General features: G+C 47.6%; 3 protein-coding genes across 4 annotated transcripts; all 3 read left to right on the top strand.

The window, feature by feature from the left end:
* The first annotated feature begins 2,521 nt into the window (after positions 1 to 2,521).
* LOC100471948 (zinc finger protein 554) lies at positions 2,522 to 18,158 on the top strand. 2 transcript variants are annotated; one of them, XM_011230265.3, is made up of 5 exons: positions 2,522 to 2,566; positions 9,750 to 9,821; positions 12,773 to 12,899; positions 14,045 to 14,236; positions 14,779 to 18,158. In XM_011230265.3, exons 2-5 carry the CDS (start codon positions 9,789 to 9,791, stop codon positions 15,951 to 15,953), a joined length of 1,527 nt encoding a protein of 508 aa, XP_011228567.2. In that variant the 5' UTR covers positions 2,522 to 2,566; positions 9,750 to 9,788; the 3' UTR covers positions 15,954 to 18,158. The 2 variants fall into 2 exon arrangements, with proteins under 2 accessions (XP_011228567.2, XP_034513347.1); XM_034657456.1 differs by lacking the exon at positions 2,522 to 2,566 and adding an exon at positions 2,577 to 2,739.
* On the top strand, positions 16,583 to 26,853 carry ZNF554 (zinc finger protein 554). The gene is made up of 4 exons (XM_034660008.1): positions 16,583 to 16,591; positions 21,468 to 21,594; positions 22,740 to 22,931; positions 23,474 to 26,853. The coding sequence occupies exons 1-4, from the start codon at positions 16,583 to 16,585 to the stop codon at positions 24,646 to 24,648; spliced, it is 1,503 nt and encodes a 500-aa protein (XP_034515899.1). The 3' UTR covers positions 24,649 to 26,853.
* A 4,704-nt stretch (positions 26,854 to 31,557) lies between these two features.
* Positions 31,558 to 44,749, top strand: ZNF555 (zinc finger protein 555). Its single transcript, XM_011230266.3, has 4 exons — positions 31,558 to 31,685; positions 40,306 to 40,432; positions 40,848 to 41,031; positions 41,416 to 44,749. The coding sequence occupies exons 1-4, from the start codon at positions 31,683 to 31,685 to the stop codon at positions 42,980 to 42,982; spliced, it is 1,881 nt and encodes a 626-aa protein (XP_011228568.1). The 5' UTR covers positions 31,558 to 31,682; the 3' UTR covers positions 42,983 to 44,749.
* Positions 44,750 to 61,878: the final 17,129 nt, after the last annotated feature.

Genomic DNA, 61,878 nt, shown 5'->3' on the forward strand with positions numbered 1-61,878 from the left:
ACCTATTTGGTCTTTATATTTAAAGTGTATTTCTTGTAGCCAGAATATTTTGGGGTCTTATTTTCTTACCCGACAATCTCTGACTTTTTAATTCAGGTATTTAAACCAGTTACAATTAATGGGATTTAAAGCATGGTTAACTTTGAGTCTGTCGCCTTGCTGTTTATATGTTAGTCACTTTAGTTTACCCTTTACCCTCTTCTTCTGCCTTCCTTTGGAGTAACTGAATATTTTTTATGATTCTATTCTATTTTCTTGTTGATTTATTAGCTATCCCTCTGTTTTGGTATTTAGTTTGTTAGCCATGTTAGGGTTTCTAGTACACATCTAACCTNGGTATTTAGTTTGTTAGCCATGTTAGGGTTTCTAGTACACATCTAACCTGTTACAATTTGCCTTCATGTGATGTTACAGGGCTTCGCATGTAAGAGCCTTGCAATACACACTTCCATTTCTCCTTTTCCAACCTTTCTACTGTTGTCATGCCTTTTACTTTTACATCTATTATAAACCACTCAACACACTGCTCTTATATTTAGTAAGCATGACTGAAAGCTTAGGACGGTCAGCAGCAGCACCGAGGACTATGAGGAGGAATAGGTCCTCCTCTCCTAAAGAAGCATTCTGGGCTGCACACCTTCCATGCCACCAGCTAAGGCTGGAAAAACCAGACTGGAAAAGGGGGTTGGAAAATTATTCACCACATTGGTAACAAATGGCCATGGACTGGGTGGCTTATGTAACCATTTGTTTCTCACAGTTCTGGAGGCTGAAGTTCAAGGCCAGGGTGCCCACACCGGCAGGTGAGAATGCCCTTCCAGGTCGCAGAGAGTGGACTTCTCCCTTCCATGTCCTCACAAGGCAAGAGGGGCGAGGGAGCCCTTTTGGGTCTCTTTTATAAGGGCACTAATCCCATCAGTGACGGCTCCCCCTAATGATCACCTCTCAAAGGCCCCACCTCCTAATGTCATCACATTGGGGATTAGGTATTAACTTGTGAATTTGGGGAGAGACACAAACATTCAATCATAACACATGTTATGTTTATTATTGAGTTGGCTTGGGCCACATGTTGCACAAATTCATTCAACCATTGGGACCTTCTACCTGATGTTTCTTCTACTTGAACCAAAGCCACTTGAAGAAGAAACAAGTAAGATGCAGCTCTGGAGAGAAGACCCTAATCCATTTTGCCTGAGTGCCTGTTGATCAGGAAGTATTGTCAACTTCTCTCCACTTCAGGGGACCCCATTTCTTCTATGAAGAAAAAACATGCAGCACAGGGCTTGGCCATTGCATAGAGAGAAAAAGAATGAGAAATAGAAAAAAATAGGAACCTTCTTGCACTGTTGGTGGGAATACAAACTGGTGCAGCCACTCTGGAAAACTCTATGGAGGTTCCTCAAAAAGTTAAAAATAGAGCTACGCTACCAGCCAGCAATTGCACTACTAGTATTTACCCCAAAAATACAAAAACACTAGGGTACATGCACCCCAATATTTATAGCAGCATTATCAACAACAGCCAAATTATGGGAAGAGCCCAAATGTCCATCAACTGATGAATACACACACACACACACAGTGGAATATCAGCCACCAAAAAGAACGAAATCTTGCCATTTGCAACGACGTGGATTGAGCTAAAGTGTATTATGCTAAGTGAAATAAGCCAGTCAGAGAAAGACAAGTACTGTATGATCTCACTCACATGTGGAATTTAAGAAACAGCACAGATGAACATATGGGAAGGAAGAAAAGAGAGAGAGAGGGAAGGAAACTATAAGAGACTCTTAACCACAGAGAACAAACCGAGGGTTGGTGGAGGGAGGTGGGCGATGGGCATTAAGGAGGGGGCTTGCAGAGATGAGCATGATGTGTACTAAGTGGTGAATCACTGAATCCTGCTCTGGAAAACAATATTACACTATGCATCAACTAACCAGAATTTAAACAAAAATTTGAAAAATAAAAACAATAGTATACAGAAAGACATATAATACATATCATGGTTTGAGCCAATAATCATCATCATAATTTTTAAAATGTGTAATTTATCACATATTTATATGATTTATTGATATTATTTTATCATTAGATGGTTACATTTTACTGTATTATGCAGAATATCATAGTTAATTATAACAATATATGTTATGAATCTATGATACAGTAATATGTTAATTATGGTAGTTTTATTCAACATATTAATAGCACAAATACACCTATCAATATTACTAATAAATATTATTAGAACAGTTTTACCAAGTAAAAAATGGATTACCTATTTACATAACTTGTTAATAAATAGGCAAATCTTTATATCTCAGGCATTAGGGACAGGCCAAGCACTGGGAGCACTCGGCAGGAAGCTTCTCAGTCCTGCGGAGACACCGCCCGCCTGCAGAGGGCGCAGTGACTCGACTCCCTGCCCCCAGAGAGACGGGAGACCCAGCGCCACGCCCGCGGCTCCTGGGACTTGTAGTTCGCGGCCGCGTGGTGCGCAGGCGCACTGGCGAGTCCGTCCTGGGCGCGCGTGCGGGGGCGGCGGTGGCGGCGGCTCAGCGTGAGTTAACCCGACCCGAGGGAGAAGGGGTCCGGGACCGGCGCGGGGACCGCGTCCGCTGGGCGGGCCGGGGTGGGAGTCGGTGGCGCCCGAGCGCTGCGCTCCCGGTGGCACCTGCGCCCGTCCTGGGGCCATGCAGCCGCGCCTTCTTGGCGGGCCGCGCCCGACGCCAGGTGTGCGGGGTCCGGGCGGGGGTCCCGGCGGGGACGGAGCCGCGGCGTTCCCGTGGAGGCGGCACGGGACAGTCGGAAAGGCAGCCCAGCTCTCAGAACGGCAGAGTCCGACCCTTCCTTGCACGGAGTCCCCGTGTGAGACCCCCGGGGGCGCGCGCTGCTCGGAGGGGACGACAGCTCCCCTAGGCGAGACTTGGAAGGGAAATGGAACGAACCTGTTTGCTCTTGAAGGCAGAGGGGGGTTGGAACTCCCGGACTTCCTTGGGCCAGCCAGCGGTCTCCCCCGGGGCGGTTCTGCCTGTCCCCGTCCCCTTGGGGAGTGTCTGGGGACATTGGTGGTTGTCATGCCGGGGGAAGGGAGCTCCTGGCACCCAGGGGGTGGGGCCGGGGATGCTGCTCAGACCCCCACAGCGCCCGGAGGGCCCCGCCCCAGAGAATGACCCCGCCCTCGTATCCACAGCGCCCAGCGGGGAGAGACCCTGTTAATTATTCGGAAAAACACTTGAGTCAGATCCCTGCTCACTAGATAGCAGAATAAAGTCCCGAAGGGTCAGACAGTACGAACCAGAGACCCGCCCCCAGCATCTTGTCCCCACCTCCCCAGCCCCACTCCCCTCAGGCTATGTATGTAATTGTGTGCACCATCCTAGGGCCTCAGGAGGGCAGGTCATCATGGCACCCGGAGTCTCTTCGGGCAGTGGAATCCCCGAAACCAGGGGCTCTCATTTGGGCGTGACTGTCCCTAGGGGACCCTGGGTGATAGCTGGGAACATTTGTGGTTGTCCCACTGAGGGAGTTCGTGGCATGCAGTAGGTGCGGCCACGGATGCTGTTCAGCTCCTCACAGTGCCCAGAGCAGCCCCCCAGAGGAGGACCCGCCCCAGCGTTCTCAGTGCTGGGGGGGGACCCTGACTTACCCTGTAGCGTTGTGATTCTAGCGGGATCAAGGGTCCACTCCATTTATGCCCAGACACACCCACCAGGGAAGGGGGAAGCAGCAGAGCGTTCTGCCAGTGTTCCAGCGCCAAGCCCTCCAGTCTCTCCCCTTCCTCGGGGTGCATTTCATTGTCCTTGCAAGGAAGTCCTCATTGGGCCTCATCTGGCCTTTCCTGTGGAGAAGGGATGAGTTTCTGTGGTTTGAACATTGAGAGGGAAAATCCTGAGCCATGTGCCACAAGCCTGGGTGAAGGAGGGGGCAAAAGGGACCATTGACATGCACCACAAGGTAGGAGGGTCTCAGAACAGTGAGAGGGTGGCAGAGAATTGGTCTGGAAGAGCTGGGAAGGGGCTGGGGGACCTGGACCCATTGCCATGCGCTGCAGTTAAAGTCCCAAGAGCAAAGACAGAACCGCATGCTGTGTGGGGGATGGGGTGGTAGATGCGTTCTGTCCCCCTCGTGAAGCTCCGGGGGAACAAGGCCAAGGCGAGGACCAGGAGCCCTGCCTCACTGTCTGCCTCTGGTGTTTGTGAGTGTCCTGGGGCGGCGGGAGCAAAGCACCACAGCCGGCGCGGCTAGCACAACAGAAACCTCCTCTCTCACATGCTGGAGGCCGCAAGTCCAGAGTCAGGGGTCAGCGGCTCCCTCCAAAGGCTCCAGGACAGGATGCTCCCTGCCTCTTCCAGCTTCTGACGGTCCTCTCAACACTTGGTGTTCCTTGGCTCGAAGCTGTGTCACTCGTCTCTGCGTCCACTGCCACATGGCCTTCTCTCTGCGTGTCCGTGTCTCTTTTAAGGACACCATCCGTCATCGTGCATCAGGGCCCACTCGCCTCCAGGATGACTTAGTCACATCTGCACATTTCCTGTTTGCAAAGAAGGTCACGTCATGGGTACCGGAGGGTGGGGCCTTGAACGTATCTTGTGGAGGACCTGACGTAGCCCCGGGCCGTGTTCTCACCAGCAGGTGCTTGCTCAGGGTGGAGCGCGGGCGTCCTTCTAGAGACACAGCTGATGCCCCAGCCCTCTGCCCTGCATGGCTGAGACCACACGTGCCCAGTGGGTCGGAGCCAGCTCTCCGGTGAATTCTGCAGCACATCCTCTCTGGCTCCCCGCTTCGCTCTTCAAGCTTTTCTTCTAGGTTATCTCAGTTTACTTCATGAATGGTTTGTGAAAGAAGTGGGCATCACAGATCCTGCCTTCCTTGAGAATTTAAACAGTTACCAGTCCTTCCTGGAGTTAGCCATGATACCGTTTGCTGTGTATCCTTGCCAGCTTTTGGCCATCTTGCCATATGTTCCGTGTGTGTGTTATATATACACAGTTATATATGTTTGACTGTTGACAGGTTTTTTTTTTCAGATTTGTTAGTATTTTTTTGGTAATAATTTTCTTTGCTAGAATCCACGTACCATACAGTGCGTTCATTTAGGGTATGCAGTCCAGTGATTTACAGTCTGTGCACAGAGTTGGGCAGTCACCATGTCTGTCTAATTCTGGGACACTTCATCATCCCCCAAGAAACCCTGTCCCTGTGAGCCGTTACCTCCCAGCCCTATTCTCTGGCCCCTGGCCAGAACGAACCTACTTCCCGTCCGTGGAGGAGCCTGTTCTGGACCTGTAACACACGTGGACTCACACGTCGTGGGGCCTTCTGTGTCTGGTTCCCTCCCTGAGCGTCATGGCCTCAGGGTCCGTACACATAGCACATGCATCGTGGTTACCCGTTCATCCGTTGACGGACCTTTGGGTGCTTCCACCCTTGGGTGAGTGAGTCACGCTGCCATGAACGGTGGGGAACAGGTGTTTGTGTGGACGTGTGTTTTCGTTTCTCTTGGGCAGAGAGCAGGAGTGGAGTCGCTGGGTCCCATGTTAGCTGTGTTTAACCATTTGAGGAACCTCCAGACTGTCTTCCACGGCAGCGGCTCCATTGTCCGTGCCCACCAGGGGGGCCCAAGGGGTTCCATTTCTCCCCGTCCTCCCCAACCCCAGTTCCTGCCTCTCTGATGCTAGGCATCCTGGGGGGTGAGGTGCCACCTCACTGTGGGTTTGATCTGTATTTCCCCAATGACTCGTGACCTTGAGTGTCTTTCCATGTGCTGCTGGGTCCTCTGAGCATCACCTTGGGAGAGGTGTCTGTTCATGGCGAGCTCTTTATTTTGAAGGGATCTGCGGTCTACAGAGGCGAGCAGATGGCACACAGGCCCCCCGTGCCTTCCCCCAGCTCCCCCACGTGCACGCTCTCAGCCCGGCTGCTTCGTTCACCCTCGCCCCAAGGAATCTTGTGAGGATTCTTGTGTCCCAGTCGCCTTTCCCTATGAAATTCTTTCTGTGGTGAGGCTACTATTTTTTTTTAAATGTTTAGTTGTGAATTAATTATAGTCTCATAAGATGTTGCAGAATCAGGGCGCAGCCCCTGTACCCATCACCCAGCTTCCCCCAGTGACATCTCTCACAGCAGTGATCAGAGCCAGCACATTGGTACTGACCAGCCCCCTGTGAAGATTTAATACCACAAGTGCATTAGTGTGCGGGGCTGCCATACCAAAGCCCCATGGACTGGGCGGCTCACACCACAGAGCTCGGTTCTCTCCCAGTCCTGGCGCTGGAGGCCTGTGAGCAAGGTGTCAACAGGGCTGATGTCATCCTGAAGCCTCTCTCTTTGGCGTTAGACAGCCGTCTTCTCCCCACACCCTCATGTGGTCTTCTCTGTGGCTGTCTGTGTCCCAATCCTCTCTTCATCTTTTTTTTTTTTTAAGATTTTATTTATTCATTTTGAGAGGGAGAGAGAGCACAAGCAGGGGGAGGGGCAGAGGGAGAGGGAGAAGCAGATAGCCTGCCGAGCAGGGAGCCTGATGCGGGACTCGATCCCAGGACCCTGCGATCATGACCTGAGCTGAAGGCAGATGCTTCACCGACTGAGCCACCCAGGCGCACCCCAATCCTCTCTTCTTATAAGACACCGGTTTTATGGGATCAGGGCCCATTCCTAATGACCTCATTTTGACTTAATTACCTCTTTAAAGGCCCTGTCTTGAAAAACAGTCACCTTCTGAGGTCCCGGGGTTGGGACTTGAAGGCATGAATTTGGAGGGGACACCGTTTAGCCCGTAACAAGATGTATGTATGCAGACTTACACTGGGGACATTGCAGGTTCGGTTCCGGACCGCCCACAACAAAGCGAGTCGCGCGCATTGTTTGCTTTCCCAGTGCGTATAAAAGTTATATTTACACTATCCTGGAGTCCATTAGGTGTGCAATAGTGTGATATCTAAAAATCTAGTACGTGTCTTAATTTAAAAATACCTTATTGGTAGTAAATGCTGACCATCATCTGAGCTTTCCGCGAGTCATAGCACTGATCACAGATCTCCAGAACACCTACAGTAATAACGAGTTCATGAGATCGCGCCCGTGGCACAGAGACACGAGGAGAGCACGTGCCGTGGGCTGAACAGCCCGGAGACTTGGGGGACACAGGGCTGTCGCAGACCTTCGATACCAAACAGTGCGAACGTGTGAAGCACGGTAAGAGGAGGTGCGCGCGTGTCCGCCCCTGTACTGACGATGTGTCTGTGCTTTGTACAGAAAAAGAACTCTTTTTTTTACCTCCCACCCCAAGAACCGATTTGCAGTACCCCAGGGGTAACACCGCCATACCCCTTCCCAGGAACGCTTCCCTCGTCATCGACAGCTCACTGTGGAGCCTTGGTCCCAACCAGGTCGCAACCCGGANCTCTTTTTTTTACCTCCCACCCCAAGAACCGATTTGCAGTACCCCAGGGGTAACACCGCCATACCCCTTCCCGGGAACGCTTCCCTCGTCATCGACAGCTCACTGTGGAGCCTTGGTCCCAACCAGGTCGCAACCCGGAGCGGACGGGAGGGGCGGGCGGCATCAGGTCTCAGTTCAGCAAGATGAGTCGGCAGTAGCGTGTCCTGCACTAAAGCGTGTCCCGAGGGTAAATCTCATGTGCAGTGTTCAGCCAACCAAGAGATTAACACTGGTTCTGTTCTGTTAACTAGACAGCAGACTTTATTCAGATTTCCCCAGATTTCCCACTACCATCTTCCTTCTGGCCCGGGAACCCCATCCGGGTCCCACAGGACCTTTTGTCACCTCGCCTTGTCTTCTTGGGCTCCTCCAGTCTGTGCCCGTTTCCTGCCCTTTCCTTGCCTTTCATGACCTTGACGCTTTTGAAGAGCGCTGTCCGGTGTTTGTAGAAGGTCCTGTGGGTTGAGTGCGTCTGATGCTTTCTCACGATCACACTGCGGTTATGGTTTGGGGGGAAGATACCCCAGCAGTGTCATGTCACGTCAGGGGGATGCCTGATGTCCGCTCTGTGTCGCTGGTGACTCCGGCCTTGATCCCCTGGCTCGGGTAGGGTCTGACAGGTGTCTCCAGTAGTAAGGGTACCACGTCTCCCTTGACCTGTAGCATTTGCTGGAAGCACATCACTGAGTCAGCCCACATGGAAAGCGGGGTCGGAGGAGGCGAGGCTCCACCTTCTGGAGGAGAAGCTTGGAAGGATTTCCAGACTGTTGAAACCAGGATGGTAATTAACAAATACTTTGGACGCAAGACCTTTAGGCTGAGCCAGTGTCCCCCCTCCTTGTCTCCCTGGTAACGAAGCTTGTCCGTCACCCGGTCTTGTCTGCGCAGATGGTTACTGGGGTGTCCTCGTGGTGATTTTCTATTAATGGGGGGGGTGATTTTTTGAAGTTTTCACCCAGGAATCCAGATCGAGCCCATCACAAGTGTCCAGTAAATGGCCCCCATTCATTCCTCGTGAGTCTGCGTGAGAATTTGCCATTTACAAAGACCTCACATCTGTGACATCACCCAGGGCGGGCAGGTAGCTCCCCGGTGGTGAGTGGGGACAAAGCAGGACTGCTTCAGGCTGCTGGCACTGAGGGCTGGAGGCAGACACTCGTTAGCGCGTGCGCTGGAAACAGTCTGTTTACGCCCTGTGGCAGTGGGGAGGGACCCCGGGTGGAGCCAGGCTCCATCCCTGATGCAGTGAGGACAAGTTTGTGGTTTGTGGGTTTGTGGCAAGGGAGCAGGAGGGGGTCCGTGGATGGGTACTGCCTAGAGGACACATCCCGGGGGGCCTCTGATAAACAGAGCTGATGGGATTACTGCTGCAGGTGGGTGGGGGGGTTTCCCACGCCACTGGGCTGGGGGATGGGGAGACCGGCCAGCTCTCCTGGGGGGTCAGACACAGGGCAGGGGCTCTTGCTAAAACAGAACTTAACTCAGAAGCCCAGAGGTCAAGGCCTGGTTGCAAGGAGGGCTCAGAGTGGCCCAACTAAAGTTGAGTCAGGGAGCGAGCCCAGGGAGCTGGGCAGGCTGTGGGAAGGCAGACATGAATCTGAGGCCTGGGGTGGGGGGCGCCTGCGGTGTCTGAGCTGAGCCTTCCAGAGTTCGAGCCTGGGTGGTCCTACTAGGTTGAACGGTGTTCGCCACAAAGTTCTTGCCCACCCGGAACCTTAGAACATGAGCCTGTTTGGAAATCGGACGCTTGCGAATGTCGTTAGTGAAGGTGAGGTCATACTGGCGTGGGTGGGCCTGATCCAACGACTGGGTGTCCTAAGAAGAGAGACTCAGAATCGGAAGACAGCCACGTGACCATGGAGGCAGAGACTGGAGGGACGTGGCCACGAGCCTGGGGGCAGCGGGAGTGCCCAGAACCTGGGAGAGTCAAGAAGGACCTTCTGCTGGAGCCACTGGAGGGGGCACGGCCCTGAGACCTTGATCCAGCTTCAGTGTGAGAGAATGAGTCTCCGTGTTCTTAAGCCTCCCAGCGTGTGGTCGTCTGTTTCAGTGGCCCCAGGACACTCGCACCAGATGGCTTTGCAATGGGATGGGTGCATTTCATACACTTCCAAGACCCTCAGTCTCTCCATCCTGGGTTATGGAGCCATTGGAGGCCCATGGCCTCTGTCCTGGCTTCCGTTGACCACACACGGTGTTGGGGGGACACCTGGATTGGTTGCAGAGGTCTCTGGGTCCAGGATTTGGGGACTGGGGACAGGCCTGGGCCTGGGCTTCACGGTCCCTTCTCCTCCTGCAGCTCTGCCTGCCCTGGAAGCTGCTTTCCCAAGAGAAGAGGATGGCTGCTGGGTACCCGCCCCCCTGGCCCCAGGTGAGTGGGGACTTCCTCCTGTCCTGGAGATGTGCAGCGTGTCCAGGGGAAGCCCTCCTCCCAGACTAATGTGGGAAGCGAGGGAGCACTGTCCATGAGCAACTGGGTCCAGTACCCTTGCTTCCTGGAAGGGTAAGGACAGGCATACACTGGACTCAGCACCTCTCTCCCCATGAGAGCTGTGCTTCCTTCCGTGGCTGGGAGTGCCACTTTGTGGCCTGAAGATCCCGCACTTCCCCCCGGGGCGGGAAGATCGGCACCATCCTCCTTACTTAAAAATAATTTTATTTTTTATTTATTTTTTTTTAAAGATTTCATTTATTTATTTGACAGAGACAGAGACAGCCAGCGAGAGAGGGAACACAGCAGGGGGAGTGGGAGAGGAAGAAGCAGGCTCATAGCAGAGGAGCCTGATGTGGGGCTCGATCCCATAATGCCAAGATCACGCCCTGAGCCGAAGGCAGACGCTTAACCGCTGTGCCACCCAGGGGCCCCTAAAAATAATTTTAAAAATTGTAGTAAAATGCACACAACATGAAATTCACCATCTTAACCATCTCTAAGTGCACAGCTCAGCAGCGTGAAGGACACGCTGTCATGCAGCCACCCCCACCTTCCGTCTCCAGAACGTTCCATCTCCCCGCATGGAGACTCTGCCCCCAGGGAGCACGGACTCCCCAGCCCCTGCCCCAGCCCTGGCTCCCACCAGCTCCTCTCTGTCTGTGTGGACGGGACTCCTCTGGGGACCTCCTGGGAGTGGGGTCCTGCGGGATGTGTCCTTCTGGGTCTGGCTGCTCTCGCTGAGCTCGGTGTCCTCGGGGTCCCTCCATGTCGTGGCCAGTGTCAGGGTCCTTCCATTCTAAGGCTGGATCAGCCTTTTAAAGCCTGCGGACAGCTGCATTTGATGGGAAGCCGCTTTCTCTGGCACGAGCGTCAGGAGAGAGGTGGGGAGCAAAGGCCGCCATTGGCTGGGACAGCAGATCTGCAGGGAGCGGTAGGCAGGGTGCCTGTCCCCTAACTCGCAGCTTTGGGAATGTGATCAGTGTCCGCATCAGAAATACGGAGCTGACCAACAGCTCGGGTTCAGGCGGTCCCTAGGATAACAAGCCCTGTCCTGGGGGTATTTGTGAGTGACCCACATATCCAGTCAGTATCTGACATTGTCCTAGTTGGGCCCCCTGGAGAGAGGTCTTTGATCTGCTCTGGCCCCCGCATTGAAGTCCTGGTCATCGCAGGCACACCTGCTTTCAGGCCTGCCCGGTGCCCCCTGAAGCCGACATAGCCCCCGGGGACACTGTGGGGTTTCAGCTTGGAGCCCGTGCCAGCCCCAGAACCTGGGAGGTCAGGGTCCCAAACAAAGCCAGTGGCTTGCCCCTCGGCAGCAGCAAAGCTGAGATGCCACAGGGCCAGGCCGTGGTCCTTCTTGTCTTGTCTTCGTGTGCACGTCAATGGAGCTACTCAGACCCGGGCGGTCAGGCTGGAGGGCCCTCGTCTCTCCGGGCCACGCGGGATCATGAGCCCCTTAGTGGCTCAGACCTGCATCTTTAAAACCTCAGTGGCCTTTCTGCATCTGGGGATCATCTCTGTCTTCACGTTGTTCTCCAATAGATACAGTCATAATAATCACTAGTCATGGAGACTTGTTTTTAGTATTTAAAGAGTTTACGTTTTTTTTTTTTAAAGGTTTTATTTATTTGACAGAGACAGAGACAGCCAGCGAGAGAGGGAACACAAGCAGGGGGAGTGGGAGAGGAAGAAGCAGGCTCCTAGTGGAGGAGCCTGATGTGGGGCTCGATCCCATAACGCCAGGATCACGCCCTGAGCCGAAGGCAGGCGCTTAACCGCTGTGGCACCCAGGCGCCCCTAAAGAGTTTACGTTTTAACCTGCTCACCAGGCAGCAAAAAGCAAAGAACTTGTGTCCCATGGAGACTTTTCCCCAGTCTTCCCAATTGAGATGATCCATTTTGGAATGATAATAATATAATCATATATTTATTATAATTTTTAAAATAAATATTTATTATTTTACTATAATTATTAAATATAAATGTATTCTATTTAATAAATATGATGTATATTTCACACTCATTTTTAATTGTACATCCATATGTAATAGCCACGAGGTTTGAAGCCATTAAAATTGTTTTCCTTTTTATTTAGTGGCAGATTCACTCAAAGCCTCAAACCCTTGCAGTGAGTTCAGCAACTGTAGGGTTAACCCTAGAGCCGCCAGGGAAGATGGCGGGAATGTGAGGGGCCTGGGGGAGGTGGCAGCAGCCACTGCTGGCCTGGAAAAAGCCTGTTTTTTCTACTTCATCAAAAATTTTTTAAAAGATTTTATTTCTTAGAGAGGGAGAGTGGGAGCGGGGGAGGAGCAGAGGGAGAGGGAGACAGTCTCTAGCAGACTCTGCGCAGAGCGGGGAGCCTCCCATGACCCTGAGATCAGGACCTGAGCCGGAATCAAGAACTGGACACTTGCCCGACTGAGCCACCCAGGCGCCCCCACTTTATCTACAATTCTGTGGCAGCCCTGGGTACTAACTTCTTTTTTCTGGGTGGGAGAAACACAGAAACTTTTAATATTGGGGCACCTGGGAGGCTCGGTGGGTGAAGCGTCTGCCTTTGGCTCAGGTCATGATCCCAGGATTCTGGGATCGAGTCCCGCATGGGGCTCCCTACTTGACACATAGCTTCTCCCTCTCCATCTGCTGCTCCCACTGCTTGTGCGCGAGCTCTCTCTCTCCCTCCCCTGCGCCCCCCAGATAGCTAGCTAGATAAATAATCTAAAAAGCAAGGAGAACAAGGGGCCTGATGTGCCCGTGCGCTGCGCGCTGGCGGAGTCTGACCTCTGGGCTGCGCACCGGCTGCACGTGGACCACCGCCCTCTGAGCTCCCGCCTGTGAACGCGGGTGGGGGGCCGTTCTTGAGCAGAAACGATGTGGTATTTTAGGACTTAGTGACCTTCGAGGACGTGGCGGTGGACTTCTCCCGGGACGAGTGGGAGATGCTCGATTCTGCGCAGAGGCGGCTGTACCGAGAGGTGATGCGGGACACCTGCGCGAACCTGGCCGCCCTGGGTAAGCCCAGCAGCGCGCGTTCACACGCGCTTAGCGTCTACGCTGCGTCAGGAGCCGTGTTACCAAGGGGGGGTTGTGGGTGAATCCGGCAGCCGTGGTTCCTGCCCCTGTGGGGCTCGTGGTGCGCCGGTGTCTTCAACGCAGAGAATGGCCAGATTTCCCCGGTATGTGATTACCCGAGCTGGTGTTGAGACGCGAGGGCGCCCCTTAGAGAGAACACCCCTGAGTCCTCTGGGCTCCAGAGTCATAATTAAAAAACTTTTTGTGGTAAGATACATCTAATATAAAATTTGCCTTCTTAATCAATTTTTAGGTATACAATTCAGTGGCAGTAATTACATTCAGAATATTGTACAACCATCAGAGCTTTTCCAAAACCTTTTCATCGCCTCAGAGAGAAACCCTATACTCACCAAGCACGGACTCCCCAGCCCCTGCCCCTGCCCCAGCCCTGGCTCCCCCAGCTCCTCTCTGTGAGGAGGGGACTCCTCTGGGGACCTCCTGGGAGTGGGGTCCTGCGGGATGTGTCCTTCTGGGTCTGGCTGCTCTCGCTGAGCCCAGTGTCCACAGGGTCCAAATGTATCATAGCATGTATTGGAATTTCATTACGTTTTACGGCTAAATAATATTCCATTGTTTGTATGGACCACATTTTATTTATCCGTTTATCCATAGATGGACACTTGGGTTGTTTCGACTCTCTGGCTGCCGTGAACATGAGTGTGCAAATAGCACTTCGATTCCCTGCTTTCAGCTCCCTTGGGTCCGTACCCAGGAGTGGAATTGCTAGGTCAGATGGTGATTCTGTGTTTACCTTTTCAAGGAACCCCCAAGCTGTTTTTCACAGTGCCATTTTTCCAGCCATGCACAAGGATTCTGGTTTCTCCACATCCTCTCTAAGACTTATTTTCTGCTTTTGCTTAAAAAAAAAAAAAATCATACCCATCCTACCAGGTATGAAGTGGTGTCTCACTGTGGTTTTGATTTGCATTTCCCCAATGGCTACTGATGTTGAACATCTTTTCCTATGCTTGTTGGCCATCTGTAGATCTTTCTCGGTAAGATCTGCAGGTTTTTAATTAGGAAAATAAAATCTCCAGCTTGGTCAGCATGCCACCACTCCAGTGTGCTCTTGTCTCTCGCAGGAGCCTTGAAGAACCAGAGTTCTGATAGAGGCATTGACGATGGCACACTTTCCCCAACACAAGCCTCTCGGGTCTCCAGTCCTTCCCCATGGGCTGGGTGTACACTCTTTCTACCAGTGGTGCCTTTCCACTTGGAGCCAGGAGAAGCCATGTGGACGGGGGCACAAAGAACTCCCCAAACCTCCTGTTCAGGTGAGAGTCAGGCAGATACGAGCCATTGAGTGGGGGTGGTATTCTGGGGACTGCCGGTAGAGATCTCTCCACAGAGGCCCAAGCTCTGTAAGGAGAAAGTTGAGGTCTTTGGTTGACCTTTCTCAGGTACCGTCAGTTCATCTCCAGCAGCCTTGCCCTGTGCACTAGCTTCTACCACCCGCCATGGGTGCAGAGAAGAGATATCCCATTTCTTTCTTGAAATTATTCTACCCGTGTTTCTTGTTACCTCCCTTCCCTCTCTGCTTTCTTGGTGATTCTTTCTCTCTGTCATGCTCCTTCTCCCTCCTTTGTAGAGCCATTCCTTCTGCCTTTGCTTCCTGCCTCCCGCCCCACAACATTTTTCATCATCATCCAGCCTCTTAGGCCACTTCTTGTCCTTAGGATCTTTTCCTGTTTCCCCCTGTGTTGAGTGCTGTATTTGAACATGAATTCACATGTGCCTTGTGTATGTTGGAAGTACTTTTGTCCCGCTATTATTAAGTTAGACATTTCTTTTTTCTTCCCCCCTCAATTTATTTCAGATTTGGAGACTAGTCTGAAAAGCCAAGAGTCAATTTATAAGAAGGTGGTTTTAGAGGAGGAACCGCCCAGTGGTATGAATATCATAAAGCTCCCCAAAGAAGACTGGGGTTGTGGTCAACTTGAGGAGAACCATAAAGACTTTCACAGGCTTTTGAGGCAAGCGGCACACACCCAAGTAGAGGCATTTGCTCCAGGGGAAGCCACTGCCTGGCATGAGTTTGGGGAAACCTGTAGTATGAGCTCAGACCTGGCTTTATCACAAGGAGGTTTCATTGGAAAACATTTCCATGACTGTGATCTTGATATTGGGAGTTTGGTAGCTGATCCATTCTTAAAGCATCATCAGGTGGGATATTCAGACCAGAAGCCCTGTGGAGGGAATGAATATGGAAAAGACATCAGCCAAAACAGTCCCCTTATTCAAAACAGAAGAACTGGAACTTGTACGTATGCAGAAAGTGGGGAGTCATTTAATCATGGTACGGCTCTTACAACACACAACACAGTTAATACGGTGGGGAAACCCTATGAATGTTACCATTGTGGGAAAATGTTTAATCGGAGGCATTCCCTGAGTGAACATCAGAGAATACATACAGGAGAGAGACCATATGAATGTCAGGAATGTGGGAGAGCCTTTACGCACAGCTCAACCCTCACACGACACTTGAGAACTCATACTGGAGAGAAGCCCTATGCGTGCAGTGACTGTGGGAAAGCCTTCAACAGAATATCGTCTCTTACCCAGCATCAGAGGATTCACACAGGGGAAAAGCCCTATAAATGCAAAGACTGTGGAAAATCCTTCTGCCAGAGTTCCTACCTGATCTTGCACAAGAGAACGCATACTGGTGAGAAGCCCTACGAATGTAATGAATGTGGAAAGGCCTTCAGTGATCGCTCCTCACTTAACCAACACGAGCGAACTCACACTGGTGAGAACCCCTATGAATGTAATCAGTGTGGAAGAGCCTTCAGCCAGAGGTCTTCCCTCGTTAGGCACGAGAGAACTCACACTGGAGAGAAACCGTATAGCTGTAATGAATGTGGGAAAGCGTTCAGCCAGAGCTCATCCCTTATCACCCATCAGAAAACTCACACTGGTCAGAAAACCTATAAAATAATTGATTGTGGGAAAGCTTTCTATCAGAGCAGCCACCTTATTGGATTTTAGAGATTGCATGCTGCTCTGTAAAGTAACTTTTAGCACTCTACTATGTAAGTGTGGTTAGGGTTTGCTCTTCTGCTGTAACATTTGAAAAGAAATAGACGTGTGCCACATTCTTGAAGAAAAGCACTGAGGTCTAGATCTAAGAAGGGACCTTTTCATGGGGAAAATTGCCGTTGAGCTATGCCCAATGCCTGTCCTTTTGAAAAAGATTTTTTTTCTTAAGATTTAATTTATTTATTTGACAGAGAGAGAGACAGCCAGCGAGAGAGGGAACACAAGCAGGGGGAGTGGGAGAGGAAGAAGCAGGCTCATAACAGAGGAGCCTGATGTGGGGCTCGATCCCAGAACGCTGGGATCACACCCTGAGCCGAAGGCAGATGCTTAACGACTGCGCCACCCAGGCGCCCCACTTTTGGAAAAGATTGATCAATGTGGAGCACTAACATGCAGTGGGATTTTGCTAAGAATTGTCACATTAATTTAGTTGTTGAACAAAAGGTATTCTGTTTCAACCTTTTGTTTGAAAATTCAGTATTTTTGTTTCAGTAATCTGTTTCAATATTTTGCATAGTCCTTCTGCGCCTGTTGGTCACTTAGCTAGGTCCTAACTTGTTTTGTGCCCTGCTATGGCAATGCAGAATGTATGCTAACGCAGAAAAAGCTTTGGGTGCAAAGTGGAAAATAAAGAGTGCAAAATGGTTTGTGTGATTCTATCCAGTGAAGTCAAAATATGTACATAAATGGACAAAGTCCAGACAGAGATGTGGAGGAATGAACAGAGTTTATTTGTCAGAGTTATCTGATTATGTGTGATTTTCTGCCTTTTGCCATTTTGTTTGGTATTGCCAAACAATTTGCCATTTTCTTTATTATTTGCCATTTTGTATTGGCGATCAGTAGAAATCAGACAACCCCAAGGGACATCAAGTTTCTTTGACCAGTCGGGGAGGATTGTGGGCGCCATGATGGGAAGGATACAGTGCAGTAGGTCTTGGGACGGTGGGAAGTGGAGCAGCCCTCGATGGCCTGGGAAAAGTACCCGCTGTGAGGTGGCCTTGGCAGAGTGGAGACCGCAAGCTCTGATGTGTATCACCACCATCAACGTCAACATTTATTGGTTGCTTGCTCTATTTCCAGCATCACTCTAGCTCCCAGATGGTAGCTGTTCACATCCCTATGACAGAAGGGGAAACAGAAATAAGGTAACTTGTCCAAAGTCATATGATTAGAAAGTGGCAGAGTCAAGATTCGAACTTGAACAACCTGTGAAAGGCACGTGCCACATTTGCATGTGGGGGAGCCATGTTTTCTAAATTCTCCCCTGGGAGCCATCTGACGTTCGTCTGAATCTTTCCCTCTCTCTGGAGCTGATGAGGGTGGTTGCCTGTCAGATCTCCTCTCGACTAAGTGGCACCTGATCGCATCGGTGTTGTCGCCTTTCTCTGAAGTAGAGATCCCGCATCTGGGGTCCGTGTAGACCCTAGGGCTGATGGATGTTTCTGGAAGGGCTCTGTGAACAGTCTTGAGCTGGATGCAGAATGCGAGCTGGGGCACAATGTGTCATCTGGGGCAGCATCGGTAGCTTTCATCGCATTCTGAGGACTAGCTGATGTAGGGATGTCACGAGAGCACTGTTTCTCAGTCTTGATCCGTTGCTCCCTCCAACAATTATTGGTAGAGAACCTGAACTCATTGTACCAGGTGGCTGTGCATAAGACAGATGAGGTCTCTGCTCTCCCTGAACATATGTCCCAGTAGTGTGGAAGCAGGATGGCCTTGTGGGTTGTGACATATGCAGTCACCCAAGTGTGTGTCCCAGAAAGGTTCTGCAATTGAATACTCTGTTGTATCGATCTTAATATTCTTAATAATTTTGAACAAATGATCCCCCCCCCTGCATTTTCATTTTTCAGGGAGCCCTGCTCATTATGTAGCCAGACCCATGATGGAGTCAGGGGCCAGGATAGACATTAAACAGCTAACTAAATAATTACCGATTTTGGTAGCATTCTGGGGGATTTAAATAGGATGCTGCTGTAATAGATTAACGAGAGGGACCAACCTCAGGGCCTTTCTGAACCTGATATTTAATTTGAGATGTGAGTCATTGGAGCGTCCAAGGTGAAGAATTTAACCAGAGGAGAGCTTCAGTTTAGCTTTGTTTTCACATATTTAAGAAAATATTTACAAAGGTGTCTGGCTGGCTCCTCAGGAGAGCATGCGACTCTTAATCTCAGAGTCGTGAGTTCAAGCCCCATGTTGGGCGTGGAGCCTACTTAAAAAAAATATTTACAATTTGATTTCTCCAACTCAAAAGTATTTTGAGAGAGAGTATATATTTTTTTAAACTTCGTTTTAAATACCCTTCTCTCTTTCTTTAAAAACAAATTCTTTTTCTTGTCTGATTGCACTGGCTCAATCCTTTAGTATAGTGTTGAACAGGAGTGTTGAGAACAGACCTCCTTACTTTGTTCCAGACGGAGGGAAAAGCATTCAGTCTTTCACCATAGAGTATGATGTTTCCTGGGGGCTTTCTGTAGATTCCCATCATCTTTATTCCATTTCTGCTTTTATTATGCTCTGGTCTGAGAACGTGCCTACTGTCTTGAATCGTTGAGATGTGTTGAGTTTCACTGTGTGGTGTACTGTGGGATCGAGTTTTGGAGGTGTTTTCTAGATATTGAGGAGACGCTGTACTCTTTGTTTTTATGCTTTGGAATCTGGCTTGTCTGTTAAATCAATCTTACTAATCACTGGCTTTCAAATTTCACATCAGGAGGTTCAGATCTGACGAGTGAGAGCTGGTGCTCAGTAACGTGCATTTTTAATAAGCACGCCACGCGATTTCACGGATGCCCCTTCTCTTTCAGTGGCTACTTTGAGAACCACGGCTGGTCCTTAACTGTACTTAGATCATTGATTCAAAGAGAATTAGCTAAAAAGGATTAAGTTACAGTTTCCTACTGCTATTGTGCTTACTTTCCCTTCTGCATTTTCTGTTGTTTTCGCTTCCTACTCTGTTGTTTTGGTTTATTTTCTTTTATTTGGTGTAGATAATTCGTGATAGGTCTTCATTGTGAATTACACCCTTTATCAGCTCTTTGCTTTGTTTTTTTTTTTTAAGATTTTATTTATTTATTTGGNGCGTGAAGGACACGCTGTCATGCAGCCACCCCCACCTTCCGTCTCCAGAACGTTCCATCTCCCCGCATGGAGACTCTGCCCCCAGGGAGCACGGACTCCCCAGCCCCTGCCCCAGCCCTGGCTCCCACCAGCTCCTCTCTGTCTGTGTGGACGGGACTCCTCTGGGGACCTCCTGGGAGTGGGGTCCTGCGGGATGTGTCCTTCTGGGTCTGGCTGCTCTCGCTGAGCTCGGTGTCCTCGGGGTCCCTCCATGTCGTGGCCAGTGTCAGGGTCCTTCCATTCTAAGGCTGGATCAGCCTTTTAAAGCCTGCGGACAGCTGCATTTGATGGGAAGCCGCTTTCTCTGGCACGAGCGTCAGGAGAGAGGTGGGGAGCAAAGGCCGCCATTGGCTGGGACAGCAGATCTGCAGGGAGCGGTAGGCAGGGTGCCTGTCCCCTAACTCGCAGCTTTGGGAATGTGATCAGTGTCCGCATCAGAAATACGGAGCTGACCAACAGCTCGGGTTCAGGCGGTCCCTAGGATAACAAGCCCTGTCCTGGGGGTATTTGTGAGTGACCCACATATCCAGTCAGTATCTGACATTGTCCTAGTTGGGCCCCCTGGAGAGAGGTCTTTGATCTGCTCTGGCCCCCGCATTGAAGTCCTGGTCATCGCAGGCACACCTGCTTTCAGGCCTGCCCGGTGCCCCCTGAAGCCGACATAGCCCCCGGGGACACTGTGGGGTTTCAGCTTGGAGCCCGTGCCAGCCCCAGAACCTGGGAGGTCAGGGTCCCAAACAAAGCCAGTGGCTTGCCCCTCGGCAGCAGCAAAGCTGAGATGCCACAGGGCCAGGCCGTGGTCCTTCTTGTCTTGTCTTCGTGTGCACGTCAATGGAGCTACTCAGACCCGGGCGGTCAGGCTGGAGGGCCCTCGTCTCTCCGGGCCACGCGGGATCATGAGCCCCTTAGTGGCTCAGACCTGCGTCTTTAAAACCTCAGTGGCCTTTCTGCATCTGGGGATCATCTCTGTCTTCACGTTGTTCTCCAATAGATACAGTCATAATAATCACTAGTCATGGAGACTTGTTTTTAGTATTTAAAGAGTTTACGTTTTTTTTTTTTAAAGGTTTTATTTATTTGACAGAGACAGAGACAGCCAGCGAGAGAGGGAACACAAGCAGGGGGAGTGGGAGAGGAAGAAGCAGGCTCCTAGTGGAGGAGCCTGATGTGGGGCTCGATCCCATAACGCCAGGATCACGCCCTGAGCCGAAGGCAGGCGCTTAACCGCTGTGGCACCCAGGCGCCCCTAAAGAGTTTACGTTTTAACCTGCTCACCAGGCAGCAAAAAGCAAAGAACTTGTGTCCCATGGAGACTTTTCCCCAGTCTTCCCAATTGAGATGATCCATTTTGGAATGATAATAATATAATCATATATTTATTATAATTTTTAAAATAAATATTTATTATTTTACTATAATTATTAAATATAAATGTATTCTATTTAATAAATATGATGTATATTTCACACTCATTTTTAATTGTACATCCATATGTAATAGCCACGAGGTTTGAAGCCATTAAAATTGTTTTCCTTTTTATTTAGTGGCAGATTCACTCAAAGCCTCAAACCCTTGCAGTGAGTTCAGCAACTGTAGGGTTAACCCTAGAGCCGCCAGGGAAGATGGCGGGAATGTGAGGGGCCTGGGGGAGGTGGCAGCAGCCACTGCTGGCCTGGAAAAAGCCTGTTTTTTCTACTTCATCAAAAATTTTTTAAAAGATTTTATTTCTTAGAGAGGGAGAGTGGGAGCGGGGGAGGAGCAGAGGGAGAGGGAGACAGTCTCTAGCAGACTCTGCGCAGAGCGGGGAGCCTCCCATGACCCTGAGATCAGGACCTGAGCCGGAATCAAGAACTGGACACTTGCCCGACTGAGCCACCCAGGCGCCCCCACTTTATCTACAATTCTGTGGCAGCCCTGGGTACTAACTTCTTTTTTCTGGGTGGGAGAAACACAGAAACTTTTAATATTGGGGCACCTGGGAGGCTCGGTGGGTGAAGCGTCTGCCTTTGGCTCAGGTCATGATCCCAGGATTCTGGGATCGAGTCCCGCATGGGGCTCCCTACTTGACACATAGCTTCTCCCTCTCCATCTGCTGCTCCCACTGCTTGTGCGCGAGCTCTCTCTCTCCCTCCCCTGCGCCCCCCAGATAGCTAGCTAGATAAATAATCTAAAAAGCAAGGAGAACAAGGGGCCTGATGTGCCCGTGCGCTGCGCGCTGGCGGAGTCTGACCTCTGGGCTGCGCACCGGCTGCACGTGGACCACCGCCCTCTGAGCTCCCGCCTGTGAACGCGGGTGGGGGGCCGTTCTTGAGCAGAAACGATGTGGTATTTTAGGACTTAGTGACCTTCGAGGACGTGGCGGTGGACTTCTCCCGGGACGAGTGGGAGATGCTCGATTCTGCGCAGAGGCGGCTGTACCGAGAGGTGATGCGGGACACCTGCGCGAACCTGGCCGCCCTGGGTAAGCCCAGCAGCGCGCGTTCACACGCGCTTAGCGTCTACGCTGCGTCAGGAGCCGTGTTACCAAGGGGGGGTTGTGGGTGAATCCGGCAGCCGTGGTTCCTGCCCCTGTGGGGCTCGTGGTGCGCCAGTGTCTTCAACGCAGAGAATGGCCAGATTTCCCCGGTATGTGATTACCCGAGCTGGTGTTGAGACGCGAGGGCGCCCCTTAGAGAGAACACCCCTGAGTCCTCTGGGCTCCAGAGTCATAATTAAAAAACTTTTTGTGGTAAGATACATCTAATATAAAATTTGCCTTCTTAATCAATTTTTAGGTATACAATTCAGTGGCAGTAATTACATTCAGAATATTGTACAACCATCAGAGCTTTTCCAAAACCTTTTCATCGCCTCAGAGAGAAACCCTATACTCACCAAGCACGGACTCCCCAGCCCCTGCCCCTGCCCCAGCCCTGGCTCCCCCAGCTCCTCTCTGTGAGGAGGGGACTCCTCTGGGGACCTCCTGGGAGTGGGGTCCTGCGGGATGTGTCCTTCTGGGTCTGGCTGCTCTCGCTGAGCCCAGTGTCCACAGGGTCCAAATGTATCATAGCATGTATTGGAATTTCATTACGTTTTACGGCTAAATAATATTCCATTGTTTGTATGGACCACATTTTATTTATCCGTTTATCCATAGATGGACACTTGGGTTGTTTCGACTCTCTGGCTGCCGTGAACATGAGTGTGCAAATAGCACTTCGATTCCCTGCTTTCAGCTCCCTTGGGTCCGTACCCAGGAGTGGAATTGCTAGGTCAGATGGTGATTCTGTGTTTACCTTTTCAAGGAACCCCCAAGCTGTTTTTCACAGTGCCATTTTTCCAGCCATGCACAAGGATTCTGGTTTCTCCACATCCTCTCTAAGACTTATTTTCTGCTTTTGCTTAAAAAAAAAAAAAATCATACCCATCCTACCAGGTATGAAGTGGTGTCTCACTGTGGTTTTGATTTGCATTTCCCCAATGGCTACTGATGTTGAACATCTTTTCCTATGCTTGTTGGCCATCTGTAGATCTTTCTCGGTAAGATCTGCAGGTTTTTAATTAGGAAAATAAAATCTCCAGCTTGGTCAGCATGCCACCACTCCAGTGTGCTCTTGTCTCTCGCAGGAGCCTTGAAGAACCAGAGTTCTGATAGAGGCATTGACGATGGCACACTTTCCCCAACACAAGCCTCTCGGGTCTCCAGTCCTTCCCCATGGGCTGGGTGTACACTCTTTCTACCAGTGGTGCCTTTCCACTTGGAGCCAGGAGAAGCCATGTGGACGGGGGCACAAAGAACTCCCCAAACCTCCTGTTCAGGTGAGAGTCAGGCAGATACGAGCCATTGAGTGGGGGTGGTATTCTGGGGACTGCCGGTAGAGATCTCTCCACAGAGGCCCAAGCTCTGTAAGGAGAAAGTTGAGGTCTTTGGTTGACCTTTCTCAGGTACCGTCAGTTCATCTCCAGCAGCCTTGCCCTGTGCACTAGCTTCTACCACCCGCCATGGGTGCAGAGAAGAGATATCCCATTTCTTTCTTGAAATTATTCTACCCGTGTTTCTTGTTACCTCCCTTCCCTCTCTGCTTTCTTGGTGATTCTTTCTCTCTGTCATGCTCCTTCTCCCTCCTTTGTAGAGCCATTCCTTCTGCCTTTGCTTCCTGCCTCCCGCCCCACAACATTTTTCATCATCATCCAGCCTCTTAGGCCACTTCTTGTCCTTAGGATCTTTTCCTGTTTCCCCCTGTGTTGAGTGCTGTATTTGAACATGAATTCACATGTGCCTTGTGTATGTTGGAAGTACTTTTGTCCCGCTATTATTAAGTTAGACATTTCTTTTTTCTTCCCCCCTCAATTTATTTCAGATTTGGAGACTAGTCTGAAAAGCCAAGAGTCAATTTATAAGAAGGTGGTTTTAGAGGAGGAACCGCCCAGTGGTATGAATATCATAAAGCTCCCCAAAGAAGACTGGGGTTGTGGTCAACTTGAGGAGAACCATAAAGACTTTCACGGGCTTTTGAGGCAAGCGGCACACACCCAAGTAGAGGCATTTGCTCCAGGGGAAGCCACTGCCTGGCATGAGTTTGGGGAAACCTGTAGTATGAGCTCAGACCTGGCTTTATCACAAGGAGGTTTCATTGGAAAACATTTCCATGACTGTGATCTTGATATTGGGAGTTTGGTAGCTGATCCATTCTTAAAGCATCATCAGGTGGGATATTCAGACCAGAAGCCCTGTGGAGGGAATGAATATGGAAAAGACATCAGCCAAAACAGTCCCCTTATTCAAAACAGAAGAACTGGAACTTGTACGTATGCAGAAAGTGGGGAGTCATTTAATCATGGTACGGCTCTTACAACACACAACACAGTTAATACGGTGGGGAAACCCTATGAATGTTACCATTGTGGGAAAATGTTTAATCGGAGGCATTCCCTGAGTGAACATCAGAGAATACATACAGGAGAGAGACCATATGAATGTCAGGAATGTGGGAGAGCCTTTACGCACAGCTCAACCCTCACACGACACTTGAGAACTCATACTGGAGAGAAGCCCTATGCGTGCAGTGACTGTGGGAAAGCCTTCAACAGGATATCGTCTCTTACCCAGCATCAGAGGATTCACACAGGGGAAAAGCCCTATAAATGCAAAGACTGTGGAAAATCCTTCTGCCAGAGTTCCTACCTGATCTTGCACAAGAGAACGCATACTGGTGAGAAGCCCTACGAATGTAATGAATGTGGAAAGGCCTTCAGTGATCGCTCCTCACTTAACCAACACGAGCGAACTCACACTGGTGAGAACCCCTATGAATGTAATCAGTGTGGAAGAGCCTTCAGCCAGAGGTCTTCCCTCGTTAGGCACGAGAGAACTCACACTGGAGAGAAACCGTATAGCTGTAATGAATGTGGGAAAGCGTTCAGCCAGAGCTCATCCCTTATCACCCATCAGAAAACTCACACTGGTCAGAAAACCTATAAAATAATTGATTGTGGGAAAGCTTTCTATCAGAGCAGCCACCTTATTGGATTTTAGAGATTGCATGCTGCTCTGTAAAGTAACTTTTAGCACTCTACTATGTAAGTGTGGTTAGGGTTTGCTCTTCTGCTGTAACATTTGAAAAGAAATAGACGTGTGCCACATTCTTGAAGAAAAGCACTGAGGTCTAGATCTAAGAAGGGACCTTTTCATGGGGAAAATTGCCGTTGAGCTATGCCCAATGCCTGTCCTTTTGAAAAAGATTTTTTTTCTTAAGATTTAATTTATTTATTTGACAGAGAGAGAGACAGCCAGCGAGAGAGGGAACACAAGCAGGGGGAGTGGGAGAGGAAGAAGCAGGCTCATAACAGAGGAGCCTGATGTGGGGCTCGATCCCAGAACGCTGGGATCACACCCTGAGCCGAAGGCAGATGCTTAACGACTGCGCCACCCAGGCGCCCCACTTTTGGAAAAGATTGATCAATGTGGAGCACTAACATGCAGTGGGATTTTGCTAAGAATTGTCACATTAATTTAGTTGTTGAACAAAAGGTATTCTGTTTCAACCTTTTGTTTGAAAATTCAGTATTTTTGTTTCAGTAATCTGTTTCAATATTTTGCATAGTCCTTCTGCGCCTGTTGGTCACTTAGCTAGGTCCTAACTTGTTTTGTGCCCTGCTATGGCAATGCAGAATGTATGCTAACGCAGAAAAAGCTTTGGGTGCAAAGTGGAAAATAAAGAGTGCAAAATGGTTTGTGTGATTCTATCCAGTGAAGTCAAAATATGTACATAAATGGACAAAGTCCAGACAGAGATGTGGAGGAATGAACAGAGTTTATTTGTCAGAGTTATCTGATTATGTGTGATTTTCTGCCTTTTGCCATTTTGTTTGGTATTGCCAAACAATTTGCCATTTTCTTTATTATTTGCCATTTTGTATTGGCGATCAGTAGAAATCAGACAACCCCAAGGGACATCAAGTTTCTTTGACCAGTCGGGGAGGATTGTGGGCGCCATGATGGGAAGGATACAGTGCAGTAGGTCTTGGGACGGTGGGAAGTGGAGCAGCCCTCGATGGCCTGGGAAAAGTACCCGCTGTGAGGTGGCCTTGGCAGAGTGGAGACCGCAAGCTCTGATGTGTATCACCACCATCAACGTCAACATTTATTGGTTGCTTGCTCTATTTCCAGCATCACTCTAGCTCCCAGATGGTAGCTGTTCACATCCCTATGACAGAAGGGGAAACAGAAATAAGGTAACTTGTCCAAAGTCATATGATTAGAAAGTGGCAGAGTCAAGATTCGAACTTGAACAACCTGTGAAAGGCACGTGCCACATTTGCATGTGGGGGAGCCATGTTTTCTAAATTCTCCCCTGGGAGCCATCTGACGTTCGTCTGAATCTTTCCCTCTCTCTGGAGCTGATGAGGGTGGTTGCCTGTCAGATCTCCTCTCGACTAAGTGGCACCTGATCGCATCGGTGTTGTCGCCTTTCTCTGAAGTAGAGATCCCGCATCTGGGGTCCGTGTAGACCCTAGGGCTGATGGATGTTTCTGGAAGGGCTCTGTGAACAGTCTTGAGCTGGATGCAGAATGCGAGCTGGGGCACAATGTGTCATCTGGGGCAGCATCGGTAGCTTTCATCGCATTCTGAGGACTAGCTGATGTAGGGGTGTCACGAGAGCACTGTTTCTCAGTCTTGATCCGTTGCTCCCTCCAACAATTATTGGTAGAGAACCTGAACTCATTGTACCAGGTGGCTGTGCATAAGACAGATGAGGTCTCTGCTCTCCCTGAACATATGTCCCAGTAGTGTGGAAGCAGGATGGCCTTGTGGGTTGTGACATATGCAGTCACCCAAGTGTGTGTCCCAGAAAGGTTCTGCAATTGAATACTCTGTTGTATCGATCTTAATATTCTTAATAATTTTGAACAAATGATCCCCCCCCCTGCATTTTCATTTTTCAGGGAGCCCTGCTCATTATGTAGCCAGACCCATGATGGAGTCAGGGGCCAGGATAGACATTAAACAGCTAACTAAATAATTACCGATTTTGGTAGCATTCTGGGGGATTTAAATAGGATGCTGCTGTAATAGATTAACGAGAGGGACCAACCTCAGGGCCTTTCTGAACCTGATATTTAATTTGAGATGTGAGTCATTGGAGCGTCCAAGGTGAAGAATTTAACCAGAGGAGAGCTTCAGTTTAGCTTTGTTTTCACATATTTAAGAAAATATTTACAAAGGTGTCTGGCTGGCTCCTCAGGAGAGCATGCGACTCTTAATCTCAGAGTCGTGAGTTCAAGCCCCATGTTGGGCGTGGAGCCTACTTAAAAAAAATATTTACAATTTGATTTCTCCAACTCAAAAGTATTTTGAGAGAGAGTATATATTTTTTTAAACTTCGTTTTAAATACCCTTCTCTCTTTCTTTAAAAACAAATTCTTTTTCTTGTCTGATTGCACTGGCTCAATCCTTTAGTATAGTGTTGAACAGGAGTGTTGAGAACAGACCTCCTTACTTTGTTCCAGACGGAGGGAAAAGCATTCAGTCTTTCACCATAGAGTATGATGTTTCCTGGGGGCTTTCTGTAGATTCCCATCATCTTTATTCCATTTCTGCTTTTATTATGCTCTGGTCTGAGAACGTGCCTACTGTCTTGAATCGTTGAGATGTGTTGAGTTTCACTGTGTGGTGTACTGTGGGATCGAGTTTTGGAGGTGTTTTCTAGATATTGAGGAGACGCTGTACTCTTTGTTTTTATGCTTTGGAATCTGGCTTGTCTGTTAAATCAATCTTACTAATCACTGGCTTTCAAATTTCACATCAGGAGGTTCAGATCTGACGAGTGAGAGCTGGTGCTCAGTAACGTGCATTTTTAATAAGCACGCCACGCGATTTCACGGATGCCCCTTCTCTTTCAGTGGCTACTTTGAGAACCACGGCTGGTCCTTAACTGTACTTAGATCATTGATTCAAAGAGAATTAGCTAAAAAGGATTAAGTTACAGTTTCCTACTGCTATTGTGCTTACTTTCCCTTCTGCATTTTCTGTTGTTTTCGCTTCCTACTCTGTTGTTTTGGTTTATTTTCTTTTATTTGGTGTAGATAATTCGTGATAGGTCTTCATTGTGAATTACACCCTTTATCAGCTCTTTGCTTTGTTTTTTTTTTTTAAGATTTTATTTATTTATTTGGCAGAGACAGAGACAGCCAGCGAGAGAGGAAACACAAGCAGGGGGAGTGGGAGAGGAAGAAGCAGGCTCATAGCGGAGGAGCCTGATGTGGGGCTCGATCCCATAACGCCGGGATCACGCCCTGAGCCGAAGGCAGACGCTTAACCGCTGTGCCACCCAGGCACCCCTGTCTGCTTTAATTAATCACACCACCTCTGCCTTTTCAACTAAATGAATCTGTTTATTTTTGGTATAATTTTTCACCTCCTTTGAAGTTCAACTTTTTAAATTCCTATGTCTCTCATTTTCAGTACACAGTTGGTTTTTGTTTTAGGATTCAAAGCAGAAAACCTATTTGTTTTTAATGGACACATTTATGCCAACTTTTTGCGGTGATAAATGTTGGTTTTAATTCTAATGTACTTTATGTCACTTTTCTTATTCTTGTCGCTCCTTTTATTTTCTGTCTTCTACTCTATTGGTGGTATTGGTGGAATGTATTTCTTTTCTGGTAATTCGGAAGGTGTATTTCCTGCTTCAGTGTCTTTTTAGCATTTTACTGTATCACATTAAACATTATAATGAAACATATATTGTGACTTATGAATATTAAGCAGCTTTTGTAGGATGAAAAGGCCAAGTTGCAGAGTGTGTATAGTATATAACGCACTTTAGAAACATTTGGAAGTAGGGAAAATCATGTTACACAGTGTATGGATTCAAATGTATGTCAGGGCAATAATAAACACAAATTCGTGACTGTGGTTTCCTCTGGGAGGAGGTAAAAGGGGTTTGGGGATCCTGGGGGTGACGCAAAGGGATTGCAACTCTATCTGTAATGTTTTCTTTCAAGAAATCTGACAGAGTGTGGTAAACTATAGGATTTAATACGGTTTAGCGGGAGATACACGCGGGTCCAGAAAGTTAGTCACCGCGTGTTCTGTATGGTTGAAATGTTGCATAAGTTTTAAAGTGCTCCCCTTCTCCCTGTGTTGTGATTCTTATTCATACATGCTCTTTTGAGGGATGCAAAAACCCGCCCTCCTAACGTCTCACAAAACGATGCTTACGGTGTGGATAAAATTTCTCATCAGAATATCATCTATCTAAAAAGTGCTACATTTCAAACCCGAAGACGTTGTTCTCGGCAAACCTGTCAGGTCACGCCAAGGTGGACGGTTGTAGGAGCAGAGTCATGTGGAAGGAGCGCATGGAAAGGTCAGAATTGTCTCGGGAGAAATGAGACTGGGAAGAGGTGTCCTTTGTGCCACGACCAGAGCGGTTTTCCTCCACTTCCGACCCATGACGTGAGCTTGCTGTCACTGCTGTAAGAGATCGCCAACATTCAGTGACTTAGAGTGGTCCTGGAGGTCAGAGGTCTGAGATCAAAGTGTTGGCGAGGCTTGTGTTCTTTCTGGAGAGCCTAAGAGAGGATCTGTTCCCTCATCTTTTCTGGTTTCTAGAAGCCACCCGAATTCCTTCTCCCGCAGCCCCCCTCCGCGCGGGTTCTGCCCGTCTCTGGGACTCCCACCTTCTGTCTCCCTCTCGTGAGGACCTCGTGAGGACGCCGGGCCCCCCGGGAACCCAGGGTCCCGCTGGGAACCTCTGAGGCCTTAATCAACTCTGCAAAGTCCCTTTTGCCACATGAGGTGACATATTCTAGTTCCAGTGATTAGGGCGTGTGCACCGTTAGGGTTTCCTACTTTGCTTTATGATGTGGGGTTGAAGTGGGGTGGGAGTGCTGCAAACCACGTCTGTGGTGTACACTCCCCCAGTACGAGGACCTGCTAACTGAAATGGTCGCAGGGAGGATGGAGGCTGCAGGAGGGAGGAGGGGTCTTGTTCCTTCCTGTCTGTGTCACTGTCTGCACCTTTGAGACTGTCCTTGTTACCTCCATATGGGAATCACATCTGAATTCCTTGACTCACACTTCTTTCCCCCCGGGTTACCTTTTTCTCTGGTTGCAGTGAATGTTTTGTGGAGAATTCAGAGACCAGCCTCATTTTTCACCTTAATAAATGGAATGGCATGTCCTTTTTTATTTCTTAAGAGATTTTATTTATTTATTTATTTGACGGAGAGAAGGAGAGAGCACACACAGGCAGGGGGAGCAGGCTCCCGGCCAAGCAGGGAGCCAGATGCCAGGCTCCATCCCAGGACCTTGGGACCATGACCTGAGCCAAAGGCAGATGCTTCACCTACTGAGCCCCCCAGGTGCCCGCATTCTGTTTTGAGTGATGCTTGCGGGATATTTATCTGAACACCTGGCAGGCCGACCCGGGTGCTGGAGGTCCAAGCCCCGACCCAGTCAGTACTAAGGCAGACTTCTAAATCTCAGGCTGATCTATTGAAACTTGGTATTCGTTATTTATCCATATTAAGCAAAAATGTATACAATCATACTTTATTTTTAATAGTTTATGAATCCAGGGGCGCCTGGGTGCCTCAGTGGGTTAAGCGTCTGACTCTCGGTTTTGGCTCAGGTCGTGATCTCAAGGTTGGGAGGTGGAGCCCTGTGACCCGCTCTGCCCTCAGTGGGAGTCTACTTGGATATTCATTCCCTCTGCCCCTCCCCCCTCAAATAAATAAATTTTTTTTAAAGATTTTATTTATTTGACAGAGAGAGCACAAGCAGGGGGCGCAGCAGGCAGAGGGAGAGGGAGAAGCAGGCGCCCCGCAGAGCAAGAAGCCCAATGGGGACCCTGGAATCATGACCCCAGCCGCGGGCACACGCCCAACATACCGAGCCACCCAGATGCCCCAATAAATTAATCTTTTTTAAAAATTCTGTTTGTAAATCAAACAAGTGATATCGAGTTTGGACGTCCAGTTAGTCTCAACCTAGAGAGTGTTGTCTGACACCAGCGGGCGTCTGAGATGCCCTGGCTGTTTAGTCCCCATCTATTAAGGGTATTAAGGGTTTTCGGGTCCATCCCAAAGCCTTACACAAACTGTTCCGTTGTTTTCAGTTAACATAGGAATTCAGTTGCCTTAAGGACATCACCGCATTTTATATTGCAAAATGCCCTGGGGACACATCAAAACCCTGATTGGAAATACATTTCCTAGCCGCTAGAAGGCGCCCTGCGGATTTTAAGGGCTGCCCGCGCTCGAGCTAGGGCTGCGAGGACCCAACCCTTCCGGGACAGGGACCCAGGGACCCGGTTTGCTGACCTCGAGAGCGGGGTAGGGGGGCAGGGGCGGGGCCCCCGGTGTCAAAGGTCACCCGTGAGACCCGAGCTCCCTGGGCCTCCCACGAGGTGACGTCACTGTGGAGGGTCTTTGTTCTTAAACAAAGAGCACAGGTCCACGGTGACCTCGACCCCAGGCCTTCCGGTCCTTCTGCTCCTGTCCCGGCTCCAACAAGGGGCGCTCCGCGGGGACACTGAGTCAGGACTTCCCGACCCCGGAGAAGGACGCGAGCGGAGCGCCCACAGGCTCGGAGACGCGGGACCCGAGGCGCCGGGAGGGGGTTTCGCTGGCAGCGAGCGTCCGGCGCGGGCGGGTCAGCCACGTGTGTCCGGATGGCCTGTCACTCAGGTGCAGAGGCGTGGTCAGGGAGAACCGTCCAATCAGAACGACAGGGGCGGTTCTCGAAGAACAATCAGGGACTTCTGGGTGGTGCCCGGAGAGCTAGCCAGTCAAGGACATGGGCCCGGAGCACTGTCCAATCAGGGGCACCAGAGGCGGGTCTCGGAAAACTGTCCAATCAGAGACCCTGGGAGAGGGAGGTCGCCGAGCACCGTCCAATCAGGCGCGGGGGCGGGCGCGCTCGTGGCCGCGTGGACGTGGCTCTGGGCCGGCCCGGGCGCTCCAGCGCACCTGGCCCGTGCGGCCCCAGGTGTCCGGTGCGTGCCGCTCTCACCTGCTCGGCCCGCAGGGAGGACGCCCGGGAGCTTGGAGCAGGGCCGCGAGATGGTGAGTGCGCGTGGCCCGGGCCGAGACCCGGAGGGGCTGGTTCCAACCGGCCGGAACCGGCTTCCTGCGGCCGCGGGCCCGGGTGTCCCCGCCCCCCGGGGGGGGTCCCGATCCGTGTCTCCTCCCTCGACCGGGGGCTCGGGGACTCGCAGTCCCGGGACGGCTCCTCGCCGAGGACAGCCTCGGGGGGTGGGGGGCGGGCGAGGAGTGTGGGGACCTTCAGGGCACCCTGGGTTCGGGGACCCCTGGCAGGTCCTCGGCCCCAGGTGACCCCGACCCGGTTCTCACTGCCGGAACCCGAGTCCGAGCGGACGCTGGTGTTGCAGGGAGAGGAGAAACGGCTCCCGCCCCCGGGTTCTCCATCCAGGGGGCTGGTGCGGCCTCCCGCACACATCGCGCGGGGGGCCCGGGCGCCCTTTGTTCGGGGGGCACCTCGGGGGCCCCGCGCTGTCGGCCGGCCGCGCGAGACCCTGGAGTCCCACGCCCGGGTGCGTCGGCTTGAAAAGCTGCATTCCCTTAGCGGAGCCTCGGTGTTCTAGCAAATGCCCAGTACGTTTAATTAACGGAGCGTGAAGGCGAAGATGACCTGTTTTCACCCGAGTGAATTTCAGAAAAATAAGGAACTGTCTTGCATTCCACCTGTTAAACGTTCTCTTTAGATCCCTCCGACGTGGAGTAAGTTTCTCGGGGCAGTTCCTCTGAGGGGTGACCGGCGGGATCCCGGGGCCCACCCGTGAGAGCCCTTGTGGGGGAAAGAATGTCCCAGAAACGGAGGAACTCTGCCTTGCGGGCGGCTGCGGGGGCACGACCCGGTGCCGCCACGTGCGGAGGCCCGCTGTGAAGGACGCAGACGCGCAGTGTGTGCTTTTCCTCGGCGGCCGCCCGGTGTCCCGGTGCGTAGTGCGCTCCGCCGTAGGAGTGTCGGCTGATAAAGAGTCGCTTTCTTAGCGAGACGTCAGTGGGTCGCCATCGCCGCTCTCGGGGCGTCCGCTGCCCTTCAGGTGCCCCGCAGACCCGGGCCTGCTTCCCGTCGTTCAGGCGGTGCCCGAGCCCCCGCGTGCCGGGAGCGTCCTTGCTCTTCCATCCGGGCTGTGGGCAGGCCCGGCCTGGTTCTCGACAACATGGGGCTGCATTTGGACTTTGGTTCTCCTGTCAGGGCTGCAAAATTGGTGCTTGTCTCTCCCCCACCCCCAAACCGCGCCCGGGTTATGGATGTAATGCAAGTTTTTGAAGACCGTAGGTCTGTCTTGGAGGGTTGATATCCTAGTAACAGTGAGCCCCCCCCCCAAGAATGTGTCCCTCCTTTCATTTGTCTTGTTTCAGGTATTCCCGTCAATGTTTTCAAATTTTTCCTTTTAGTTCTTTCATAGCCTTCACTTTCCATATTTAATGCTAATGAAATTGGCTTTTACCATAGTATGTGTTACCTTTTAAAAAGAATTTGACAACTTGCTGTTGCTATTAATTAGGTAATGAAGGGGCGCCTGGGGGGCTCAGCCAGTGAAGCGTCTGCCTTTGGCTCAGGTCATGATCCCAGGGTCTTGGGGTTGAGCCCTGCCGTGGGCTCCCTCCTTGGCACATAGTCTGCTTCTCCCTCTGCCTTTCCTGCTTCCCCTGCTGTGCTCTCTCTCTGTCAAATATATAAATAAGACATATTTTTTAAAAATTAGGTAATGAAATTGGGTTTATACTGAAGTTTTATCCTGGATTCTTATTAAAAATGTTACTCTGTGACTATCAGTTTTGTTCCATAGGTGTCCTGTATATACAGTTTTCAGATTAGACACAAAGGCAAGTGTTTCTTTGCCAGTATTGTACCTTGTTTATTTCCTGGTGGTACTGACCAGATCTCTAGTATAATGTTGACTAAGTGAGGTGCTGGGCGCACCTGATTTCTACCTAATTGTTTTTGAGAAAACAGTGAGCTTCATACCATTTATATATTCCTTGTTTTGTTTTGAACACTCTTTCATTGGTTTTCCTTTATCAGGTTATGCATGTTAGTTACCATCATTTCCCGACGGTAAGAATTTTATGTATGATTGTCGAATATTATAGAATGGTTTTTGGCAGCTCTGAGGATGATGACAAGTAAATCTCAGGAATCGATTTGTTGTGTGGTGTAACATATAGCATCAGTGCAGCAAGGTGCACACGACCCAGGAACGACAGATACTGTAGAAATAATCCTCTGTGAAATTTTGAAATTCATCCCTAAATGTAGACCTTTCACACCAGAAACCCCACTTGGAGTGAACCCCAGGGGCAGGGCCCCTCACTCCCCACATGTAACTCATGTGGAACTATAGACAGACTTACGTGTATGTTTACAGTTCTGCATGTACAGCTCTGTGCATGTGTGCCTACTGTCACATGCGTGGATTTATATGTATTTTCAGCAGCTGAGGTATCCAGTTTAATCTCAAGTGCCTGCTTTTCGGCTTTCCTTTACTCTGCCCTACAACCAGTCGTCCACACGTGTCTGTATAGCAGTGTGGACATAAACGTGCATACAGCACACGTGTCAGTACGTACATACCCCTCCTGATTGCTGTGCCACATCTTCTGTAGTACTTACGTTGGCTGATTTGTTATTTTCCTCCAAGAGAATTTGAAATCCACAAGGTCCAGAATTCTTGTTTCGTTCAGTGCTCCCGCCCTGGTGCCTGCCAGTACGAGGACCTGTGTAACGGCAACCTGAATGCATTCTAGTCCATGAAAGAGCGAGAAGTCAGGCCCTGAAACAGAGCAGTCCTGCAGGAGACACACGGCTTTTCCATGACCTCGAGGCTGAGGGGGTGAGAGTGGAATGAGACTCTCCATGGTGCCCTGCAGACATCGGCGTATCTTCTTCCCACCTCAGGAGACACCAGACACAATAGCAGAATCCCCATAAGGTGTGGGAGCAACAAGTGTGGGTGGTTGGAGGACGCTGTCCTGCGTCCCCTCTGCCGTGAACCAGTGTGCACGATGCCTGCCCTGCGGGGCTCCTAGGGACACAGGAGCTGACACGCAGAAAGCTTTTTGCAAAGTCTTGCGTATTTTTGGTTCTCAGTGCACATTTTTTTATAGAGATTTTATTTATTTATTTGACAGAGAGCAAGCACAAGCAGGCAGAGCAGCAGGCAGAGGGAGAGGGAGAGGGAGAGCAGACTCCTCACTGAGTGGGGAGCCTGACGCGGGGCTTGATCCCAGGACCCTGGGATCACGACCTGAGGCAAAGCCAGACANCCAGACGCTTCACTGACGGAGCCCCCCAGGCGCCCCCTCAATGCACATTTAAAAAATTAATGTCATGTTACAGTATTTGATGGTTTCAAGCTGGGTGTGTGGGGAGTCCCTGCCTCCGTCTCTTGAGGCTGCTGTAACAGCAGGGCCGTAGACTGGGCGCTTAGAAACGATGCACATTTGTCTCTCGTCGTTCTGGAGGCTGGGAAGTCAAAGGTCATGGCCCCAGCAGATTTGGTGTCTGGTAAGGACCTGCTTCCTGGGGCTCGGGTGCTCTCTGGAGACTCTCATAAGGGCACTCATCCCATTCCTGAGGTCTGCTCCCTCATGACCTGATCCCCTCCCAGAGCCCCCACCTCCCAGTACCATCACATTGAAGTTAGGATTTAACATGAATTTTGGGGGGCACAACATTCAGTCTGTAGTGGTCCCCAAGGCCACCCTTCAGTTCAGAGATTTGTTAGGATTCTCAGGACCCAGCGTGGAGTTGTGTTCTCGGCCTTAATTTATTACAGCGCAAGAATGCAGAGCATGGCCCGCAGAGGGGAACTGTCCCAAGGAGACCAGCTGTAGTTCCAAAGGTCCCCTCCACGGGCTTCACGCAGGCTGCGCCGAGTGTTCCCGGCAGCCAGGCGTGATGGCACATGTGGAATGTTGTACTGGGAAAGCTAATGAGAGACTCAGCAGGTCTTTTAATGGGGGCTGGTCATGGAGACACCGTCTGTCTAGCGCGGACCAGGATTCCAGACTCCCAGAAGGAGAGCTGGTCTTCAGCACAAGACATTATTTGCATAAAAAGACACAAGGAGCCTCTCTGAGCAGGGTGGTGGGAAGCCCCCGCCAAATCCAAGTTCCTATGAACCAGCCAAGGGCCAACCTTGGAAGCAGGACTTTCTAGGATAAGGACCCTCTGACCTGTTCAGTTGCACTTCCGACCACCCTGTTCCTTTGGTCCTTGGCCAAGCCCTCCCTACAGCAGCATTATCGTCAGTAGTACCCTTTGCAGCTGGGGGAGACCAATCTGCAGGATTGATTTTGGTTATGCCCTTTAGGGGGTCCTGGACTTGCCCAGGTCAAGGAGATCCCGGTAACTGTAAAGGTAAAGGTCTTAGGATATTAGGGGACTTCATCATCAAAATTTCTGTATTTATTTTTCTGTATTCTTTTCCACCTGGGTTCGGGTATTGGTTCCCATAGGGCGCAACTCTGGCCAGGAAGTTGCAGCTGACCTGAGTGTCCCCGGGGGTGAGATGGTCTCCTGATGGGACGCGCATGAGGCAGCCCGGTCAGCAGGCCCCCACTGTGGCTGATGTTGAGTAACTCCGTCTGGTCCTTGTTCGGAGGGACTGCCTGTGGTGGTCGGTTTCAGACGGTTGTGTTGCCCGCATCACCAGTTTGTCCACCTTACCAGTGTGGGCANGCAGGGGGGGGGGGGGTGACCTGCGTGGAAGGAAACGGAAGTGAAAGGCTTGATTTTAGATGGTCTCATCGGAGCACGAGGCCTCCCTCACTGGCAAGTGTAAGTGACCCAGACGGACCGCCCCGAGTTTTCATAGCTTAGGGCCTCAGGGAAGTGTCCTAAATCTGCGGTGTTCCCAGGGTCAGAGTCCTGTTCGCGGAGCTTGAACCTGCCCCCGGATCAGTACGGCGTGCGCTGCGGCTGAAGCAGCCCGATGTGGGCGCCGCGGGTGTGAGCTTACGGTCGCGTTCAGGCAGTTCGGAAGTCAGCGTTCCCCGGATCGCTAGGGCCGTTCTTAGCAGCCGCGAAGCCGAAACACTGCAGGGTCAGAAAGGCGTGTTGCCAGGAGCAAGGCTGGGTCTACACGAGCTGCTGCTGGGCAGCCGTCAGTCCCTGGCGCTCGTCAGAAATGGGGTGTCGTGATTGCTGTTCGACGAGCTGGAGACTTGTACTTCAGATTCCCACGGTGTAGCTCCAGGTGGAGACTGCCTGTCTCGTCATTGTGTCCCCCTTGTTTCGGACCTCCACTAGGTAAAAGCTCAGTGAGAAATCATTTGTTACAGAGACCTAAACTTGTTCCTAAGGCCTAGAGTTTAAATTCCACTCCCTGCACCAGTGGCAACGAGCAAGGAGGTCGTGTCCCGTCGGCATTATTTTCTCTACTGGCACTTCCGAGGTTACACACGCGTCTGCCTGCGTGGCTTTTATCTTACACGCAGGGGCAACAGCCACAAAGCAGAACTGTTTTAAGTACAAAATCCCCTTCCCCTTTTCTTCCCATCACAGATTTTTTAAGAAAGATTTTATTTGAGAGAAAGAGGGTGCACAAGCGGGGGAGCAACAGAGGCAGAGGGAGAAGTGGACTCCCTGCTGAGCAGGGACCCCGATGCGGGACTCAATCCCAGGACCCCGGGATCATGACCTGACCCGAAGGCAGATGCCTCGCGGACTGAGCCCCCCAGGTGCCCTCATCACAGATTTGTTCAAAGCCTGTATTAGTTTTGTAGCATTGCCATAACAAATTGCCATAAACTGGGGGCTTAAGAACTGCTTCTCTCTGATTTCGGGAGGCGAGAAGTCCGTAATCAAGGTGGCGGGAGGACTGTGTGCCTGAGCCTCGCGTCTGGCAGCTTCTGGCGGCCCTGGCGCGCTGCTTGTCCCCATCTTGATGTGGCCGCCTTCCCCGTGCATCCGGCTTCATGTGGCGTTTCCCTCTTAGAAGGCCATCGGTCAGCTTGGATTGGGGCCTATCCTAACGGCCTTGTCTTAACTTGGTTACACTTGCAAAGATCCAGTTTCCAAGTACGGTCACACTCACAGGTACCAAGGGTTAGGATTTCAGCATAGCTTTTTGGGAAGACATGGTTTCAGCCACAGTGAGGCCCTAGTAGTCAGTCAGCGTTTACAAGGGGTAGCATCACAGCTGCCTGGGAGGATCCTGGCTCGGGTGCACGGGCGGGTCAGGCGGCTGTCATGGCCCAGCAGCAGCTAGGTAAGAAGAAAGGGTGGGGATCCCTGCCCGCTGGGCCCTTGGGTTAGCTCAAGTTTTGCCCCCGTTCTAGAAACTGATTAAACTAATTTTGTCTCCCAATGCAATGCAAACTTTTCATATTTTTTTGCCCATCCATAGTTTACCTTGGTAACTTGGGGGCGCTTTCTCCTCCTGCCTGGAGGAGTGAACAGAAATCAAAGACATCACCAAAGCACAGCTTTGTTTTTCTTCCCTCGCTCAGAGAGCATGGCCGAAGGCAGCCAGTATATCCAGCATGCCAGGCCTGGAGCTGGACCCGTCATTTTTACCTCTCGTCAGCTCTTCACAGCAGACAGCAGTTCAGCTGATCGTCCACACCACAGACGACTCCTAGCCACCTGGGCACCAAAGCCCCGCCATGTCCTCCCCGGCCCCCCTCCTCTTCCCAAACTGCTTTTGCTATATTTAAGCGAGTCAGGGGTGTTCTAGCAAATGCCACCTCTGATGCCAACTGTGACTGGTGTCTCCAAGACCACCTTGTGTCCTGCTAGTCAAACCCCTGCGAGTTAGCGTATAATTTTACTCATGACTGTGACCTGTCACAACAGAAGGACACACGGCAAGATTAGCAGACGGAACAGGCGTATGGGGAGAAGTCCGAGGGAAACCAAGTGCCGGTTTTTAAGAGTTTTTTCCTGGGGCGCCTGGGTAGCGCAGTCGTTAAGCGTCTGCCTTCAGCTCAGGGAGTGATCCCGGCGTTCCTGGATCCAGTCCCACATCAGGCTCCTCCGCTGGGAGCCTGTTTCTTTCTCTCCCATTCCCCTGCTGTGTTCCCTCTCTCGCTGGCTGTCTGTCTGTCACATAAATAAATAAAATCTTAAAAAAAAAAAAAGAATTCTTTCCTGATGGAGTCACCCAGAATGCACCCAGCAATGAGTCATGGCAACACGTGGAATATTGCCTGCCGGGGGGCTCAGTAGAGACTCGGTGCCTGGGATTTCTGCTCCAGACTTCCAAAAGGAAGGCAGGTGTTCGCTGCTAACAATGTCGTGTGCACAGCAGTTTAGTCACAGTGGGAAATACCAGTCAGGGTGGTGTGAAGCCTAAAACCCAGGCTCCCAGACACCAGCCTTGCCAGGAGTCGTGTCTAAGGATAAAGCTGAAATGTCGGGCTCTCTGCACACTAGGTGTGAGGATTCACTGGAGGAAACACTACAGGTAACGAAGAAAGTTCCATGGACTCGGGAACCTCCCGTGGTCCCTGTGCCAGTCCTAGGGGTTTTCCTGTTCATCTGCTTCTCTGTTGAATAAGTACATTCTGGCATCAGAGTCGTTGAATGAGAGTATTTTCTCCTGCTCATGGATGGCAGTGGGTTGAGGAACTTATAAAACAACAACAACAACAACAAACAGGGTTTAAGGGAAGCCTGCAGCTCAGCGGTTCCTGTGCTCTTGGGGAGGGGGGCTGACACGCTCATGTGCCCAAAGGGAGGGACACGCAAAGGAGAGAAATTGAGGGTACGGCCTGAGGATGATGTATGAGGCACCGCTTCTACCTGGAACTTGATATGAGGGAGGGCTTCCTTTGTAGGAAGGCACTGCCTGAGCCTTTATGTATTTTGTAATCTCGGGCAAACTCACTGTCACATACTTTTGACTTCAGTTAACTCCTTTGCAGGGTAGGGATTTTAACGTTATCCTCAAGGTCAGCAAGAATACTCTTCCGTGGTTCTGGTGGAAAGAGCTGTTTTGTCGTCATATTACATTTGCCGTGTGTGTGTGTAGGGCAGGTGCACGAGTTCTCACATCTGTGTCCTTTTTCCCGAGCTCTGACTTCTCAATAACTTCCTATCCCATTCCTGTATTACACGATACATTAACAAGACTTCTCCAAAGGAATGTTATCATTTGGCCAGTAGAAACGGTCTACTTACGGCCTGGAGTTCTTTCAGATGATATGGTTAGCTGGCACCTGCTGCAGGGGGGTTCCCATAAGCCTCTTGGGTCTGGTGAGGGAATGGAAGGAAGAGTTCCCAGTCCTTTAGTGTGTGCTTATTTCATAAAAGCGCACCCAGGTTTGACGTGGTGCTTAGTGATGTGGCGTAAAATAGGGAAGGACCCAAAGTAGTTTGTCTCACAAGGGATCAATGGGTCTTACAATGCAAATACTTATTTCATTGTAGAGCATTTCTGCGAATTTTCCAGTGTGGTCTGAACCCTTTGGTTAAAGAAGAATGAGGCCTGATTTGGTTGCAATAAAAGTGTAAAGATAGGTTCAGTGTGTGGTGGTGTTGTTAAATTTAAATTGTTAAATTACTCTGTGGACAGAGTAAGAGATCTGATGATCGAGTCCTAGAGTAGATGTTAGGTGACCACAGAGTCTTGTCTGAATTTCCTGTGAGTCGAATCCAGTTGCTCAGTGAGTCTCACCTTTCCTTCTGCACATATGTTGGGTGTTGTAGGACTCGGTGGTCTTTGAGGATGTGGCTGTGGACTTCACCCTGGAGGAGTGGGCTTTGCTGGATTCTGCTCAGAGGAAGCTCTACAGAGAGGTGATGCTGGAAAATTTGAAAAACCTGGCCTCTGTGGGTAAGAATGACCTCATTCCTTCACTTAGTCATTTAGAGAACAAGCATTTCTTGCCCGTCAAGCATGTTTCAAGATTTGGATTGTGGGAAGGGAATACATTAATCAGTAAGACAGACAGGGTCCCAACCGCCAGAGAGCTAGAATCTAGTGGTTTCTGCTTGAGAAGGAGAATCTGCTGATTTTTTCTGTCTGTATGGCTCCCCGTGTGTCATCAGTGAAGAGAGATTTCCTGGGTCATTGAGGAGCCCAGTGACATTTCTGTAATCCTGTGAGAATTCTGTGTTTATTAAATTGCTTACCACTTTGGCCCCTTGTACTTGTTATTGGTGAAGCCCTGATGCCGCTAAACTCCTCAGTGTCATTTCGACCAACAGGTACCCTCTTTCTTTAAAACTTGTTCCCTTTTTGCTTTCAGATGATGAGACTCAACTTAAAGCCGGTGGGTCAGTTTCTCAACAGGATATTTATGGGAATAAAATCTCCAAGGAACATAAAATAGCAAAGTTCACCAGAAATGATTCCTGGGCCTCTGTTTTAGGGAAAATTTGGGAAGAACTTAGCACTGAAGATCAGCACACAAAGCAGGGGAGACACCTGAGGTGAGTTGCACTCACAAGAGAAAGCACTATTCCAGGGGGGAGTCGCAGCATGTGATGAAATTGAAAGCCTAGATCAAATTTGTTTATTCACTGAGAATTTTTACAGAAGGATTTCCTTTAAATATGTTGTTGATGTTGAGTGTTAAAAACATAATTCGGTTGAAAACAATTAGGAGGAAAAGCCACATTGAAGAAGCAATGTTTTCATAATTCCTATGGTTGAATCCCCTTCCATGATGTTCAGTTTATTCTGCTTAATCAGATAGGGTAGAAAGCCTACACATTCACTGAAAGTGATGAGAATGGAATCCTAATACTTATTAGTAAATAGTGAGAAATCACTAATGAGACTGTTGATGATAACATGCTTCTCATTCTTCACAGAAATCATGTGGTGGAGAAACTCTCTGAAAGTAATGATCTGTGTGGTGAAGGCTGCAGTCAGATTCGAAATCATAACCTGTACCAGGAAACTCACACTGTAGTAAAAGAGTATGAATGTAACGCATATGGAAAAGTCTTTGTGCATCATTCCTCCCTCAAGAGTCACATCACTGCACACACCGGGCACAAACCATACCAGTGTCAGGAGTGCGGGCGGACCTATAGTTGTCGTTCACACCTACGAATGCATGTGAGGACCCACAACGGAGAGAGAACCTATGCGTGTAAATTATGTGGAAAAACCTTTCCTCGTACTTCATCCCTCAACCGGCATATAAGGATTCATACTGCCGAGAAGACTTACGAATGCCAGCAGTGTGGGAAAGCCTTCATAGATTTTTCAAGTCTTACTAGTCATGTGAGAACTCACACTGGAGAGAAGCCCTATAAATGTAAGGACTGTGGGAAAGCCTTCAGCTATTCCTCAACTTTTCGAAGGCACATGATAACACACACTGGAGAGAAGCCCTATAAGTGTAACGAATGTGGGGAAGCCTTCAGCTATTCCTCAACTTTTCGAAGACACATGATCTCACACACTGGGGAGACACCACATAAGTGTAAGGAATGTGGAGAAGCATTCAGTTACTCCTCAGCTTTTCGAAGGCACATGATAACACACACTGGAGAGAAGCCCTATGAATGTAAACAGTGCGGGAAAACCTTTATTTACTTGCAGTCCTTTCGGAGACACGAAAGGATTCACACTGGAGAGAAACCCTATGAATGCAAACAATGTGGGAAAACCTTCATTTATCCCCAGTCCTTCCGAAGACATGAGAGGACTCATGGTGGAGAGAAACCCTACGAATGCAGCCAGTGTGGGAAAGCATTCAGCCATCCCTCATCCTTTCGAGGACACATGAGAGTGCACACTGGAGAGAAACCTTACGAATGCAGTCAGTGTGGAAAAACTTTCAACTGGCCCATATCCTTGAGAAGACATATGAGGACACACACGAGAGAGAAACCCTATGAATGCAAACAATGTGGGAAAGCCTTCAATTTGTCCGCTTGCTTTCGGGAACATGTGAGAATGCATTCTGGAGACAAATCGTATCAATGCAAGCTATGTGGGAAAGCATTCTATTGCCACATAGCCTTACAAAAACATATGAGAAGGCACACCGCCGAGAAGCTCTACGAATGCAAGCAATGTGGCAAAACTTTCAGTTGGCCTGAACTTCTGCAGCAGCACGTGAGAACACACACTGCTGAGAAACCCTATGAGTGTAAGGAATGTGGCAAAGTCTTCAAATGGCCATCGTCTTTGCCAATACATATGCGAGTGCACACAGGAGAGAAACCTTACGAATGTAAGGAGTGTGGGAAAGCCTTCAGTTGTTCCTCGTCCTTAAGAAGACACGTACGAATACACACCGCAGAGAGACACTACTTCAGGGACATGGGGAATTCTCCTGCAAATGAATTCATGCCTAATGCTTCAGGAAATCCCCAGCAGGAGAGAAAGCTTATCAAAGCTGTAAATACGGTACTGCCTTTGTGAGAACCTCATCAAAGTAGACCTGTGGGGCGTGTATCTCCAGTTCTCTTACAGATGAACAATTAGGTGAAAAATAGCTCTCCAAGTCGTCTTCAAGCTGTCATTCGGAATTTTGCAGGTGGTGTTTTTTTCCCTTACATTTCCATAAATAAACCTTCTATCTTTACGGTTTGACGGACTCATGGTGATTTGAAGTGTATTTTTAATACGGAAGTAGTTTTAATTTCTTCTTTAAATTCTTGAAGGGGTTTTTGGAACAATGACATTTTGGTATTTATTGGGATTTTCTTACTCGCTTAGTGTGGCGGGTACCGGATATCACCATTATGTATTTTCTACCTTACTGAGAATCTGTTTATTTTGGCCAGAGGGACCTTACTGCATTTTCTTTGCAAATAGTTTGCAGAAATTTGTGATTATGCAGAGTTCTTCAAAAGCACAGTCTCATGTGAATTGTCATTTTCAACTCTTTTGCTTTGCTCTTTTTTTCATTGCTTGTGACTGGAAATTGGACAGTAGGCTTTTACTGAAGAGCTACTTTGTGACCATGAGCTGTTAGATACAGGGTTTGGTGGTTCCTCTGGATTGTGTTGTCAGTGTGGGCAACGGTGGGACCTACACTTCCCTTCCCTTTATGATTATGTGGTCAGATTTACCAGTAGCCTAACTTGGCCTGAGATTTGGAAGGCAGAAGTGGAGAAGCCATTTCTGTGTTTGGAGCCATGTTTAAGTGTGAGAGACGCAAAGGGGCTTTTGGACACCAGCCCATTTTCCTCATCTTGGCCCTGCGAATCAAGAGTATCATGAAAAAAAAAAAAAAGGTCACGTGCTTAATTCCCATTTTTCCAAGTTCTAGGCTTCCATGAATGTCTCTGTGAGCTATGTATCAAGGATCCACTTGTGTGGTCTTGCACTCACAATTTGGATATTCTGATGTGTTCTCTCGAGCACTCATTCTGACTCACGTTTCGTGATCTTCTCTGATGCTATGATTCTCCTCTTCTCTAGATGTTCACATATGTGTAGAAGGTCTAATTTGTCTCGCGAACACCGTATTTCCAATACTTCTAGTGACTCTGTGATCCTTATTCTGCCACAAAAGCTACAAGGCTGCTACAAAGCCGAACAACACATGGGACTTTGTTAACCTATTGCATTTTGAAGTGTGCTCATTGACCTTCATGTATTAGATTTTGGGAGAGGTGAATGTTCTTCCTTAATATGGGCTCAACTATTACTTTTGATTATGTGTCATTAAAACAGTATGTGTTTTATCTTCAAGGAAAATCTTTTGTAGATATTTCTTAGAAATACACTATTTACCGTATTTTCACATCACTTGTATATTTACTGTATTATTTTCCTAAGGGCTGTGGTAACAAAGGACCACGACTGAGTGACTAAGGGCAACAGAAATTTTGGTCTGACAATTCTGACGGTAGAAGTCCAAAATCAAAGTATTGGCTGGACCCTGCTTCCTCTGCAGGTGCTAGGGAAGGATCTGTTCCAGTCTTCTCCTAGCTTCTGGTAGTTCATTGGCTAGTGGCAATGTAACTAATCTTCCCACTGCATTCTGCATGCATGCGTGTTTGTCTCTTCGGGGGGCATTCTTTTTATAATGACAACATGTAGCAAGTTAGGGCTCACCCTATTCCAGTATCCCCACCTCTAATTATATCTGTGACAACACTATTTCTTTTTTTTTTTTTTAAAGATTTTATTTATTTATTTATTTGACAGAGATAGACAGCCAGCGAGAGAGGAAACACAAGCAGGGGGAGTGGGAGAGGAAGAAGCAGGCTCATAGCAGAGGAGCCTGATGTGGGGCTCGATCCCATAACGCGGGGATCACGCCCTGAGCCGAAGGCAGACGCTTAACCGCTGTGCCACCCAGGCGCCCCAACACTATTTCTAAATAAGGTCACATTCTAAGGTACTGGAGCTAGGACCTCAACATACAGATTTTGGTGGGCGGTTCAATGCATAACACTACCAAATATTACTCCCTTTGTCATGTACTGAGAGAATAGATTAAAATATTCCATTGCAGTTATGGATTCCAAATCAACTGTGATTTTGTTAAGCATTATACATTCCAAGTCAGTATTCCAGGTGCATACAACTTAAGGTATTTTGTCATGTAAATTTTATTTTTATTGTTACATAAACATTTGTTATTAAACTGGTTTCTAATTCACTGTTAATAAAACCTTAAATAATTGTTTTGTCAAAGGTTTCTTTTTTTTTTTTAAGATTTTATTTATTTATTTGACAGAGATAGAGACAGCTAGCAAGAGAGGGAATACAAGCAGGGGGAGTGGGAGAGGAAGAAGCAGGCTCATAGCAGAGGAGCCTGATGTGGGGCTCGAACCCATAATGTGGGATCACGCCCTGAGCCAAAGGCAGACGCTTAACCGCTGTGCCACCCAGGCACCCCTTGTCAAAGGTTTCTAACCCAGACTGCTGGGAACGCACTTGTAGTCAATGAAAATTGGGGGCCTTGAATTCAAGCAATTTGAGTGAACACATGAAGGACAGTGGGATATATCAGTCAGGTGTTTGAGAAGATATGTTCTCGGATTTGGGCTTGTGTTTGGTGATTGTAGAAGGCAGAAATAATTGGATTTAGCTAACTAAAATCGGTAAAGCAGCAGTAATTATTGAGAAGAGGGGATTTTTTAAAAAAGATTTTATTTATTTATTTGAGAGAGCACAAGCAAGGGGAGTGGCAGAGGGAGGGGGAGAAGCAGGCTCCCCACTGAGCTGGGAGCCTGACATGGGGCTTGATCCCAGGACCCTGGGATCATGACCTGAGCCGAAGGCAGATGCTTCAGCAACTGAGCCACCCAGGAGCCTCGAGAAGAGGGGATTTTTAAATAGATTTATTTATTTGAGAGAGATTACGAGTTGGGGTAGGGGGAGAGGGACAAGCAGACTCAGTGCTGAGTGCAGAGCCCACTGCAAGGGCTTGATCCCATGACCCCTGAGGTCATGACCTGAGACCAAAACCAAGAGTTGGACATTCAAGTGACTGAGCCACCCGGGCGCCACGAGAAGAGAGGAATTTTTAAATTTTTTTTTATTTAAATTCAATTTAGTTAACATATAGTGTATTGTTAGTTTCAGGCATAGAATTTAGTGATTCATCAGTTGAATATAACACCCAGTACTCATTACATCAAGTGCCCTCCTTAATGCCCATCACCCAATACCCCACCCCCACAAAGAGGGGAATTATTTGAAAAGTTTTTGTTTTAATTCCACTAGTTTACGTACAGTGTTTTGTTAGTTTCGGGTGTGCAGTGTAGTGATTCGGCACGTCCATACATCACCCTGTGCTCATCAGGACAAGTGCACTTCTTTATCCCCCCTCACCTATTTAACTCATCCCCCCATCCCCTCCCCTCTGGCAACCAGCAGTTTTCCATAGTAAAGAGTCTGTTTCTTGATTTCGCTCCCCCCACACACACTTAGCTGGTTTTGTTTCCTAAATTCCACCTATGAGTGAAACCATATGTTATTTGTCTCTGACTGACTTATTTCACTTAGCATAATACTCTCTAGCTCCATCCTTGTTGCAAATGCCAAGATTTCATTCTTTTTTATGGCTGAATGGTTAACCCGTGTGTGTGTGTGTGTGTGTGTGTGTATCTCATATCTTCTTTTCCATTCATCAATCAGTAGACACTGGGGCTACTTCCATATCTTGGCTATTGTAAATAATGCTGCTATAAACATAAAGGTGCACGTATCCCTTTGAATTGGTATTTTTCTATTCTTTGGGTAAATATCCAGTAATGCAATTGCTGGTTCACAAAGTAGTTCTGTTTTTAACTTTTTGAGGAATCTCCACACTGTTTTCCACAGCGGCTGCACCAGTTTGCATTCCCACCAACAGTGCAGGAGTGTTCCTTTTCTCCACAACCTCACCAATACTTGCCTGTTGTGTTGTAGATTTTAGCCATTCTGAAGGTGTGAGGTGATATCTCATTGTGGTTTTGATTTGCATTTCCCTGCAAGTGATAAGCATCTTTCCATATCAGTTGGCCGTCTGTATGTCTTTGGAGAAATGTCTGTTCATGTGTTCTGCCCATTTTTAAATTGGATTACGTGTTTTTTGACTATTGAGTTTTATATGTTCTTTATATATTTTAGATATTAATCCTTTATCGGATATGTCATTTACGAATATTTTCTGTCATTCCATAGGTTGCCTCTTAGTTTTGTTGATTGTTTTCTTTGCTGTGCAGAAGGTTTTAATTTTGATGCAGCCCCAGTAGTTCATTTTTGCTTTTGTTTCTCTTGCCTCTGGAGACATATCTAGAAAAATGTTGCTAGGGCCAATGTCAAAGAGGTTACTGCCTGTGTTCTTCTAGGGCTTTTATGGCTTCCAGTCTCACATTTAGGTCTTTAATCCAATTTGAATTTATTTTTGTATACAGTGTAAGAACATGATCTGGTTTCTTTCTCTTGCATGTTGCTGTCCAGTTTTCCCAATACCATTTGTTGAAGAGACCATCCTTTTCTCATTGGATATTTTTTCCTGCTTTTCCGAGTATTAGTTGACCATATAGCTGAGAATCCATTTCTGGGGTTTCTGTTTTGTTCCATTGATCTCTGTGTCTATTTTTGTGTCAGTACCATACAGTTTTGATTACTACAGCTTTGTAATATATCTTGAAATCTAGAATTGTGATGCCTCCAGCTTTGCTTCTCTTTTTCAAGATTGCTGTGGCTTTTCAGGGTCTTTGCAGTTCCATACAAATTTTAGGATTGTTCTAGTTCTGTGTAAAATGTTGATGGCATTTTGATAAGGATTGCATTAAATGTGTAGATTACTTTGGGTAGTATAGACATTTAACAATTATTCCAGTCCATGAGCATGGAGTGTCTTTCCATTTCTTTGTCATCTTCAATTTCTTTCATCGGCGTTTTATAGTTTTCAGAGTACAGGTCTTTCACCTCTTTGATTAGGTTTATTCCTAAGTATCTTGCTATTTTTGGTGCAATTGTAAATGGGATTGTTTTCTTAATTTCTCTTTCTGCTGCTGCATTAATGGTGTATAGAAATGCAATAGATTTCTGTACATCGATTTTGGGCCCTGGAACTATACTGAATTTATCAGTTCTAGTAGTTCTTTGGTGGAGTCTTCTGGGTTTTCTATATATAGTATCATGTCATCTGCAAATAGTGGAAGTCTTACTTTGAAAAGAGGGGAAAGTTTAATCATTTTTGTGGCTTGGAGTTGAGCTTCAGAATGAAGTATCAATATGAGTGACATGTAATAGGAAAGCAGATATATTTCACATCTTCAAATAGGAAAATTTTTAACATTTGTAGGAAGAGAGGAGGGAAGCTTTTGTTTTAATGATCCACACAGGTTTGACAGCTCCGTTTACTTTTACAAGTATTATTTCCATCGTGCAGACTTCCAGCACTTGAAGGGAAGAGGAAGAAAAGTAACACCTTATTTTATTAAAGAGTAAACAGTATCTCATCTTTCATAGCACTCCACTTCTAAATATTTAGTAGTTTAATGTGATCTGATAAATGTTGGTATCTCATTTTACCCTCTCACCCCATCAGTCCCTCCTCTCACACAGATGAAGAGTGTTAAACACAGGGAGCACAGAGTTGCCCAAAGTCAAGTAGGTCTTGAAAATGGAAAGCCAGGTTTAAAGGTTATCTGTGTTTCATCTTTGCTGGGAATTGTCACAGATTGAGAACATTGGAAGGCAGGTGTAATTGCTGAGTTTTAGAAATATGGCATCAAATTTTGCAAAAAAGACTCCTAAAGCTATCCAGGCATTCCTTTTATGAGACATGGAAAAGGCAGCTACAGGGAGCTAAGATCACTGGCTAGGAATGGGGGATTTGAGAATAAGTGGGCCCCTATGGTTTGAGAGGGATGGCTTATTCTTTATTTTGACTGTTGGTATAACTGCATTTATGAGAACTCAGAACTACACTTAAAATAGTTTTCTTGCGTATATAGTAAAAATAATCGAAAAACAGCAAAAACTTTCATTTGCTAAGGGAAAAATTAAGCTGCTGGGCCTTGATCTACACACCTCCCCTCCTCCCCAATACTATTTTGGAATCATTCTTGAGAAGTGAAGGACTGGGTAAGGACCTGGGTCAAGATGCCTTTTTTGGAACTCAAACTGAAGTTAGGAAACACCCACAATGGTCCCAGCTGCCCTCATTTCACACTCAGAACTGGAGAGGAGGGCAAGTGCTCCTGGAATCTGTTTATACCAGGTTCCTCCAGTCAGATGTTTGAGAACACTGTGGTCTGCAACATAAAGGTGTCTCCCAAGAATTCCTGCCTGGGGACATCTTAGTCCTTGGCATCATCATCGTGTCTCTCGAGGGCCTGTCTGCAGGCCATCCAGCCCTAAGGGTACATTAAGCCCCAGCCTGCGTCTTCTTGCAGGTGGATGTCATCGGGCCACCGCACTACTGTTGGGACATCATGGCAGCCCCCCGGGCTGAGAGACCAGCAGAACCCATGTCACAAGGACACGTGTCCCACGGCCACAATAGCCCCCACTCCTGAGGGAGCATCTGCTCAGCACTCCCCAACTCAGTTGAGTTTACTTTCAGTGAAGTCACAAACGGACGTTTTGTCAGGGCCCCCAGGTAGGTGCCTGCTCACCCACACCTGCCATCCCTCCCTCACCACCCAGTGTTCTCAAATCTTTTCAGCTCCTGCCTCCCCGCCTGCCATCTGGGACCCCAGCACCACCTCCCCAAAGCACACGAGCATTTCTACCAACGCCTGTGCCTGCGCTCTGCGTGGTCTCAGTCCCCGTTGCCTGTGGGAAATGGAGATCTCAGGAAGAGACTCCACAGATGCCCAGAGCCCCACCCTTCAAACTCCTCCCAGCATGCAGTGTGCCCCGTTGAGAAATGCACCTCAGAGACACCTGGGATTGCAGTCTATGCAGGAATACAGAAGTATGCAGGTGCATGTGGGTGGGGTGGACACACAGAAAAAGCTGCACATGGGAAGGGGAAAGTGGAGTCCTCACCACTCACGCTTGGGAGTGTGGTACCCCCCTCAGTTCTGCAGGGGTGCCTCTATAGCTGCGAGACGTGTGGGATGAGCTCCTGAGCTCCCGAGACCCCAACGCGTCCACTGTCAGAGTCTTTGGGAGGTTGCTGGGACCACCCAGTGTGGATGGAGCAGGGTGTGGGGACACGTGAAACCAGCAGAGGGGAGGGCTGCTGGGAGGACCGCAGTGCGGGACAGGGTGGCTTCGTCTGCAAGATCCACACCATTGCTGCCCTCACTGAGCTTCCATTTGGAAAGCAGTGACAGAAGGCCAAAGGAGTGATGAGTGTGTTTCTCAAAGAATCCTAAAGTGGTGGGGGAGGGGGCGGCTGGAACATCACAATCCAGCCATATTAGGCTCCTGACACTTCTTTCTCAGGCTCCTGTCTTATAGTTGTTGTTGTTTTTTCTTGATGTTTTATTTTAAGATTTATTTATTTGAGAGCATGTGGACCTGGAGGGGCAAAAGGAGAGGTAGGCTCCCCGCTGAGCAGGGAGCCAGATGCGGGACCGGATCTCTGGAAGCTGGGATCATGACCTGAGCGGGAGGCAGACGCTTAACTGACTGAGCCATGCAGGCGCCCCTCCTGTTTTGTGGTTCTTGTGGAGGGGGTTTTTTTGCTACTCACAGGTTCAGGAAGTGTGAAGTCCCCGGTCCAGGAGAAGAGATATAAGTAAAATATCTAATGTAGATGATGTCGATTAGTCATAAGTAGATAAAGAGAGCTGTTGGTGGGTGGTTTGCAGAAGGCCTGGCTGTGTATCCCTGGGAGTGCATTAGTTTCTCCGGAGACATCATCTTTCCTGGGTGTCTTGAGTGTATCTGCCTGAGTGTGTCCACGTGTATGTCCCAGTGACAGTTTTTGTGATTTTGTAGGTCAGTGCAGCATGTGCGTATATCTGGGAGAGTTCAGGTGTCTGAATGGTTGTTCCTGTGTCCTGGCAGGAGTGTCTGTTATTGTCCGTGTGTATTACTGCATGGCTGTAGTGTTTCTCTGGGTTTTCCCACAGTTATGTTTACGGAAACCAAAATACACAGCACAGATATTTACAAGTATTTAACTTTTTTTTTTATAAAGATTTTATTTATTTATTTGATAGAGGCAGAGACAGCCAGTGAGAGAGGGAACACAAGCAGGGGGAGTGGGAGAGGAAGAAGCAGGCTCCTAGCAGAGGAGCCCGATGCGGGGCTCGATCCCAGAACGCCGGGATCACACCCTGAGCCGAAGGCAGACGCTTAACCGCTGTGCCACCCAGGCGCCCCACAAGTATTTAACTTTTAAGAGGCAAATATTTACTGTAATAATAAACTCTAATGAGATATTTAAAAAAAGAAAGCTTCACAATTAATTTTTGTAGGTTTTCATGAATTCCAACATTCTATATAGTGCTTAATCCTACATTAACAGTGTAGCGATTGCTGGAAGTTATTTGGACCTGTCTAGAATTTCTCACACCTGTTTCCTTCCAAATCTATTGATTTTTACTCCAAGATTCTAACACCAACAGTGGTTCAGATAAACTCTTGAATGAATGATAATTGTCATATGATGAAATATTTTAGATGGTGATACTTGTGTCAAAGTAAATGAAAAGGTGACACTGAAATGTATCGCCAAGGATATATAAGGTAATGCGGTTGACACAATGCCATCTTGTTACTTGCAAGGCAGGTGCTTAACCAACTGAGCCACCAGGCACCCCGAAGACTTTCTTGATCCTTTGTCAGTTGTAGAAGTTCTTTTCCTTCTCTGACCTTCCAGAGTACATCATTTCTATTTAACCAATGGCATATGTTGTCCAACGTCTTGTTAATTGTGCAAATTTTGTAATTTATTGTAACTGTGTAAATAACTACTAGTCAGATTTTGCTTATTACATGCTGCAATAAGCACTCGTTTTCACGTGCATAGGTCTGGCTTGGGTGGGTTGTGACAAATGGTAGGTTTTCAGGAAGCTGAACTGGCTCTGATCCATGTATGTCCATTCCGGGGCTGAAACTGAGTGGATAGCAACCAGCTCAGGGATGGTTCTTCATGACGAGTTACTAGAGGACTAGAGGAAAGCCCAATGCACAAACATATTTCAGGGTTTCTCCCATAACATTTGTTGATCATGCTATTGACTTAAGCAAGTGATATGGTTCAAAATGAAAGAGGAAAAATTAAGTTTTGCTAACATGAGGACACGGCTAGATTGTTTCACAGGGGAGTGAAAAATCTACCGCACCATCCGAATATCCTTTTAGGAAAGAGATTGCATTAGACAGTGTAATTATAGAGATTATACCAAAACTTCCTTTTGTAAGTAGTTTTTCACCATTTATTTTTTTAAAAGATTTATTTTATTGAGAGAGAGCATGAGCAGGAGGGGCAAGGGAGAGAGGTTCTCAAGCAGACTCTGTGCTGAGCGTGGAGCCTGACCCAGGGCTTGATCTTACCACCCTGAGATCATGACCTGACCCGAAACCAAGAGTTGGATGCTTAACCAACTGTGCCACCAGGCACCTCCTTTATTTATTTATTTATTTATTTATTTATTTATTTATTTATTTATTTATAAAAGATTTTATTTATTTATTTGACAGAGATAGAGAGCCAGCGAGAGAGGGAACACAAGCAGGGGGACTGGGAGAGGAAGAAGCAGGCTCCCAGCGGAGGAGCCTGATATGGGGCTCGATCCCAGAATGCCGGGATCACGCCCTGAGCTGAAGGCAGATGCTTAACCGCTGTGCACCCAGGCGCCCCTCCATTATTTATTTTTAATAGTTTATTTTGTTAAATCCAAACTGTAAAAGTAGAGAGAATAGTTTAAGAAAATCTGATATACCTGTTACCTGACTTCAGTAATTTTCCATTAGTTTTCTTTACAACACCCAGTTTCCTCTGGATAATTTTGAAGCAGTCTCAGTGTATCATTTCATCCTTAAATATTTTTGCATGAACAATTATCTATTAATATATTCAAATAAATAGGCAATGGTCAATTTCTCTAATGTCTACATAATTTTTAAACTTTTGCTGTTGGATTGTTTGCATTGGGATCCAATAAGACCCATACATTTCAATTTACTGTCTCCTTTATATCTAATCTACAGTTCTCTTAGCATATATTTTTCTTTGTAATGTAATTTTTGAATATAATAAATCATGTACAAATTTTCATACAGTGGATCTTCTGATTGCATCTCTGTGCTGATCTTTAACTTCTTCTGTTCCTTGTATTTGCAGATAATTGCAAGTTAGATCTGTAGGTGTGACCATATTTAGGTCTGATATTTTGAGGAGACTAATTTAGATATTAGTTGAGTATTTCCAACAGGAGGCACATAGAACCTGGCGGTGTTGTATACATGAGACAAAGATGATCGCTGTATATTGGCCCCATGTGGTTTATTTCTTCATTGCAAACCAATGGCTCAAAAGCCCACCGTGCCAAACTCAAATTTTTACATATCCGATTGTTTTAAACATAGCTCAGATAAGCTGGTTTTTAGCTATTTAGAGCCTACTTACTTTTCACGCCCCACAAAACTGTGCCCAACAGCTGCTGGCCATAAATAGGGTAATCCCTGTAGCTACAAAACATCCAGGCTGCCGCCGCCCTTTGATCTCTGTGATCCGAAGACTTCCTCCTGGGCTACAGAGCAACATCACCCAAACATGTAAGTCTCCTGATTCCTCTCTTTCCTGGGAGTTTTCTTGCACGCCTCCCGTCTGGGTAGTAGCTCCGTTGCCATTGGCTCTGGATGGCCTCGTGCTGTGAGGGACTCTCCTGGAGGCCACCCTGACAGTATTGCGTGAGTAAGGCACATGCGTGCTGCTGCTGTCTGTGCTCACGCCCTTTGCCTGGATCAGCCCCGGAATCTCAAAAAGGAAGTGATTTATTCTTTAGTGATGTAAGCCAGCCTTGATGACCATTACCTGGATCATTTAAAACTCTTGTGAAGGGTTACTTGAAAAAGAAGGCATGTATTTCCAGAATGTAGGGCAGACTATCGAGCTAGCTGTCTTAAATTTATTCTCACAGTTTTGGAGGTTAGATGCCTGAAATCATCGTGTCAGCAGGGCTGTGATTCTTCTGAGACTCTCTGTAGAATTGTTCCTTGTCCCTTCCTAACCTCTGGTGGAAACCTCAGTCCTAGGCATTTCCTGCCTTGACCTGCATCACTCCGAGCTCTGCCTCCACCACATGGCAGTCTCCCCAATGTCTTTCTCTTCGTATGATCTTACTCTCACTGTAAAAGGACACAATTGATGTTGAATTAGTACCCACTCTAACGACTTCTTCTTAACTCAATTACGTCTGTAAAGACCCCATTTCTAAGTAAGTTCAACTTTTTTGGGCGTGTTTCTCATTGCTTTGCCAAAATTCTTCATGTATTCTGGACGCTAGTGTTTTATCAGCTGCATGATTTGAGAATATTTTCTTGGTGTCTGTGGCTTGTCTTTTTACTATTCTTAATGGGGTCTTTGGGAAAGTAGTTTTAATTTGAACAAATTGCGACTTACTAATTTTGTTCAATCTTGCTTTTGGTGTCATCTGTTTAAAAATCTGTGCCTGACCAAGGTCACAAAGAAATTCTTCCTTTTGTTTCATCTAGAAGTTTTATTGTTTCTATCTTGCATTTAGATCTATTATAAATTTTGAGTTAATTTTTTTGTAAACAGTGTGAGGCAAGGGAATAAGAGTTTTTTGTTTTGTTTTTTGTATGGATATCTGATCCAACACCATTTTTTGAAGACTACACTTATTGAATTAGTTTGACACTTCCGTAAAAAATCAGTTAGCTTTAAATATGTGCATTGATTTCAAGACCCTGTATTCTTTTTCATTGATTTACCTGATTTATGAAGGTATAGAAGTACAATTAATTTTTGCCTTTTGATCTTGTATCCTGCAACCTTGCTGAAGTTGTTTATCAGTTCTAATTATTTTAGTGCACAATATTTTCTGTGCACAAGATCATGCTATCTGCAAATAGACATAGTTTTAATACTTCCTCTCTAATCTGGATGCCGTTTATTTTCTTGCCTTTCTTCTCTGGCTAGAACCTTAATTACAATGGTGAAGAAAAGGTAAGAGCAGACATATTTGTATTGTTTCTGATGCTGGGGGAAAATAATTCAGTCTTTCAGTATTAGAGATGATGTTAGTTTGGGATTTTTTTATTTTTTATTTTATTTTATTTTATTTTTAATTTATTTGACAGAGAGAGAGACAGCCAGCGAGAGAGGGAACACAGGCAGAGGGAGTGGGAGAGGAAGAAGCAGGCTCCCAGCGGAGGAGCCTGACGTGGGGCTCGATCCCAGCTCTCCAGGATCACGCCCTGAGCCGAAGGCAGACGCCCAATGACTGAGCCACCCAGGCGCCCCGGAATTTTTTTAAATCAGGTTGAGGAAGTTCCCTTCTAGTCTTATGTTACTGAGTTTACTTAATTTACTGAGTGCTTTTATCATAAAGGGGTATTAGATTTCCTCAAAGGAGTCCTTCCATGTCTGTTGAGATTATCATGTGGTTTTTAACCTTTGTGATGTTGATATGGTGTATTACATTAATTTTCAATGTTAGGCCAGTCCTGCATTCCTGGGGTAAATCCCGCTTGGTAATGGTATATCGTCTTTTAAAGGTGGTGCTGGATTTAGTTTACTAACATTTTTGTTTTGAAGATTTTTGTAATTTTGTCAATTAAGCATTATAAACTTTTAGTCAATATTACCCAGTGCATAAATGTGTAGGCACTCTTCTTTCAGATAAATTTTATGTTTATATACTTTAGCCTCCCTCTCAATTTTCATCTTATTTTATTCTTCCTTCCCTTCCACTATGTTCATATGTTTTGTTTCTTAAATTCCACATATGAGTGAAATCATAAGGTATTTGTCATTCTCTGAATGATTTGCTTTATCATAATACCCTCTAGTTCCATCCACATACCGGTCATTGCAAATGGCAAGATTTCATTCTTTTGATGGCTGAGTAATATTCCATTGTGTGTGTGTGTATACACACACACACACCACATCTTTATCTATTCATCTATCAGTGGACATATGGGCTCTTTCCATAGTTTGGCTATTGTGGACATTGCCACTGTAAACATTGGGGTGCTTGTGCCCCTTTGAATCACTATGTTTGTGTTCTTTGGGTAAATATCTAGTAGTGCAATTGCTGGGTCATAGGGTAGCTCTATTTTTAACTTTTTGAGGAGCCTCCACACTGTTTTCCAGAGTGGCTACACCAGTTTGCATTCCCACCAACAGCATCAGAGGGTTCCCCTTTCTCCACATCCTCGCCAACATCTGTTGTTTCCTGAGTTGTTCATTTTAGCCACTCTGACTGGTGTGAGGTGGTGTCTTATTGTGGTTTTGATTGTATTTCCCTGATGCCGAGTGCTGTGGAGCATTTTTTTATGTGTCTGTTGGCCATCTGTATGTCTTCTTTGGAGAAATGCCTGTTCATGTCTTCTGCCCTTTTCTTGACTGGATTATTATTATTATTTTTTTTAGTTTTGAGATTGATAAATTCTTTATAGATTTTGGATACTAGCCCTTTATCTGATAAGACATTTGCAAATATCTTCTCCCATTCCATAAGTTGCCTTTTAGTTTTATGGACTGTTTTCTTTGCTGTGCAAAAACTTTTTATCGTGAAGTCCCAATAGTTTATTTCTGCTTTTGTTTCTTTTGCCTTTGGAGATGTGCCCCATTCTAATTTTCACAGCTGTAACTTCCATATGGATATACTTCTAGCACATTAGGGAAGAGGAAAAAGTGCACAGCATTTTGCTTAATTAAAGAACAATTAAAGTCTAATCTGTCCATTTCTCCATGTTAATTTATGGTTTCATAGTGCTGCAGAAATTAATGTGATTTGATAATCTTTAGTATCTCATTCGACCCCTCAGCAACCCACATCATCTCTGTCATCATACAGACGAAGAAAGTTAAGCAAGGGAGCACAAAGTCTTTTCTGATCTCACATGGCTCCTAATAATAATGAAGTCTGTCACTTTGAATGTTAATATAGGCCACCACCATTCTGGGTATTGTCCAAAAACTTAAAACTCAGAATATTCTGTAAAGTGTGCATGTATGATTTTACAAATATGACATCAAAACTTACGCATAGGACTGAAAAAGCAACAGTGTTCCATTTATATGACATTCCTTGGAAAAGGGCAAAAGTATAGAGATTTAGAACAGATTAGGGAATTAGGGTGGGGGTGCTGACTACAAATGGGTACCATGAATTTTTGGGGTGGTGATTAAGTGTTCTGTATCTTGACTGTTGTAGTACAATTGTGCATTTTCAAAAACTGATAGAACTACACTTAAAATTATGAATTTTGATGTACATATATTGAAACTGAATTACTAAAAAATGAACAACCACCAAAACACCCCCCTGCTTTCATATGGTAAGAGGAAATTTAAAACTCTCCACAACCTGGATATATAAGTATGCAACAACACTTGTTTCCATCACGTTGAGATCACTCTTGGGAAGAATCACAGAACTTGGGAAGGAGAATGTGCCTTATCAGGACCTTATTGGGAGCTAGCTAGTAGTTACAAAAAAAAACCCTAGGGCCCTCACCTCACACACATTCCTGGAGGGAAGTTAAGACCTCCTCTAGAATCTTTGATTTTATAACAGGTTCTTTGGGTCAGACCTTTAGCAACGTTCTGGTTGTGAAACCTGACGGACCTCTCAGTTGTTCCCCAATGGGAACCCTGCCTTGGGGAGTCCTAACCCTTGGGCACCAGCATCATGACGTTCCAGATCGAAACTTGCCACCAAGCCAGTCCCATCCCTTCTTGCTGGGAAACGCCATTACTGATCCCGACATCCCTTGGGAACAATGTGGCAGCCCCATGTGGCTGTGAGGTGAGAGAGTAGAAACAGAACACACGTAGTGAGGACACACGGCTCTCAGCCATCGCAACTCCTGCTGCCACATACACATCTGCTCATGACCCAAAAGCACAATCAGCTTCTCAGGGTGTCAGAACCTCTTGTCACGTCAAAAAGACGCCTACGGGCACTCACACCCATTGCCCCAGTCACTGACGCAACTTGTCTGCTAGCTCACGTCTGACACTCTGAGCCTCCAAGACACCGACTACCCACCTGTGTGCCTCCCTTCCTTATCTGCGGCGTCCAGGGCCGGACTTTGTGGCCCCCCTCAGCCGCGGCGCATGCGCACTTCTTCCTGGATGGAGTTTCTCTCCCCCCCCCCCCCCCCCCCGCACAGAACCCGGCCCATTGGCCTGTGGGAAATGTAGTTCCGAAAAGAGGTCCCCTCAGTTGCAGGGAGTCCGGCCCCTCAGACTTTTCCCAGCATGCAGCATGGCCTGGAGACCCCTGGGAGTCCGTCTTCGCTGAAGTGCGCAGGCGCACCCGCTCAGAGGTGGAGATGGCCAAAGGGGTTTGAGGCGGGAGCGGTGACCGCGGTGGTGCAGGTCCCGACCCTTCTTCCCCAACCCCATCTGTGAGCCGGGATGTCGGGAATTGGTGGCAGTTGGCCTGGTGGCCCTAGCTCCGGAGGCCTCCATCCTCTCATATCCTCCAGTGCTCAGGCACTGGACGGGAAAGGCCCCTGATGGTCCCACGGAGCCTCCACGACGGAGGCACGAGGAGCCTGCAGCGGAGGCGATGGCTTCGGCGGTGACAACAGTGGAGGACATGGTGGCTGAACGAGGGGACCGACACCAGGGATGCCCTGACGGAGCCGCCTGCGTCCGGAAGCCAAGGGCCTGTTTCTGGAAGACTCGCAGCGTCTGTGAGGAGCCTGACATCCTTGCGGCAGTTGTGTCCGACCACTGACTCTCGGGGGCTCGGAATCCCCATTCTTTAGTTCTTAGGTGACCAGTGATGGCTCAGGAGCACCCCGCTGCACCAGGAAGGCTGCAGGACCCGCGTTTGGGTGTGGGGGCTTCTGCCGCGTGGGTCAGGGGTGAAAACAGTGCATTTACTGAAGTTCCAGGGGATGCAGCTCTACGATGACGGTTGTGCACAAACCCTGGTTTCGTGTCCGCTGAGCCTGGACATTCAATGAGTATTTCTTGATCGTTTCTGTGTAACATCATATTCTAGGTTCTGTGGTGAACAGAATAAACAAAATATCACAATTCCCTTGAAGCTGACATTCCAGGACACACAAAATGGAAAGGATGTAAGCGAAATACGCATTGTGTGGGTGGTGGTGATTCCTAAGAAGAAACCTCAAAGCTGGGGTAGGGGTGTGCTGAGGACCTGGGCTATGTGTGCCGCTGGGAGAGTCGGTTACTTCCTCTGGGACCATTATCTCTGAGGTGGTGCTGGTGGTGTGTGCTTGGGTGTGTCCATCCGTATTTCCCAGTGATGGAGTCTGGATGATTCTACATATGTCTGCCGAGCCACATTCGTGTGTCTGAGGTTCCATGTGACCTAATGCAGGAGTTCTTATGTCCAGGCAGGAGTGTCAGACTGTCTGTGTCTCACTGCATGGCTGTACTGTTTTTGTGCCTACGTATGTGCTTCCCACTCTACCCAGTCTGTGTGTAATGAAACATAGTAGCCTCTCAGGTTCAGATTTACAAGTGGGTTCTCCTTAAGCTCTAAGAGGCACATAATTATTGTATTCCTAAACTCTTATATGTGGAAAAACTAGAAAGCTCGACAATTGTTTTTATGAAGTTTGTGTGAGTTTTATAGTACATGAAATAGAAAGGTTGGAATCAAGCTAACTTTTTAGGTTTATTAATAACTGAAATACAAGAAAATCCAGATATAAGTAAGTTTTGATTCATATGTGTGTCCATGAAACCATGACTGTGATCATAATAGTGAATTGGAAAAGTCAGTTTTGAATGAGGAATAAGTCATAAATGGAATATTGGACAGTATAATTCCCAATTTATTAGATACCTATCAAGGACTGGAGCTCATTTCAGGGATAAAAATGCTTCCACGTTATAAGGTACAAATATCATCATATTTTACCAGGAAAATGCAGCAGGCATTGCTCATAGTGGTAGAAATTATGGGTACATTAACAGATGGACAGTAACCAGTGGTTATCTACAGGGGAATAATGAATCTTCTGTCAACTCCATGTATGATGATCAACTTATTGAAGATTTCCATGTGAAAGAGGAAGCTAGAGCACCCTTAGAGTTACAGCAAGTTCTTATGACTTCAGAATATGGAGTTTATTATATAAGAGAAAAGAGTAAGCTACAAAGGAAGAGAATGCGAAATTAAACTCAAACCTACAGACCACTGAAATGAAGAATAAAGGGAGTACAAAGATAAACACAGTCTGGGAGACAATATTTGCAGTACATACAAATAAAAAGATTCATGTCCAGAGTATATAAAGATATCAGAGGAAACCGATAAACATACAAATGAATTAAAAGTAAGAAAATGACTGATAAATATTCATAGCTGAAAGACAAAAAGTGCTCAATATCATCGCTAATTAGTTAAAAGGAAAAGGTTACCACAAGGCAATCCTCTTTCACATGTACTGTAGAGGCAAACATTCAGCAATTGCCATGTTGTAATCATGGAATAAATGAACGTATGCAAGAGTAGGGTGAGAGTCAATTCACTCATTTCATTGGCATTTCCTATAAATTTGAAAATATCCATAGTCTCCAACTCAGTTATTTTTCTCCAATGTATAGAGAATTTCTTATGCGTGGTCATTTGGAAATTGAAACAGGAATGATATGAGCAGCGTTTTTCACAAGAGGAAAATAAACTTGAAACAGGACCCAAACCATAAACACTGGAATGGATAAGTAAATTGGGTGACCCCCAGCCTCATATGCCTGCCAGTGTGAAAACAGACTGAGGCAAAGAAACCGGTGATGACCATGTTCCAGGTAAGTCTGTTAATATCCTTTCATGAAAAGCTCAAAAAAAAAGGCAGAGTTAAACAAAACACTACTTAGTGATGAATAATGGATGGCAAAGCTATGAAGAATAACTGTAAAATTCTCAATAGTCATCACATCAGGGAGTAGGAGGGAAATGAAGAAGGACGGACATATTGGGAGTCTAATATCTGCCGAAAGTCTATTGAGGATTATGTCCAATCTATGGAGTTTATACAGTATTAATATTTAAGCTTAAGGTAAGACATTTATGCAATGTTTTTGAAGTATGAGATACCACACTATAAAAATTTAAGAATTATTTACATGTGAAAAAAAGTACAATTTAAAAATATTTGTTTTATCCTATCATCTGACCACCTATCTAGTTTTGGTTTCAGTCAATTTGGAAGTATTCACAAATCTTTTAACTGGGTCCATTTAACTTGCCTTTATATTCATTTGGGTAGCAAAAATTGGGCGTGAGCCCAGCTCTAAAAAGAACTGGTTGCACAAAATTATACCATCATATGCATCTTGCTATGAAAAGAGCTGCAGGAATTTATTTCCAATTGAAAAGAATCAGGGGCGCCTGGGTGGCACAGCGGTTGGGCGTCTGCCTTCGGCTGGGGGCGTGATCCCGGCGTTGTGGGATCGAGCCCCACATCAGGCTCCTCTGCTATGGGCCTGCTTCCTCCTCTCCCACTCCCCCTGCTTGTGTTCCCTCTCTCGCTGGCTGTCTCTATCTCTGTCGAATAAATAAAATCTTTAAAAAAAAAAAAAAGAAAAAAAAAGAATCAAAGCATATATCAGTTGTAAACCATTTGTATGTCTAAGGGACAAAAAAATATATAGTTGAAGTTGCTTCTCTTTATGTAAAGAAACTGACTCTATGTACAAAAACTAATAAAATTGAAATTTGGAGAGGGCAAATGGACATGAATGCTAAAGGGTGCGCTAGGAGAGAGTTTTA

The sequence above is a fragment of the Ailuropoda melanoleuca genome, chromosome 4, assembly GCF_002007445.2.
Source record: "Ailuropoda melanoleuca isolate Jingjing chromosome 4, ASM200744v2, whole genome shotgun sequence".
NCBI classification, from domain to species: domain Eukaryota; kingdom Metazoa; phylum Chordata; class Mammalia; order Carnivora; family Ursidae; genus Ailuropoda; species Ailuropoda melanoleuca.

Coding starts and splice junctions, on each gene's coding strand:
- LOC100471948 (XM_011230265.3), top strand. CDS start 9,789: ATGGCTGCTGGGTACCCGCCCCCCTGGCCCCAG. Junction 9,822..12,772: donor ACCCGCCCCCCTGGCCCCAG/GTGAGTGGGGAC, acceptor GTGGTATTTTAG/GACTTAGTGACCTTCGAGGA. Junction 12,900..14,044: donor CGCGAACCTGGCCGCCCTGG/GTAAGCCCAGCA, acceptor TGTCTCTCGCAG/GAGCCTTGAAGAACCAGAGT.
- ZNF554 (XM_034660008.1), top strand. Junction 21,595..22,739: donor CGCGAACCTGGCCGCCCTGG/GTAAGCCCAGCA, acceptor TGTCTCTCGCAG/GAGCCTTGAAGAACCAGAGT. Junction 22,932..23,473: donor TCCCCAAACCTCCTGTTCAG/GTGAGAGTCAGG, acceptor AATTTATTTCAG/ATTTGGAGACTAGTCTGAAA.
- ZNF555 (XM_011230266.3), top strand. Junction 40,433..40,847: donor GAAAAACCTGGCCTCTGTGG/GTAAGAATGACC, acceptor TTTTGCTTTCAG/ATGATGAGACTCAACTTAAA. Junction 41,032..41,415: donor AAGCAGGGGAGACACCTGAG/GTGAGTTGCACT, acceptor CATTCTTCACAG/AAATCATGTGGTGGAGAAAC.